The sequence below is a fragment of the Hemitrygon akajei genome, chromosome 7, assembly GCF_048418815.1.
Source record: "Hemitrygon akajei chromosome 7, sHemAka1.3, whole genome shotgun sequence".
Lineage (NCBI taxonomy): Eukaryota > Metazoa > Chordata > Chondrichthyes > Myliobatiformes > Dasyatidae > Hemitrygon > Hemitrygon akajei.
Genome location: NC_133130.1, coordinates 135,247,734 through 135,319,822, shown reverse-complemented (window position 1 = coordinate 135,319,822; position 72,089 = coordinate 135,247,734). Strand labels below are relative to the sequence as shown.

The 72,089-nt window shown below is 44.1% G+C and overlaps 1 protein-coding gene across 4 annotated transcripts; it reads right to left on the bottom strand.

The window, feature by feature from the left end:
* Positions 1-37,101: 37,101 nt before the first annotated feature.
* cldn15a (claudin 15a) lies at positions 37,102-71,783 on the bottom strand. 4 transcript variants are annotated; one of them, XM_073052050.1, is made up of 7 exons: positions 71,716-71,783; positions 60,939-61,037; positions 55,751-55,853; positions 46,030-46,194; positions 45,156-45,237; positions 42,475-42,582; positions 37,102-37,473 (listed from the first exon to the last, which is right to left on the bottom strand). In XM_073052050.1, the coding sequence occupies exons 2-7, from the start codon at positions 60,954-60,956 to the stop codon at positions 37,362-37,364; spliced, it is 588 nt and encodes a 195-aa protein (XP_072908151.1). In that variant the 5' UTR covers positions 60,957-61,037; positions 71,716-71,783; the 3' UTR covers positions 37,102-37,361. The 4 variants fall into 4 exon arrangements, with proteins under 4 accessions (XP_072908151.1, XP_072908150.1, XP_072908149.1 ...); XM_073052049.1 differs by lacking the exon at positions 71,716-71,783 and adding an exon at positions 57,614-57,783 and having other exon boundaries at positions 55,751-55,856; positions 60,939-61,016; XM_073052048.1 differs by lacking the exons at positions 60,939-61,037; positions 71,716-71,783 and having other exon boundaries at positions 55,500-56,575.
* Between the last annotated feature and the right edge of the window lie 306 nt (positions 71,784-72,089).

Genomic DNA, 72,089 nt, shown 5'->3' with positions numbered 1-72,089 from the left:
CTGGGAGGGGGGACAGCCTACCTGGGGGAAGCAACAGTGGCCATGCCTCCAGCACAGAGTCCGGCCCTGTAGCTCAGAAGGGTAGGGAAAGGAAGAGGAAGGCAGTAGTGATAGGGGACTCGATAGTTAGGGGGTCAGACAGGCGATTCTGTGGACGTGATCCGGAGACCCGGATGGTAGTTTGCCTCCCTGGTGCCAGGGTCCGGGATGTTTCCGATCGCATCCAAGATATCCTGAAGTGGGAGGGTGAGGAGTCAGAGGTCATGGTACATATAGGTACCAATGACATAGGCAGGAAAAGGGAAGAGGTCCTGAAAGGAGAATATAGGGAGTTCGGAAGGAAGTTGACAAGAAGGACCGCAAAGGTAGTAATCTCAGGATTACTGCCTGTGCCACGCGACAGTGAGAATAGGAATGGAATGAGATGGAAGATGAGGGATTGGAGCAGCGGGCAGGGATTCAAGTTTCTGGATCATTGGGACCTCTTTTGGGGCAGGTGTGACCTGTACAAAAAGGACGGGTTACACTTGAATCCTAGGGGGACCAATATCCTGGCAGGGAGATTTGCTAAGGCTACTGGGGAGACTTTAAACTAGAATGGTTGGGGGATGGGAATCAAATTGAAGAGACTAGGATAGAGGAGGTTAGTTCACAAATAGAGAAAGCTAGTAGACAGTGTGTGAGGGAGGATAGGCAGGTGATAGAGAAGGGGAGCACTCAGACTGAAGACGTAGGGGAGAAGGAAGAAAAAGATAATAAAGTTGTTTGCACTGTTAGGGATAAACAGAGAGGAAGAGGTGGAGAGTTTCTTAAATGCATCAATTTTAATGCTAGGAGCATTGTAAGAAAGGTGGATGAGCTTAGAGCATGCATTGGTACCTGGAAATATGAGGTTGTAGCTATTAGTGAAACATGGTTGCAGGAGGGGTGTGATTGGCAACTAAATATTCCTAGATTTCGTAGGTTCAGGTGTGATAGAATCAGAGGAGCAAGAGGGGGAGGTGTTGCTTTGCTTGTCAGAGAAAATATTACAGCGGTGCTCTATCAGGATAGATTAGAGGGCTTGTCTAGGGAGACTATTTGGGTGGAAATGAGGAATGGGAAAGATGTAGTAACACTTATAGGGGTGTATTATAGACCACCTAATGGGGAGCAAGAATTGGAGGAGCAAATTTGTAAGGAGATAGCAGATATTTGTAGTAAGCACAAGGTTGTGATTGTGGGATATTTTAATTTTCCACACATAGACTGGGAAGCCCATTCTGTAAAAGGGCTGGATGGTTTGGAGTTTGTAAAATGTGTGCAGGATAGTTTTTTGCAGCAATACATAGACGTACCGACTAGAGAAGGGGCAGTCACAAGGAAATCTGCAGCTGCTGGAAATTCAGACAACACACACAAAATGCTGGTGGAACACAGCAGGCCAGGCAGCATCTATAGGGAGAAGCACTGTCGACGTTTTGGGCCGAGACCCTTCGTCAGGACTAACTGAAAGGAAAGGTAGTAAGAGATTTGAAAGTAGGAGTGGGAGGGGAAAATGCAAAATGATAGGAGAAGACCAGAGGGGGTGGGGTGAAGCTGAGAGCTGGAAAGGTGATTGGCAAAAGGGATACAGAGCTGGAGAAGGGAAAGGATCATGGGACGGGAGGCCTAGGGAGAAAGAAAGGGGGAGGAGAGCACCAGAGGGAGATGGAGAACAGGCAGAGTGATGGGCAGAAAGAGAGAAAAAAAAGGAGGGGGGAAAAAGAACTAAATATATCAGGGATGGGGTAAGAAGGGGAGGAGGGGCATTAACGGAAGTTAGAGAAGTCAATGTTCATGCCATCAGGTTGGAGGCTACCCAGACAGTATATAAGGTGTTGTTCCTCCAACCTGAGTGAGGAGTGGCCACACATCTCCCAGTGGCCACACATCTCAATTCCACGTCCCATTCCCATTCTGATATGTCTATCCATGGCCTCCTCTACTGTCAAGACGAAGCCACACTCAGGTTGGATTAACTTCCGCTGCTCTGGATGAACCTTGAGATCCACCTGCAGAGGGCCAGATCAAAAGCATTCAAATCTGCTGACCAAGAAATTTACAAGAGATATGATTGTGTGCCGGGATGGAAATACATTTCTACTAGGAGGTGTAAGGCACCCCTTCCCTCCACTAGCCTGACAGGTCTCCTTTGGGCAAGGTGTAGCCCCTGCTTAGCCCCCTGATCAGTGTTACGTGAAACCATGGGAGCAGGTGGTGTATGTCACAAGTCCTGATTGTGTGACCATTGACACCAGGCAGACAATCTCTGGAGGGTATTGATAATGACTGGGCTCACCCAGCTTGCAAAGACACTACCCAGAAGAAAGCAATGGCAAACCACTTCTGCAGAAAGATTTGCCAAGAACAGTCATTGTCAAGGAAAGACCACGATCACCCATGTCATACGACATGATAGATAGGTATCTTATGGATAGGGGTATCAAGGGATATGGGGACAAGGCAGGAACCAGGTATTGATAGTAGATGATCAGCCATGATCTCAGAATGGCGGTGCAGGCTCGAAGGGCCGAATGGTCTACTTCTGCACCTATTGTCTATTGTCTATTGACATGGCACACAATGAACAACAAACAGGTATGACCTCTGGAAAGCCATCTCACAGGGAAAGTGAGAATTCTAGACTAAACTTGAATCAACAGTTTGGCAGGGCTTGAGTACTGTCACCTCTTATAAAATTAAACCAAGCAGCATAGGCAACAATGGGATTTTGGTTCCAGATAAGTTCAGTGCCTTCTATACTTACTTTGACCATCAAAACATGGAGGAACCATCACCAACTCTCACAGCCCACACTGACCCTGTGATTTCAGTCTCTGAGGCTGATGTGTGAGCAGCCATCAGGAGGGCAAACTCACAAAACCCATTCAGGCAAGACAGGGTACCTGGCCAAGTACTAAAACCTGTGCTGCTCAACGGGCTGCAGTGTTCACTACGATCTTTAACCTCTCGCTTCAACGGTCTGAGAGACCCACCTATTTCATGCAGGCTTCAATTATACCCGTACCTAAGAAGCATGTTATAAACTGGCTAAATAACTTTCATCCAGTGGCACTGACATCTACTGTGATGAAGTGTTTTGAGAGGTTGGTGATGAAGCATATCAACTCCTGCCTGAGAAGCGACTCCAATTTGCCTACCGGAGCAACAGGTCCACAGCAGATGCCACCTCATTGGCTCTTCACTCAGCCCTGGGACATCTAGACAGCAAAGGTGCATACATCAGGGTGCTCTTTATTAATCACAGCTTGGCATTCAGTACCATGATCCCATCAAAACTAATCAATAATCTCCAAACCCTTGGTCTCAATACCTCCTTGTGGAATTGGATCCTCAAATTCCTCAACTGCTGACCCCAGCCTGTTTGAATTGGCAACAACATCTCCTCCACAATCTCCATCAGCACAGGTGCACCACAGAGCTGTGTGCTTCGCCCCCTGTTCTGCTCACTTTACACCTATGACTGTGCGGCTAAGCACAGCTCCAATGCCATATTTAAGTTTGCTGATGACACCAGTGTTGTGGGCCGAATCAAAGGTGGTGACGAATCTGCATTGGGGGGGAGATTGAAAATCTGGCTGAATGATGCCCCAGCAACAACCTCTTATTCAATGTCAACAAGACCAAGGAGCTGATTATTGGCTTCAGGAGGTGAAAACAAGAGGTCCATGAGCTGGCTCACATCAGAGGAACAGAGGTGGAGAGAGTCAGCAACTTGAAATTCCTTGATGTTATTATTTTGGTGCACCTTCCTGGGGCAATGCTCATAAGTGCAATTACAAAGAGACCACGGAGCCTCTACTTAGGAGTTTGCCAAGATTCGGCATGACATCTAAAATGAAATGTTTCCACAGCCTGTGGACTTGCTTCAATGGACCCTTCATGTCATCTTCTCGATATTTATTGCTTATTTATTTATTAATATTATTTCTTTCTTTTTGTATTTCTGCAGTTTGTTTTGCATACCGTTTGAACTCCCAAGTTGGTGTGATCTTTCATTGATTCAATTATGGTTATTATTCTATTCAGGAATTTTTGAATATGTCCATAAAAAATCAATCTCATGGTTGTATTTGATAAATATATGTAATTTGATAATAAAATTACTTTGGACTTTGAATATTTTTTCAGGAAGTGACCATGTATATTTTTGCACTGGTACTAACAATTAGCTTATGTATAATTTTGTAATAGTACTGCTGAATGTAATTTCTATGGCTTAGGTTGCACATTCAAATAACTACTTCCAAAATACTCAACAGCATGTGATATATAAAATAGTTTAAAATAACTGACTATTTGGAGCTTTTGAGAAAATTTGGAACGTGTTTCTTATTGCTCTGGACACACTACTCTAAGTTCTGTGCACATTTTCTTATACAAGTGCATATAACTTTTCGGGGCTTATATGGGACTATCATATAAATGATTGTATATTAATAACACTATAGGCTACATAAAAAATGTTTACTGCAAATTATCGCATAGCATTTTTGAAAAGGGGACAAAATATGCTTTCTGCTTTGGTAATACTCATTTAGCTTATATGGAAATTTGTTATGCTATTGAATGTAACTACTAAGGCTTAGATTTGGTATTCAAATAACTAATTCCAAATCACTCTACAACATGAGATACATAAAGGAAAAATGAATAAGACAAGTTATCACACAGTATTTTTGAGGAATATTCAAATGTACACTTTTTAGCTACCAAACTGCTACTTTAGATACTATGCATTTTTTGATAAACTCTACAACTGCATATAAACTGAAGTGGTTCACTTTTTGTATCACATAAAGTTTGATGAATTGAAGTAACTTTTCCAGAGCTTATAAAGTATACATTTCCTATACCTCAAAATCATGGAGTGGTAACTTCTTTGATTTTATTGAATGACCCCCCCCCCCCCCACCACCATGCTGTAGAGTGCTTTGGAATCAGTTATATGAATAAGCAACCAAAGAAATTAAATTCAGTACTATTATAAATTTCCTCATAAGCTAAGTGAGTATTACCAAAACAGAAAGCATACATTGACACTTTTCTCAAAAAAAAAGCTATATGGTAATTTGTTGAAAACATCTTTTCATCATGTTTCCTACACTCTTGATACCATGCACCTTTCCCACCCACCTGGCTTCACCTATCACCTTCCAGCTAGTCTCCTTCCCCTCCCTCCATCTTTTTATTCTAGTATCATTCCCCCTTCCTTCTCAGTCCTGAAGAAGGGTCTCGGCCTGAAACATTAATTATCTGTTCATTTCCATAGATAATGCCTGACCTGCTGAGTTCCTCCAGCATTTTATGTGTTGATTTGGATTTTCAGCATGTGTATAGCTTGTAAGGAATTTTGTTATGCTATATCATGTCATACTATACCATTCAATTAACTACCTGCTAGATAATCCTAAAATTTTATATGCACTTGTACAACAAAAGAGCACAGAATTTAAATTAGTGTTTCTAGAGCAAAAAAAAATCATTTCCATTTCTCAAAACAGTGAGTGGCAACTTGTTTTAAACAATTTTATCTCATGCATCTCATGCTGTGGAATCAGTAATTTAAATGTGGAACCGAAACTTTACAAAATACATTTAGTAGTATAAAAAAAATCCTCATGGCTAAATGATTGCCGCCTTCTCATACACTGTTACATGGTATCTTGTTGTAAAGAACTTTGTTTTATATATCCTATGATCCTGATTACTATACAAGTATTTTTATGACAGTGCCACTTTAGTCTGAAAAGTTATATGCAGTTCAATACCTCCTTGTGCAACTGAATCCCCAGTTTTCCTCACAAACCCCAGTCAGTTCAGATTGGTAACAATATCTCCTCCACAATCTCCTGGCTATGTGTTTAGCTCCTGGTCTATTTGCTTCACAGTTATGACTGTGTGGCTAAGCACAGCTCCAATGCCATGGTGACATAGTGATGAATCAGCCTATAGGAGGGAGATTGAAAATCTGGCTGAGTGGTGCCACAACAACAACCTCCTACTTAATGTCAACAAGACCAAGGAGATGATTATTGGCTTCTGGAGGACAAAACTAGAGTTCAATGAGCCAGTCCTTATCAGGGGATCAGAGTTGGAGAGGGTCAGCAACTTTTAATTCCTCATTATTATGATTTTGAAGGACCTGTCTTGAACCCCTGCCCCCCCCCCCCCAAGTGCAATTATGAAGAACACCTCTACTTCCTTAGGAGTTTGCAAAGGTTTGGCATGACATCTAAAACTTTGACAAACTTCTATAGATGCATAGTGAAGATCCGGAAGATGATACAGAAGCCTTGGGTTCAGGAATAATTATTACCCATCCACTATCAGGCTCTTGAACCATAGGCTCTTCATTCAACTTCACTTGCCCCATCACTGAAATCTTCCCAGAATCTATGGACTCTTCATCTCACATTCTCGACATCTATTGCTTATTTATTTATTATGATCATTCTTTTTATTTGCACAATTTCTTGTCTTTTGCACACTGATTGAAGACCCAGTTGAGACAGACTTTCAGTAATTCTATTATGTTGATTATTCCATTATGGATTTATTGAGTTTGCCTGTAAGAAAATGAAACTCAGAGCTTTATATGGTGACATATTGGTACATAGAACAGTGTAGCATAGGAACAGGCTGAGCCTGCGAAAAAGTAAATCAAAGAAAACCCAAAAACTAATCTTTCCATCTTCCACATATTCATGTGCCTCGCTAAATGTCTGTTAAAAGCTTCGAAAGTATTTGCCTCTACCACCACACCACACAGCACTTTCTTAGCATCCACCACTCTCTGAATAAAAAACTTACCTCTCATATCCCCTTTGAAACTACCACCTCTCACCTCCAATGCATGCCCTCTGGTATTAGACACTTCAACCCTGGGAAAAAGATACTCCTGTCTACTCTGTGCCTCACATAATCTTATAAGCCTCGATCAGGTCACCCCTCAGCCTCCGCCACTCCAGAGAAAACAACATGTTTGTCCAGCTTCTCATGATAGCACATGCCCTCTGAACCAGGCAGCATCCTGGTAACCTCTCCATAGCCTCGACATCCTTCCTATAGTGGGGTGACCAGAACTGTACACAATACTCCAGAATTCTTTAAAGTTGCAACATCACCTCTTGACTTTTGAACTCGATGCCTCAACTAATGAAAACAAGCATTCTTAGCCACCATATCTACTTGTGTGGCCACTTTCAAGGAGTTATGAACTTGGATCCCAAAATCTCTCTTCTCAGCAACACTGTTAAGGGTTTGTTTAAATAATTAATTATGAGTTATATATATAAAAACATGGATTGCTTATACCAACACATTAACATGTGATATGTGCACGCCTTGCTTAAAGTAAACACAAAGGTACACCTGCATTCCTGGACTCCCATGTCTTTCTTTGAGGTAGTTTAATGGTTTGAAATCACAAAACACAACATTGGTGATGAGGTATTTTTAAAATAAAGCCGAGATGGCTATCAACCTGTGGAAGTGGAGTGAGATGCTCAAGCTGTGAATAAGCCAGCAACAGACAAGTGAACACGAGGAAATCTGCAGATGCTGGTTAGACGAGTAATATAGTTTACACTAGAAGTGAATGCAAATTAATTAAAATGGAATTGGACACTGGCTCAGCTGTTTCAGTCATTCCACAAAATGAGTTTGAATGGCATTTCAAAGATTATTGTGAGTATTTATCCAATAGTCTGAAAAGCAATATGGAGCACAGAATCTAATCCCGGAGCTGAAAAGCATACATTTCAATTTTTCTCAAAAGCACTGAGCGGTAGCTTGTGTTAAACAATTGTATTTTATGTATCTCATGCATAAAAGTGTTTTGGAATCAGATATTTGAATATAAAACCTGAGCCTTTGAAGTTACATTCAATAGTATAACAAAATTCCACATAGCTAAATGAATATTCCCAAAGCAGAAAGCATACATCGCCACTTTTCTCAAAAATGCTCTGAGGTAATCTGTTGTAAATATATTCCCTTTATGTATCCTATGGTCCTAGCTACTATACAATCACTGTGGGCTTCAGGAAGTCGAGGAAACACACACCAGTCCTCACTGAGGGATCAGCAACGGACAGAATGAGCAGTTCCAAGTTCCTTCATGCCAACATCCCTGAAGATCTCTCCTGGGCCCAACATGTTGATGCAATTACAAAAAAGGCCCAACAGTGGCTATATTACATTAGGAGTATGAGGAGATTTAGTATGTCACAAAAGACAAATTTCTGCAGGTGTACTATGGAGAGCATTCTTACTGGTTGCAACAGTGCCTAGTATGGAGGAGTCACTGCACGCTATCATAAAAAGCTGCAGCAAGTTGCAAACTCAGCCATCTCTATTATGGGCACTAGCTTCCCCAGTATCAAGGACGTCTTCAAAAGGCAATGCCTCAAAACGTTGCATCTATCATTAAGGATCCCATCACCCAGGTCATGCCCTGTTCTCACCACTACCATCACGGAGGGGTTATAGAAGCCTAAAGACACACATTCATTGTTTTCGGACAGCTTCTTCCCCTCCATCATCAGAATTCTGAATAGGCAATGAACCCATCTACAGATCCTCACTAATTTTTCTGTCTTTTTTGCACTAATTTAATTGAATTATATATGGAAATATTTGAAGTAATTTATAATTTTTTCTCTATTGTGTATTGCCCAGTACTGCTGCCGCAAAACAACAAATTTCATGACAGACTGACACTCCTTACTGCTCATCAATAGCTCCTCCGCGGAGCGAGTCAGGAGCACCAGATTTCTTGGAGTGCACATCACGGATGACCCCATCTGGTCCATCAAGAAAGCACAGCAGTGTTCCACCACCCGAGGAGATTGAGGTGATCGAGGTTCCCCACCCCACTCTAACTACATTCTACAGAGGCAACATCAAGAGTGTCCCGAGCAGCTGTACCTGATCAGGTTCGGTGTGGGAATTGTAAGGCATCTGACCACAAGACCCTACATTGGATGGTGAGGACTGCTGAGAGAATCACTGGGGTCTTTCTCCCTCATCATCCTGGGCGTATACCAGAAGGGCTGTTTCTGCAGGGACCTCAGCATTGTCAAAGACCACCCCTACCCATTCCACAATCTCTAGAATCTCCTACCATCAGGCAGAAGGTACCACAGAATAAAAACAAGGATGGTTGAGCTGGGTAACAGCTTCTTCCCGCAGGCTGTGAGATTTCTGAACACCCTGTTACCAGCCAGTAGCATTATATGTCTTGTACATCTACAGAATATTCTTATTATCTGCTAATATTATTGTGCTGATACTATTTTATGTGCTATATGTGATACTTGTACTGCGTCTTGCGCCTCAGTCCGAGAGGAACGTTGTTTCATTTAGCTGAATAGTCAAATGAAAACAAACTTGAGGTTTCCGGTGACGTCATCGTCGAGAATGGCAGCTTAAGTCATTAGCTCCTCCAGAAAAACGCGTAATAAGCCCCATTAACCCATCAAATATAGTATTTTTCGAAAAATATTTGAACTGAAAAGAGGGGCAAGAATGAGAAAAAAGAATGGAAATAAAAAAAGCGACACTGCGAGTCTGCGGCCGAGAGGAGTGCAGCGAGCGGCTCTCCAACCCGACCGCGTGCTAGTGAGGCGGACGCTGGGCCTCATTCAGGCGAAGCGGCGAATATGATCGAAATCCTGAAAGAGATAAGGGAGTTCCAGAAAGAAATAAAGCAGCAGCTACATGCTATTAAGTCAGAGCTCGCCAACATCAATCAAAAAATAGCAGTGGCAGAGACTCAAATTGAGAAGGTGGAAGATTACATTCAAAACGTTGAACGAATACTGAGTAAGATGATAAAAATATTAAATCACCAAGAAGGTAAACTGCTTGACCTGGAGGGAAGATCACGGCGGAAAACTATCAAAATCTACAATGTTCCTGAAGGAGCGGAGGGCTCGTCTATGACAGAGTTTGTCGGAAAGTTGCTGCGGGATGCGTTGGAGCTTCCCTCAACTATGGAGCTGGAAATTGAGAGAATACATCGTGTGCTAGTCCTGAAACCTACCCGTGGTAAGCCACGCTCAATAATAATTAAATTCCTTCAGTACAGCACCAAGGCGGAGATTCTACAAAGGGCCTGGGGTAAGAAAAGAGTGTTTTTAGACGATGTTGGTGCAACCCATCATATGACGCTCAATGGAAAAACATTGAGGAGTGGGTACTTCCCATCCCTATACAAGCAATTTTGGCTGATAACAACCTGCAAAGGTACATAAATACTATTGATAACCCATGGGTGAAATTGACTCTTAAAATATGGAAAACTACTATAAAAGAATACAATCTAGAGGGAGATACTGCAATTCTTAAATGGTGTGCATATGACTCGGATTTTACACCAAATAAATTGAATGCTAGATTTAAGGACTGGACAGCTAAAGGAATAACAGTTCTTTGCAGCATAATGAAAGAAGGAACACTGTTCAGTTTTGAAATGCTTAAAGAGAAACACTTATTAGAAAAACAAGATTTTTATTGGTATTTACAGATGCGACAATATGTTAATAAAATGCTTAAAAATGTAACCAAGGCAAGTACATGCTTGATAGAGCTATATTTAGAAAAGCATATAGTTCAGATAATGATAGTAGAATCATTTCAAGCATGTATAAGGGTTTGTCAAATCTTAAAACACATTCGACTTCATACATTAAAACAAAATGTGAGAAGGAAGGAGGGATAATTATATCTGAGGAAGAATGGACAACAATATGGAGGTATCAATAGAAGTGTACCAGTTCACAGAAATGGAGGGAGTTTGGATGGAAAAACTTGATAAGATATTTTATTACTCCCTCTCAGAAATCCCATTATGATAGTAACCTCCCTGTTTGCTTGAGAAATTGTGGAAATCAAAATGCAAATCATTATCATATTTTTTGGGACTGGTCTGTTATCAAAAACTATTGGAGGGGGATACACAATGCCCTACAAGACATCTTTAAATATGAAATACCCTTAGAGAGTAAGACCATATATTTTGGATATATACCTGAAGAATGGTTGAAAAGAGATAAATATTTAATGAATATACTGTTGGTGGCTGGTAAAAAGACTCTTACTAGGAAATGGTTATCACAGGAGAGCCCAACGTTAAGTACATGGATGGAAATTACACTGGACATTTACAAAATGGAGAAGATAACAGCATCTGTTAACCATAAGCTGGAACAATTTGATTCATACTGGGAAAAATGGTTTAATTACATAATGTCTCATAGGCCTGATTTTATCCTCACAAATCAATGAATCTGTTGTAAAAAAAAAGATCACTCCCTACTTGTACATAGTTCTTTCCTTTTGCTTTTTTTTTTCTTTCCACTCTTTTCTATAAGTGTATACCTCAGATAAATACTTTGTGGAGATTTGTGATATATATGATTATATGATATACATATACAATGTCTGAAATACATCTTATGGAAATGTTTGTTTGATGATGAACTTCAATAAAAAAAATTTAAAAGAAAATAAACTTGAACTTGAACTTCCCAATCCTACTCAGTGCCCTGAATTATGAAGGCTAAGGTAGCACCAGAATCTTGACCCTAACTTTGAAATCAAAGGCTTCACAAAGGAGGCATGCCAGTGGCTATATACTGCATGGCAGTGTGAGGAAATTTGACGTGTCATCAAAAACTCCAGTAAATTTCTACAGATGTACCGTGGAGAGCATTCTGACTGGTTGTATCACCATCTGGCACGGAGACAGGATCTAAAACTGGAGTAGAGGTTTATAGACACAGCCAGCTCCATCGTGAGCACTAGCCTCCCCACCATTGAGGAATGGACATCTTCAGAAAGCAGCTCCCTTCACTTGCGCACTCTCCATCCAGCACATACCCTCTTCTCATTACTACCATCAAGGATGAGGTACAGGAGCGCGAGGACACACACATCAATGTTTTAGGAACAGCTTCTGCCCCTCCACCGTCAGAATTCTGAATAGCCCATGAACCTCGCTATTTTGCTCTCTTTTGGCACTATTTATTTTTTATACTTTTTCTTTTCTTACAGTATTTTTAATGTTCCACTGTACTGCTGCTGAAAAACAACGAATTTCACAACATGGGTCTCTGCTACTTAACCTGATTCAGCTTCTGATTGTGATTCTGAATATCTGTGGTAAACAGAATAGCGATGAGACAATAAGATGCCGGTCAAATTGTCAGAAGGGTGATTTTTATTTTAAAAGGTATGTTTTAAGTGAGCTTCAGCGTGAATTTTGAAAGACAACTGCAAAAACACTGTAAGTAGCTCTTGTTGGTGACAGCAATGATGAAAAATGTGGATAAAATATACCCACATGAGGGTTTTACCAGGACTAGAGGCTTTGTGCTCTAGGAGAGGGTAGATAGGCCAGTTTTGTTCCCTGGCGGCTGAGTGATTACCAGAAAGAGATATATAACATTATCAGGAACACAGATAACGTGCATGGTCACATTTTCCAAAGATAGAGGGCTGCAAAGTAGATGACACAGATAAGGGGGGAGTTATGCTCAAACTCATCAAAAGTTGAAAACTGAGTTGTTCTTAAAGTTAAAAGACAAACTGTAAAGGAATTTTCCAACTTACAATTTTACACAAAGTAATCTTGCAGCTCTGTAAAATCCTGATTAGACCACACTTGGAATATTGCGTACGTTTGTGGTCACCTCAATATAGGAACGATGTGGAAGCTTTAGAGAGGATACAAGGATATATCAGGATGCTCCCTGGGTTACAGAGCATGTCTTATGAGGATAGATTGAGTGAGTTAGGGCTTTTCTCTTTGGGAAGTGAAGAAAGATGAGACATGACTTGATAAGAGATTTACAAGATGATAAGAGGTGCAGATTGAGTAGATAGCCAGAGATTTTTTCCCAGGCCAGAAATGGCAGGGAACATAATTTCAATGTGATTAGAGGAAAGTATAAAAGGTTGTCAGAGGTTTTTTACGCAGAGAGCAGTGGTGCCATGGGTAGTGGTATATGCAGACACATTAAGGCCATTTAAGAAACTCTTAGACAGGCACATGGATGATAGAAAATTCGAGGGCTATGTAGGAGGGAAGTGTAAGATTGATCTTTGAGTAGGTTAGAGGGTTGGCACAACATGATGGGCCAAAGGGCCTGCACTGTGCTATGAAGTTCTATGCATCAGTCACAGGTAATCACCCTGGGCTGTGGTGCCCTGTGAACTCTGACAGGTTTTACTCAGCTGCATTCCCTGCAGAAACAAAAAGCAGGTGAAAACAACCTGAATTTTGAATGATGAGCAGGGGAGGGATTGTGGCAACAACCATCAGCTCAACCTGTTCCACAGAGTCCATTGCCCCCTTCGAACCAGGAGCCTTACTGTGTAAACTGGGGCCGAAAGGCGTGTGAAAGCAAGGTGATCCACCAGCTCCTGCTCTCCTGCACTGAACGCCATGGGGAATGCTGAAGTGAAGCATTGTGGTCATTCCAGAGGCGATCGGCTAAGAGGAAAGTCTGGCTTCTGGCCCCTTACACCTTGATCTCTTGTGTGGTCCCTGCCACACAAAACATGCATGAAAAGAAAGGGAACAAATACATCAGTGATCGCTGTATCAGAGAAAAGTGACAATTTGCTGTGTTCTGCATTCACTCCAGACACGCCAGATACATTGGTAAGACCCGAAGGCGTCTCCATACACACGATAAACCAGACTGCTGATTCAGAGAGGGCAAAAGGTGGGGCCTGGGATTCATGGTAAACTCTCCTAGTTCCTCAGATGCAATGGTCTTATTGCACTCTTGTTCCCCAACCTGGAACATCTAACAATAAATAAGCAGTAAATATCAAGAGCATGAGATAAAGAGTGCTTGACAGTGAGTCCATAGTTTGTGATAGGGCAAGTGAAGTTGAGTGAAATTATTTCCTCAGGTTCAAGAGCCTGATGATTGGGGGGTAATAACTGTTCCTGAATCTGGTGGTGTGAGTCCTGAGGCTCCCACACCTTCTTCCTGATGGCAGCAGAGAGAAGAGAGCATGACCTGGGTGATGGGGGTCCTTGATGAAGGATGCTTCTTTCCTACAACAACGCTTCACGTAGATGTGCTCTGTGGTGGGGAGGGCTTTCCCGTGATGGACTGGGCCATATCACTACTTTGTGTAGGATCTTCCACTCAAAGGCATTGATATTCCCGTACCAGGCTGTGATGCAGCCAGTCAATATACTGTCCACCACACATCTATAGACGTTTATCGGAGTTTTAGATGTCAAGCCAAAACTTCGCAAACTCCTAAGGAAGTAGAGGTGCTGTTGTGCTTTCTTTGTAGTTACACTTATGGGCCAAGCACAGCTCTTCTGAAATCGTTACACTGAGGATTTTAAAGTTGTTGACCCTCTCCCCCTCTGATCCTCTGATGAGGACTGGGTCATAGACCTGGAGTTTCTCGCTCTGAAGTCAATAATTAGTCTTTGGTCTTACTGACATTGAGTGAGAGGTTGTTGTTGTGGCACCACTCAGCTAGGTTTCCAATCTCCCTCCTATACGATGATTTGTCACCACATTTGATATGGCCTACGACAATGTTGTCATCAGCAAACTTAAATATGGCATTGGAGCTGTGGTTAGCCTCACTGTCATAAGTATAAAGTGAGTAGGGCTGAACACATAGGTTTGTGGTGTGCCTGTGCTGATGGAAATCATGGAGGAGATGACGTTGGTAATCCGAACTGCATGCGGTCTGCAAGTGAGGAAATCGAGGATCCAATTGCACAGGAGGTTTTGCAGCCAAGGTCTTAAAGCATTGATTAGTTTTGAGGGGATGATAGCGTTGAATGTCGATCTGTAGTTGATAAAGAGCATTCTGATGTACAGTATGCAGATGTTCCTGGGTTGAGTAAAGAGCCAATGAGATGGCATCTGCTGAGGACCTGCTGTGTCGGTAGACAAATTGGAGCAGATCAAAGGCAGAAGTTGATATGTTTCATCACCAACCTCTCAAAACACTTCATCACTGTAGATGTAGGTGCTATTGGACGATAGTCAGTGAGGCAGGTCACCATGTTTTTCTGGTATATTTGAAGCCTGCTTCAGACTGCCGAAGCGAGAAGTTAAAGATCTCAGTGAACACTCCAGATACTTGATCAGCTCAGGTCTTTTGTTCTTGGCCAGGTGCCCTATCCGGGCCAGATGCTTCCATGTGTTCACCCTCCTGAAGAATGCTTGCACGTTGGCCTCAGAGACTGAAATCACAGTATCATTGGGGCTGTGGGAATTTATATTGGTTCCTCCCTGTTTTGACAGACAAAGTGAGTGTAGAAGGTATCGAGCTCACCTAGAAGCAAAGCCTTGTTGTTGACTATGTCGCCCCGGCTGTCAAGCATCCTACATTGATTCAAGTTTAGTCCAGAGTTGTTTGATGGCTCTAGGCCTGTATTGACTAGAGTTCAGTAGAATGAGGGGTGACCTCAGTGAAACCTATCGAATGGTGAAAGGCCTTGATAGAGTAGATGTGGATAGGATGTTTCCTATCATAACAGAGTCTAAGACCAGAGGACACAACCTTAGAATAGAGGGCTTCCTTTTAGAATGGAGATGAGAAGGAATCTCTTTAGCCAGGGAGTTATGGATCTGTGGAATTCATTGCCACAGGCAGCAGTGGAGGCCAATCTTTATGTATATTGAAGTCAGAGGTTGATAGATTCTTGATTGGTCAAGGCATGAAGGGATATGGAGAGAAGGTAGGAGATTGGGGCTGAAAGGAAAATTGGATCGGCCATGATGAAATGGTGTAGCAGACTCAATGGGCTAAATGGCCTAACACTGCTTCTAGATCTTATGGTCTTGTGGAATTGCCACTCTGCCTGTGTCTTTCTGGAGATCATAACTGGACCTCTTGTAACTTTTTGGTCGCCAGACTTGAACGCCTCTGATCTGACCCTCAGCAGGTTTCGAATCTCACGGTTCATCCAGGGCTTCCGGTTGGGGAAAACTCTGAATGATTTTGTGGGGGCACACTTGTCTACAACTGTTTATCTGAAATACGTGACGACCGTGGTGGATTCATTCGATCTACAGATGGGTGCTTGAACATAGCCCCATCCACAGTAGCAGTCCATAGCTGCTACTCTGCCTCCCACGACCACCTCTTTGTTGTCCTAATCTCTGGAGCCTTGCTCTTTAGCCTCTGCCTGTGGGCAGGTACAAGAAGGACAGCCAAGTGATCAGAGTTCCTGAAATGCAGCCTGGGTATGCAATGTTAGGTTTTCCTTATCTTACCATAAAAACGGTCTATGTGTTGGGACCTCGGGTGCTGCGGGTTATATGCTGATGGTAACTGGGCACGGATTTCATCTAACAAGCCTGGTTGAAATCTCTGACTTTGATATGAAATGCATCAGGAATAACAAGCCAAAGTATGATTCGTTGGATTCAAAGGTGACATTGAAGAGAAGGGCCATGGGCTCTGGTGTAAAACAAAAGAATCTTGGCATACAGATGCACAGTCACATGTAGATAAGGCAGTGAACACAGAGGTTGTGAAGTTATGATGCGATTGCAGAAGAATTTAGTAAGACCACACTTAGAGTTGTGCGTTTAGTCTTTGATCACCCTTTTATTAGAAAGGCTGTGATTAAAATGGAAAGTGTGCAAAAAAGATTTTCAAGGATGTTGACAAGATTCTATGGACTGAATTATAGAGAATGGTTAAATGGGCTTCACTTGTACTCCTTGGAGCACAGGAAATTGAAGGGTGATCTATTATAAAATCACATGCGGCATAGGGTGAGTGGTCTTTTTTTCTGGTATTGGGGAGTGGAAAACAAGAGGACATTGTTTTAAGGGTTTTAAGGTTAGAAGTGAAAAGTTTAATAAGAAGCTGAGGGGCAACCATTTTATAGCGACAGTGGTGGACGTATGGAACCAACTGTCACAGGAAGTGGCTGTGGCAGGTTTACATAAGAAATATGTGGACCAGTATATGAATGACAAGAGTTTAAATGGATCAAGTGCTAGGAAATGGGATTAGGTTGAATATACATCTTTGTTAGTATGGACATGTATGGGCCGAAGGGCTTTTCTCCATGCTTCACAATTCTATGACTCCGTCTCAGCTTTTTCGTTATTCCATTTGAACAATGTAACTTTCCATGATATGATCTGAATGTACATGTCTGTGTTTTTAGTCCATACTGTTTGGATTATTAGGTAAATAATTTAATGTGTACAGAGGCAGAGAAGCTTGAAAAACACACAATTTTAGATTCAGAGAACCACAGTAATACAAAACATAAACAGGCCCTTCTGCCCAACTCATCCATGTGAGTTTATCCTAGTTACCCATGTTTGGTCTGTATCCTCTCTAAACTTTGCCTATCGGTGTACCTATCCATGTGTCCTTTAAACACTGTTATTGCACCTGCCTCCACAGCCTCCTGTAGCAGTTCATTCCATATACCCACCACACTCTGTCAGAAAATATTGCCCCATTAGGAACCTTTTCCCTTTAAATTTAACTCTCCACCCTCTAGATTGAGACTGCCTTTTGTACTCTGGGTATGAGACTGTGACCATCCACCATATCTATGCCCTCCTGATTTTATAAACCTCTTTAAAGTCACCCTTCAGCCTCCCGTGCTTCAGGGAAAAAATGTCACAGTCTATCCAGTTTCTTTTTGTAACTTTACGGTCCTGTAACATCACTTTCTGAACCCCTTCCAGCTCGCTCAATGACGTCCTTCCTATAAGACATTGGCAGCTGGAAGGATGCAATTAAACGTTGGCACGGTCTTACTATGTCGTAGGCCTGGACCAGATGACAGCACTGGGGAGGAGCAAAAACATGGAGGGATTTGGAAACAAGGCTGAGAGTTTTATCAAGGATATAGACTTGCATAGATCACAAGGGGATAACTGGTGAATGGAGCCTTCTGGGGGTCAGCCGAGGGTTTTGTTTGATCTCAAAATGATGGACTTTCAAAGATTGTGGAGTACAAGGCGATAGCAGGGTAGAGGGATCACGTTGTTATGGGTGAGGACTCTGAGGCTGAAGCTCAAAGGAGGCAGGGTCACTGGGTGATGTTGCCAAGGTGGGACCAAGCGGGGTTCACTTGTGCTCGGGATGGAAATCAAACGTCGAAGGAAGCATTGATGACCGATAGGTTTAGTCACCCCAAACTCTGCTTGGTGAGCTACTCATCCTCTCCAGAATTAGGGAACAACGTCTGACCGTTTAGAGAGCGGGAGTCACCAGTACACTTGTTCTCGTGGATGATGGCATCAGGATAGAACGAGCCACCTGAGTGACCGCAGCTCAAAGTCTGATTGTTTTCAGGGAGGCAGCCTAAGCGTAGCACTTCTGCCTTCACAAACTGAGCTGCCCATAGATAAAGTGTAGCTGCCAGGAATGCACTGTGCAGGAGCACGGGCCTTATCAACCGGGCTGGTTATCGGAAGACAACACAAAATACTCTTCAAAATGTTCCGCTGAGTCTGCTTCCCAGCTAGGTGTTCTTGTACTCTGCACTCGACTCAATAAGTGATTCAGGAAAATTAATAAAGATGTAATCAACAGCGATACAGGGCCATAAACTACAAAGGACTATTCTGATGATATAAGAAAAGCTTTAAGAGAATGAAAAATTAAGAGTGGAGGGTGATGTGCTGTGCTGGAGGGAAGGGTAAGATTGATCATGGAGTAGGTCTCTATCAATTGGCAAAACATCATAGGCCAAAGGGTCTGTAATGTTCTATGTACTGTTACTGTCACTACATTGCTACATAAGCACAGTAAATTACCATGTAATGTACTGGTCTATGTTCTACGTTAACCAATGAACTCTCTACCAAGAGTACTTTAAGGGTGCATTGGTACATTGGCCTTTATAAATCAAAGTACTGAGTATAAGAGTTGGAATGTTATGGTGAGGTTGTACAAGGCATTGGTGAGGCCAAATTTGGAGTATTGTGTGCAGTTTTGGTCACTGAATTACAGGAAGGATATTAATAAGGTTGAAAGAATGTAGAGAAGGTTTACAAGGATGTTGCCGGGACTTGAGAAACTGAGTTACAGAGAAAGGTTGAATAGGTTAGGACTTTATTCCCTAGAGCGTAGAAGAATGAGGGGAGATTTGACAGAGGTGTATAAAATTATGATGGGTATAGATAGAGTGAATGCAAGCAGGCTTTTTCCACTGAAGCGAGGGGAGAAAATAACCAGAGGACATGGGTTAAAGGTGAAGGGGGAAAAGTTTAAAGGGAACATTAGGGGAGGCTTCTTCACACAGGGAGTGGTGGGAGTGTGGAATGAGCTGCCAGATGAAGTGGTGAATGCGGGCTCACTTTTAACATTTAAAAAAAACTTGGACAGGTACATGGATGAGAGGCGTATGGAGGGACATGGTCCAGGTGTGGGTCAGTGGGACTAGGCAGAAAAATGGTTCGGCACAGCCAAGAAGGGCCGAAGGGCCTGTTTCTGTGCTGTAATGGTCTATGGTTCTGTGGATGTTTTGAGGTTCCCTGGGATCAGTGGAAGAGCACACTGGGGTAAGTCCAGTGAAGAACAGGCCCAAGGAGCACTGTTTGGTGCAGTGGTGAATCATAGAGCCAGACAGCACAGTACAGGCCCCTCAGCCTACAATGTAATGCTGACGTACACCATTCACCTACTCCACGACCTATCTAATCCTTCCCTCCTACACAGCCCATAGCTCTCCGGTTTTCTTTCATCCATGGGCTTATCTAAGAGCTTCTTAACTGCCTCTATTGCATGAGTCTCTACCACCACCTCCAGAAATTCATTCCAGTTACCCGGCACTCTCTGTGTGAAATCTGAAATTCTGACTCCACCCCTTCCCCCAAACTCTCCGCTACTCACCCACCCGAAACAGATGGCCCCTGGTACTGGGCATTGGGTAAGAGGACACTGGCTCTCCTTTCTATCTATCATAATCCACCAATCTGAATACAAATCATGGTAGAACTTTATTTCCATTTAGCTGTGTTGATGACATTTTGGAGCTATCACTCTTGTACAACCTACTTGTTAATAAGTGATAATGAAGGCCCTTTGCTGATGTTCTGCTGCCCTCTGCTTCCGAGCTGTGTATCCTGTGGGCCCCAGTCTTCCACACCCCACTCACCTCCTTGATTGGATAAAAGATCATATCCTGTAAAGTTACTTTTGATTCTCTCATCACAACGCTGTCTGATACATCTTAGGAACACTGCCTGCTAATTCCACAAAGCACCATTCAGCAGTGAAACGGATAATCAAGCTTCCAGCTACTGCTGACGTCAAACTGGAAAGGATAGGCTAAGCTTATCAACTAACATTGGAAAGGACTCATTTATCATTGATTGAGATTGCGGTCACCTTCCAGAACTCAAAGATATGATACTGCTTACTATGAATGTTCCAGACTTTGGGAATACATATTTCACTCCGTTGGCTTTAGACTACGCATTTTGTGGCTAGCTTCCCTCTCCACTCTCATTCCTAGTACATCAACCATTCCTTTCTCCTACAAGGTGATGCTTGTGTGGCTGAGTTCCTCCACCACCTTCTGTATGAAAATGTTATCCATTAGATGCTTTGTCCCTTTAACCCTAACTGGATCATTTAATGCAGAGAACACAAAACGCAGACTTACAATGATAACTCCAGAACTATACAAGAACCAGCACATCAGTGAACAGCCCCTCCGAGGCTGAGGCCAATATACCATTATCAAAGTGAACTTTAACAGTGAGATTTATGGTCCTGGGTGCAGTTATTAATTTGATTGCAGGTTTATTGATTTGCTTTAAATGATTGCCGCTGTGCAGAGTACAAGGTCAGCAACCTGAGAAATAATTATAATAAATAACTTATGGAATCTGTTGGAAGGACTCTTTGTAGATATCATCACAATAAAGGCCTACAGCTGATTTGCCCAGTCCACAGGGAATATATGAGAACTCTTGCCATGATTTTGTTGGAGCTTTGCAAGAAGCTTACTACTTAAAAAAACAGGTAACAATCAATTAAGCAGCATTCATCTATGAGCTGTACAGATTCCAAGAGTGAGGTACAGTGCGGCATTTATATCAGCTTCATTAACAATGATTATTCATTATTATCACTGCGTAAGACAGTCAGCCAACAGCTCAGAGTACAATAACACCTGATGTCTCTGACAGCCTGAGATAACCAGGGCACATTAGTAACTCGTGTTCACAAAGCACACAAGCTCATAGCGTTGGAGCAATTAAAAGAGGCTGCGTCCAGAGAACTGTTGACAGCTTTTGTCTCCATTCCCAAGAGAGGAACCTTGCTGGGGAAGGAGTGCAGCAGAAATTACAGTGCCTGTAAAAAGTATTCACCCCCTTTTCTTGTTTTATTGTTCCACAACATTGAATCACAGTGGATTTAATTTGGCTTTTCTGACACTGATCAACAGAAAAAGATTCATTCTTGTCAAAGTGATCTAAATTCATTACAAATATAAAACACAAAATAATTGATTGTATAAGTATTCAGCCTCTTCAAGTCAGTATTTAGTAGATGCACCTTTGGCAGCAATTATAGCCTTGTGTCTGTGTGGATAGGTCTCTATCAGCTTTGCAAATCTGGGCACTGCAATTTTTCCCCATTACCATATAACCATATAACAATTACAGCACGGAAACAGGCCATCTTGGCCCTTCTAGTCCGTGCCGAATGCTTACTCTCACCTAGTCCCACCGACCTGCACTCAACCCATAACCCTCCATTCCTTTCCTGTCCATATACCTATCCAATTTTTTTTTAAATAACAAAATTGAACCTGCCTCATTCTTTACAAAACTGCTCAAGCTCCATCAGATTGCATCGGGTTTGTGAGTCCACCCACAAATACTCAATTGGATTGAGATCTGGACTCTGACTTGGCCACTCCAAGACATTAACTTTGTTATTTTTCACCCATTCCTGTGTAGCTTTGGCTTTATGCTTGGGGTCATTGTCTTGCTGGAAAACAAATCTTCTCCCAAGTTGCGGTTCTCTTGCAGACTGCCTCAGGTTTTCCTCCAGGATTTCCCTGTATTTTGCTGCATTTGTCTTACCCTCTACCTTCACAAGCCTTCCAGGGCCTGTGGCAGTGAAACATCTCACAGCTCGATGCAGCCGTCACCAGACTTCACCGTAGGAATGGTGTGTTTCTGATGGCGTGCGGTGTTTGACTTACACCAAGCATAGCATTTAGTCTGATGGCCAATTTTGGTTTCATCGGACTATAGAAGCTTCTTCCAGTTGACTTCAGATTTTCCACATGTCTTCTGGCAAACTCTAGCAAGATTTCATGTGAGTTTTTTTTTAACAGTGGCTTTCTCTTTGCCACTCTCCCATAAAGCTATGACTGGTGAAGCACCCGGGCAACTGTTGGTGTATGTGCAGTCTCTCCCTCTGTCTTTTTCTGTTGATCCGTGTCAAAAAAAAATTAAATCCACTGTAATTCAATGCTATAAAACAATAAAACATGAAAACTTCATGGGGGGATGAATATTTTTTATAGGCACTGTAACTCGTTTAAGAATTTTATTCCATCTATCATCAGAAATATGACAATTTAGGTCATCCTCCCAAGCTTTTATTATTTTATCTAAAAAGTCTTGTCTAGAATCAATCAACAAGTTATAGATACCAGTAATAGAACCATTAACAAAAGGTTTTAAATTTAAAAGATCGTCCAGTAAATTTTTATCAGGACCTATAGGAAAAGTAGCTAATTGGAAACATAGAAAATCCCTAATTTGAAGGTATCTGTAAAAATGTGTTTTTGGGAGTGCAAATTTGTTTGACAATTGGTCAAATGAAGCAAGAGATCCTGAGATAAACAGGTCCCAAAAACACTTAATACCTAGTTCATCCCAATCTTTAAAGACTTTATCAGTCATGGAAGGGATAAAAAAATAATTAAGGAGAATGGGAGATGATAATGAAAAATTCGCTAAACCAAAAAATTTTCTAAATTGAGACCAGATCCTTAAAGTTTGCTTAACAATTATGTTATCTGTTGTTTTATTTGCTGAAAAAGAAGAGTATGATCCAAGAAGAGAGACAATAGAGGAATTTTTTACAGAATTAACTTCTAAGGAGACCCATGATGGGCAATCTTTACGATAAATATAATAGGACCAGAAAGTAATATTCCTTATATTGGCTGCCCAATAGTAAAACCTAAAATTGGGTGGGGCTAGTCCACCCATCTCTTTATTTCTTTGTAAGTAAACTTTACTTAAATGAGCTTGTTTATTATTCCAAATATAAGAGGTTAAAATTGAATCTAAAGAATCAAAGTACATCTTAGGAAAGGCCTGAAAAAGATATAAAAATTTAGGAAGAATCTTTATTTTAATCGAATTAATTCGGCCAATTAGGGATAAAGAAAGAGGGGACCATTTAGAAAGCGTCTTTTTCACATAATTCAATAAGGGGTTTAAGTTTTCTTTAAATAAATTCTTGAAATTTTTAGTAATTGTTACACCTAGATATGTAAATTGACTTGTAACAATTTTGAACGGAAATTTGGTATTTGATTACATTAGGTCATTTAAAGGAAATAGCTCACTTTTATGTAGGTTCAGCTTATATCCTGAAAAAGAACTAAACTGGGAGATTAAAGAAAGAACCAAAGGTAAAGAAGTTTCAGTGTTAGAGATAAAAAGTAAAATATCATCAGCGTATAATGAAATTTTATGAGACATACCTTCCCTTAGTATACCAGAAATGTCCTTAGCTTCTCAAAGTGCTATTGCTAAGGGTTCTATAGCTAAAGCAAAAAGTAAAGGACTAAGAGGATATCCTTGTCTAGTTCCCCACTGTAATTTAAAGGGCTTAGAAATTTGGTAGTTAGTAATAACCTGAGTGGTAGGAGACAAGTAGATTAATTTAACCCAACGAATAAAATTAGGCCCAAAATTAAACTTTTCTAAGGTCTTAAAAAGATAATTCCATTCAATCCTATCAAAGGCTTTTTCTGCATCTAAGGATAATATACACTCTGATTTTTTTTGGATGGTGAATATATCACATTCAATAACCGACGTATATTAAAATGTGAGTAATGATTTTTAATAAATCCTGTCTGGTCATGTGATATAATAGATGGTAGAATATTTTCAAGTCTTCGAGCTAAGATTTTGGATAAAATTTTTGCATCAACATTTAATAAAGAAATCGGTCTGTATGAAGAACTTTCAGCTGGATTTTTATTTTTTTTTAAGAATAAAAGAAATAAAAGCTTCATAAAAAGATTGAGGGAGTTTACCTGATTTAAAGGACTCTGATAAAACAGAGGATAAATAAGGTGTAAGTAACGTAGTGAAAGTTTTATAAAACTCCCCAGGAAAGCCATCAGGTCCTGGGGTCTTACCAGAATGTAAAACTCGTATAGCCTCAGCCACTTCTTCATTGGAAATGGGCTGATCCAACTGTGTTAGACTATCAGCAGACAATGAAGGAATGTTGATATTGCTGAAAAAAGCATTCATATAGGTATCATCTGAAGAAGAGTCAGACTGATACAACTTAAGGTAAAAGTCTTTAAATACATTGTTAATTTCAGAATGGTCAGATGTCTTAGTTCCATTATCTTTAAAAATTTCTGTGATTTGACGATTAACTGTAAAAGATTTTAAGCGATTGGCTAATAAACTACCAGTTCTATCCCCATGAATGTAAAATTGAGTTTTATCTCTCAACAGCTGTCGTTCAATTGGGTAAGTCAGCAGAAGATTATACTTGGATTGGATTTCAATACGCTTATTATATATACTCGGATCTGGAGATAGGGCGTACTTTCGATCAAGATCTTTTAATATCACTGCTAGGTCAGACCTTTCTTTGTCAGCTTTTTTCTTTATATAGGTAGAGTAAGAGATAATTTCTCCACAAATATATGCTTTAAAAGTATCCTAGACTATATTACCAGCAGTATCTCCTTTAAAATTTTCTTTAAAGAAAAAAGTAATATGGTTTTCCAAAAACTTCAGAAAATTTTTATCAGATAACAATGATAAGTTAAAACACCAACTTCTATTTGGTACAGAGTAAACAGGTAATCTTAAAGCCAGAAGCACAGGTGCATGATCAGACAAAGCAATCTCCTTATAATCACAGGATCGTACCAGTGGAAGCAAGTTTCTATCTATAAAAAAATAATCAATTCGAGAGTACGTATGATGAACCTGAGAGAAATATGAATATTCCTTTACTTGGGGGTGTAAAAAACGCCACACGTCAAGAATACCACATTGAGATAAAAAAGATTTAAAAAGTAGGACTGATTTATTAGTGACAGGGGTTTTACTTGAAGAGCAGTCTAATATAGGGTCAAGCCAAACATTAAAATCTTCACCCATCACTAAGGAATACCGATTCAAAACAGGCAGAAAAGAAAAAAGACGTTCAAAGAACAAGGAGTCATCTGTATTTGGAGTGTATACATTCGCAAATACGATTAGTTTATTCTCAAGACTACCCGAAACAATAACAAAGCACCCATTTGTATCAGAAATTACATTATGTTGAATAAAGGATACATTCTGATCAAACAGGATAGAGACGCCTCTCGATCTAGATTGAAAGGGTGAGTGAAAATGTATACCCTTCCATCCTTTGAAAGAACATGAAATATCATCTTTACGAATATAGGTTTCTTGGAGAAAGATTATACGAGTTTTAAATCTTCAGCCTCCCTTGGCTGATTTCTCTCTTTGGGAGGAGGGAGGGGGGAAATGGGTTCTTCTATAAAGCTGATTGGATGTTTTTACTGTTTTACTTATTCACTATCTACATGTCTGTGATTACCTTTTATACATTACTAAAGGATACTTGATGGATTCTTTTATTAATATACTCAGTTTTAATGTGAAAGGTCTAAATAACCCTGTTAAACGAAATAAGATTTTTTCTTATAGGCACTGTAACTCGACCGCTTGGGGTGTGGTGGAGGGGTGGCCAGCTTTTCACAGGGATTATATTCTCCAGAGTTTAGGGAAGTGAGAGATCTCATTGAAATTACAAAATCGTTCAAGGACTTCGATGACCAAATCCTGGACCAGGGCTCACTTTAAGAACTGATACTTCAGTTGTTGATTGGCAGGGGCTGATAACGACCAAGATGAGGAGATATGTCTGTACTCAGTTGATAATGAAACTTTGGAATCCTTTACCTCAGAGGCCGTGAAATCTCAGTCCTTGTCAGTTGTCCATCTTCTTGCAGACTGCTTCTTCCACTCAATTATTGAGAGTTTCTCTCTGACGTCATCAAAATTACTGTCCTCCCAGATCCATCCTCTTCCATGGCTAGTTTCAAATGAGTCCCAAAGTGCTTCTCCACTGACACATCAAACATTAGGGGCATCTGCAAGTTCATTCAGAAAATTGCCTTGAGCACACTTAACGAATTATGCGCCATTCAACCCTTTAGAACTATGGCAGTCTCAGTCAATAACAGGGAAGTTCAAATCTCCGGCTAGTTTAGCTCTACCAGTCCTACAGCTATATACAATTTCCCTCTAATTTCAATTGTGTTTTCAGGGATCTATAAGCGGTCTCGCAATCTAGTCAGGAGATATCACCTACCATCCCACCAGCCTCCGCGTCCAGCACATAATTCTCCATAACTTCCACCATCTCCAATGAGATCCCACCACCAAGCACATCTTTCCCTCCACCCCCACCCCCCCACTTTCTGTTTTCCACAGGGATTGCTCCCTACGCGACTCCTTGTCTATTCATCTCTCCCCACTGATCTCCCTCCTGGCACTTATCCTTGCAAGTGGAACAAGTGCTACACCTCCTCCCTCACTATCATTCAGGGCCCCAAACAGTCCTTCCAGGTGAGGCGACAATTCACCTGTGAGTCTGTCGGGGTCACCTTCTGTATCCGGCACTCCCGGTTGTGGCCTCCTGTATGTTGGTGAGACCCGACGTAGATTGGGAGACCGCTTCGCCGAGCACCTATGCTCTAACTGCCAGAGAAAGCTGAATCTCCCAGTGGCCATCCATCTTAATTCCACTTCCCATTCCCATTCCAACATGTCAGTCCATGGCCTCCACTACCGTCGCAATGAGGCCACACTCAGGTATAGGTAACCTCCAACGTGTTGGCATGAACACCAATTTCTCAAACTTCCAGTAATGCCCCCTTCACCATTCCCCATTCCCATTTCCCTCTCTCACCTTATCTCCTTATCTGTTCTTCCCCCTTTTCTTCGTTCCACGGCCTTCTGTCCTCTCCTATCAGATTCCCCCTTCTCCAGCCCTGTATCTCTTACACCAATCAACTTCCCAGTTCTTTACTTCACCCATCCCCCTCCCTCCCCCTGCCCCCTGGTTTCACCTATCACCTTGTGTTTCTTCTCGCCTCCCCTCCCCCAACTCTGACGCCTCATCTTGTTTTCTCAGTCCTGATGAAGGGCCTTGGCCCGAAATGTCGACTGTTTACTCTTTTCCATAGACGCTGCCCGGCCTGCTGAGTTCCTCCAGCGTTTTGTGTGTGTTGCTTGGATTTCAAGCATCTGCAGATTTTCTCCTGTTTGCAATTGAACTAAATACTCCCATACCTGGCACAGAACTGTGCCTTTCTCATTGAAATATTGCCTCCTGAATCTGCTACCACTAGTTTCTTTGTAAATTCTGTCCCACATCAACCTATTTCTCAAGTTTTTACCCCAATCTAAACATCCCAAGTTAATCCACTGTCACTCAAATTTCTCAATATAAAGTTAAATAAACTTACCCTTCATTTCCTAGTCATGATATTCCTTCCTTGCAAGCTGTAACCTTTCAGTGACCTCCCCTCAATCCCTCCCTATGTTCTAGTACATGTCAAATCCTGCTCTAGACTTACCCCACAGTCTCAATATGTACTGTCCAAATGCCGCACCAAATCTAATTCTCTGGGTATCTGATCCTTTCTCATTCACCAATGCTCTGACGAGCCTCTGCATGACTTCCATCGGTAGGCTCTGGTATCAGCATTACTGCCTCTGCATGACCTCCATCGGTAGGCTCTGGTATCAGCATTACTGCCTCTGCATGATCTCCATCGGTAGGCTCTGGTATCAGCATTACTGCCTCTGCATGACCTCCATCGGTAGGCTCTGGTATCAGCATTACTGCCTCTGCATGATCTCCATCGGTAGGCTCTGGTATCAGCATTACTGCCTCTGCATGACCTCCATCGGTAGGCTCTGGTATCAGCATTACTGCCTCTGCATGACCTCCATCGGTAGGCTCTGGTATCAGCATTACTGCCTCTGCATGACCTCCATCGGTAGGCTCTGGTATCAGCATTACTGCCTCTGCATGACCTCCATCGGTAGGCTCTGGTATCAGCATTACTGCCTCTGCATGACCTCCATCGGTAGGCTCTGGTATCAGCATTACTGCCTCTGCATGACCTCCATCGGTAGGCTCTGGTATCAGCATTACTGCCTCTGCATGACCTCCATCGGTAGGCTCTGGTATCAGCATTACTGCCTCTGCATGACCTCCATCGGTAGGCTCTGGTATCAGCATTACTGCCTCTGCATGACCTCCATCGGTAGGCTCTGGTATCAGCATTACTGCCTCTGCATGACCTCCATCGGTAGGCTCTGGTATCAGCATTACTGCCTCTGCATGACCTCCATCGGTAGGCTCTGGTATCAGCATTACTGCCTCTGCATGATCTCCATCGGTAGGCTCTGGTATCAGCATTACTGTCAACAATGGCTCAGGACTGATCATGCCAGTTGGGACCTTGCTTCCATCCACCAACTTCATTCCATAACCCCAAACTGATAAAGCCTCGGTCGTGACATCACCAGTTAAACCAGCGAGAATTGTTTTATTCCAGGGGAACAGGATTGCAGATATTAGAAACCTTATTCTGACCTCCCAACCCAAGTCACTTGCCAGCCACAACTTGAAATCCTGCAAACATTTCACATACCTCAGTCATGTCACCTCACAGCAGTAATGGGACGGGTATTCCTAAGGAAGTCCAGTGAAGCTTTATGCATACAATCTTGAAAAAAAGACAGGTGATCACTTTGGTGGGATTGTATGTATGTCCCCAAATGGTCAGTGGGAATTGGGGAAGCAAATAACTAGGGAGATCTCAGACAGCAGTAGGAATAATAGGGATTTAACTAATGGCAACCGGAACTGCCATGGTGCTAAAAGATTAGATTGGGCAGAATCTGTTAAATGTGTCCAAGAACCTTTTATCAAACAACATGTAGAATACACGGTGGTACTGGACAGTTATCCAGCTGCAGCTTCAGTTCTCTAAAACAGTCTGCACGCAGATGTATTTCTTGAAGATATAGCAATCAGGTAGACTGGACGATTCCCTAAATCTCCCACATTTTGCATGAGGAATATACCAATAACCTAGGATTGATTCTCACTCCTATAGCTAAGCGTTAAGAAACAGAGGAAACTGATAGAAACCCCAAACTAGCCTCCGCCTCTTTCACTGAAGCCTCTTGAGCCAAAATCTAAAGCTCCCCCATTTTAACCCTGTCCCACTCCAACAATGGTCACTCCACTTAAACCAAATTTCTTTTTATTGACCCTCGTCAGGCAATCTCAATCTCCACATAAAGTCCTGACAGACTATGTTCGCTTTTTTAATCTGGCACTCAAAATTCACAAGTATCTGTCTCTACAAACTCAATCCCATTAAAAATTCTGTATAATAATCATTGAAAGAGATTATGTCCATAACTGGAGAAGGCAAACTTTGATATCATTAGAGAGGAACTGACAAGGGTTGATTGAGTGAGGATGTTCTAGGCAAATGGGAAGCTTTGAAAAGTGTTGTAGAGAAAGTACAGGGTCAACACATTCCTGTTACAGTGAAGGACGACGCTGGCAGGATTATTGAACCCTGGTTGATGAGGGATATTGAAGTTGTGAATAGGAAAAAGGAGGCATATTTCCAGTATAGGTAGCTGAGATTAATAAAATTCTTTGAGGAATGGAAGGATGTAGGAGTACAACTTAAGGAAATCCAGAGGCAAAACAAGGACATGAGATACCCTTGGCAGACAAGATCAAGGAGAATCCTAAGAACTCTTATCTCTTACCTCCCTATTAAGAACAAATGGATAACTAGGTCCCATTGAAGACCAGTGGGGTCATCTATTTGTGAAGTCACAGTAAGACCGGCAAGGACTTAAACAAATACTCCATATCTGTATTTATCATGGAGAAAATAATGGAAGCTACAAAATTCAGGGAAGTAGTTGGTTATATTTTAAAAGAAGAGAGGTGTTGGCAATGTTGGGGCACATAAAGATGGGTAAATGTAACTGAAGAAAGTGTGGAAAGCAGGGAAAGAAAATGCTAGGACTCTGGTGGAAATATTGGTATCATCTTTAGCCACACTGACTAATGTGCCTTTATTTAAGAAAAGTTCTGATGGCCAGACAGGGAACTACAGTTAGTGAGCTTAACATCCTGGTGGGTAAATTACTGGAGAATCTACAGGCATTGAGAAAGGCAAAGGCTGTTTAGAGATAGGCAGCATGGCTTTGAGCAAGTGTCTGCAAATTTGATTGCGGTTATTTTGGTATTAAAATTACTAAAAATTTTAAAGAATTATATAAGTATAATTTTCTTCCTGAAAACTGAATATACAAAACAAATGCTTTCTAAATGGTCGCCTATGACGATGTCATTGACAAAATAAATGCTATAAAAATGGTAATTTTACTGAAATTTCTATATACGTTTCAAGCTGTTCCATCCTTTGTCCCAAAAACGTTTTTTGATAGAATAGATTCTATGATCCTGTCATATATCTGGAATAATAAGAGTTCTAGATTGAGTAAACTTTTATTGCAAAAATCAAAAAAAAGACAGAGGATTGGCATTACCAAACTTTAGATTTTACTATTGGGCAATTAATATTTGTTATATTACTTTTTGGATTTATGATATAGATAATCGGGATTGTCCTTCATGGTTGGACTTGGAGGAGAGCTCAGTAAGGGGGTTTTCTTTGGCTTCCTTACTGGGAGCTCCTCTTCCTTTTTTGTTTTCTAGGATTGGTAGATGAGATTTTAGTCCCATTGTTAGACATACATTAAAAATTTGGTTTCAATTTCGCAGATTTTTTGATTTAAATAACTTTGTTCTCTCTAGTAATATCCATCTTAACTATTTTCTTAAACCATCAATTCTGGATAAGGCCTTTTTAATATGGAAAACTAAGGGAATAAAAGGGAATAAAAACTTTTTTAGATTTGTTTTTAGAGAATTGTTTAATGTCTTTTTTGCAGCTAGTGGATAAATATGATATATCTAACGCACAATCTTTTAGATATTCACAAGTTAGGAATTTTTTACGAGATTCATTACCAAACTATCCATTTGCTCATTTACCAAATATGATTGAACATCCTCTACATAGCACCATCCAGAGACAGAGAAGCAGTTTCAGCGACAGGTTACTATCGATGCAATGCTCCTCAGACAGGATGAAGAGGTCAATACTCCCCAATGCCATTAGGCTTTACAATTCTACCGCCAGGACTTAAGAACTTTTTAAAAGCTATTATTAATGCTTTTTGAGATAGTGATTTAGATGCATATCATATTTTTTTACTGAGTTAAGTATTGTATGTAATTAGTTTTGCTACAACAAGTGTATGGGACATTGGAAAAAAGTTGAATTTCCCCATGGGGATGAATAAAGTATCTATCTATCTATTTTTCAGCTTAAACCATCTCAAAAAGGATTGATAGCCATTATATATAAACGGCTTATGAATTTACGAATGATGTCTAATGATAAGGTTAAACATACTTGGGAACTGGAACTTCAGGAGTCACTTTCAGATGATCAATGGAATAAAATTTATTATTTAGTCAACAATTCATTCATCTGTGCCCGTCACTCCTTGATTCAGTTCAAGGTAGTGCACAGGGTGCATATGTCAAATGATAAACTAGTGCATATGTTTTCTAATATAAATCCCACCTGTGATAGATGTAATGCTGAGGTGGCTACTTTTAACTCATATGTTTTGGTCTTGTATAAAATTAAATAATTTTTGGAGAGATGTTTTTAGAATGTTATCCAAAGTCATAGATTTGGACCTACAAACTAATTCACTTACCGCAATCTTTGGGATCACTCTGAAGGAAGCAGGAAATGTTTCTCTTCCACTCAACGTATTATAGCTTTTTGAACTCTATTGGCTAGGGGAGCTATTTTGTTGTATTGGAAAGATCCTAATCTGCCTACTGTTTTTATTTTGGCTCTCCTCCATTATGTCGTGTTTAAGTTTAGAGAAAATTAGAAGTCGGGCATTTGATACATCTTTTGAATTTGAGCAAACCTGGCGACTTTTCATTCAATATTTTCATGTGATTTAAATTTTCTTCCTTTTTACTTTTTTTCACTTTTTTAGGTAATCTTTTTTCTTCTTCTCCGTGACCTTTCAGATTTGACCGGAAGGATTTTTCCCCTTTTTTTTGTAATTATATCCTCAAATGGAATGCCCACTCTTTTTTTGTTTTAGGTTAGTCTAGTGGGTTTTTTTTCTTAATAATGGCAATTTTTGATCTTTTTTTTGAATTGTTAAGAGGAGTTGTGGCTCCTTTAATATATTAGCTCAATAATATACTATATAAGATTTTGACAGTGTACACTCCTTTTTTGTTGTTTGTACTTCTATTGGAATATGTATTTGATATAACTTCTCTTATTTGTATTTGTCTTTATATATTTTTAAATCAATAAAAAAAGATTAAAAATGAAATCAAGTGAGGTTTTTGAAGGGGTGACTAAGAGGACTGATGAGCAAAAGACAGTAGGCATTGTGTACATGGATTTTAGCAAACTTTTGGCAAAGTAGCCTGGTCCGGAAAGTGAGATCACATGTGATCCAAGGTGCGCCAGGCAATTCAATACAGAATTGGTTTGGTGGAGGGGGTCATGGGGTGGTAGTGATGGGTTGTTTTCTCAGTCTGGAGGCCTGAAGCCAGTGATGTGCTGCTTGGATTGGTGCTGGTGTTCATCATACATATAATTGATTTGGATAAGAATGTAGATGACAGGAAAACTGGTGGTGTAATGGACAGTGAAGAATGTTACAATGGAACCTGAACCAAAATGGACAAAGGAATGGCAAATTGAACTCAATTCAGCCAAGTGTGAAGTGTTGCACCTTGTGAAGTTAAACCAGAGCAGGACAAATGGAGTAAATGGCAGGGCCCCAGGGAGTGCGCCAATACCTAGTTAGCTGGAAATGACAACACAGGTAGACAAGGTAGTGAAGGTGCATGCCTTCATTGGCTGGGGAATTGAGTAAAAGAGTTGGGATGTCACATTACAGCTGTACAACACATTAAGGGGGCCATGCTTGGACGATTGCTTGCAGTTCTAATTGTCATGCTGTGGAAAAGATGTGATTAGTTAGAGAGGATGCACATGGGTGTCTATCATGGGTAAAACCCTCTGCACCATTCAGCACATCTACTGTGCTATCACGGGAAAGCCACCACCCAGGACAATCTCTCTTTTCTCTGCTGCCATCAGGAAGGAGCCTCAGAACCCCCACCAGGTTCAGGAACAGTTATTACCCCTCAACCATCAGGCTCCTGAACCAGAGGGGATAACTTACCTCAATTTTACTCACTGAACTGTTCCCACAACGTACGGACTCACTTTCAAGGACTCTTCCTGTCATGTTCTCGATATTTATTGCTTATTTATTAATTACTCTGACAACCAAGTCCAACTCCTGGCCTTCTCGTGTGGCTTAGCCTCTAAGCCTGGCAGAACCGTTTCTACTGACAGGAGAAGGGGCAAAGGTGGGTCCTGGCACCTTAAAACCAGTGCTTTGGGTAGATGAAGCTTGTCAGTCTGGGAAGTCAGTCCATCTAAGAGAGGGAAAACTCTGATTTCAAACCTCCGCTGCCTTGCAGGACTGAAGCAAGACTTTCCAGGTGCAGATCCATGGTCTCGCGAGACTAACGGATGCCATCCAGTGATTGATTACTTTGTAAAATTACTATTCTTTTCTATATCAGAATCAGGTTTATTATCACCAGCATATGTCATGAAATTTGTTGTCTTTGTGGTAGCAGTATAATGCAAAACATAACAGTGGAAAAAACATGAATTACAGTAATTATATGTATATATAAAATAGTTAGATTAAGTAAGTAATGCAGAAATAGAAATTAAAAAGTAGTGAAGTAGTGTTCATGGGTTCAAAGTCCATTCAGAAATCTGAAGGCAGAGGAGAAGTTGTTCCTGAGTCATTGAGTGTGTGCCTTCAGGCTCCTGTACCTCCTTCCTGATGGTAGCAATGAGAAGAGGGCATGTCCTGGGGTGATGGGGGTCCTTAATGATGGATGCTGCCTTCTTGTGACATCTGTCCTTGAAGGTGTCCTGGAATTACAGAGCTAGTGCCCATGATGGAGTGGACTAAGTTCACTAGTCCCTGCAGCTTATTTCAATCCTGTGCAGTGACACCCCCACCCCCCCCCCCCCACCGCACACACACATACTAGACGGTGATGCAGCCAGTTAGAATGCTGTCCAGGGTACATCTGTAGAAATCTCCTCAAACTCCTAATGAAATATAGCCGTTGGTGTGCCTCCTTTGTAGCTGCATCGATATGCTGGGGTCAGGATAGATCCTCAGAGATATTGACACCCAGGAGAATGGAAATTGCTCACTCCTTCCACTCCTGATCTCTATGAGGACTGGTGTGCATTCCCTTGTCTCACCCTTTCTGAAGTCCACAATGGGCCCTTTGGTCTTACTGACATTGGGTGGAAGGTTGTTGCTGTGACACCACTCAACCAGCTGATGTATCTCACTCCTGCACGCCCTCTCATCACCACCTGAAATTCTGCCAACCATATTTGCACAGTTTGTTGTTGCGGGTATATGGAATGAGGAAATGATAAAGGTGGGTATATAGTGTTTAAAAGATACTTGGACAGGTACATGGGTACGAAAGATTTAGAGGGATGTGAGCAAGTGGGACTGGCTCAGGAAGGCAGCTCTGTTGGCATTGAGATGTTGAGCTGAAGGCTCTATAACTCCATGAACATAGAGCACAGAACAGTTCAGCACAGTACAGGCCCTTCGGCCCATAAAGTTGTGCAAACCTTTTAAGCTACTCTGATATCAAACTAACCCTTCCCTCCCACATAGCCTTCCACTTTCCTTTCATCCATGTACCCATCTAAGAGAGTCTAATGAATATGTCTCTAGCACCGCTAGTGTTCCATGCACTAAAAGTCTAAATAAAACCTACCTCTAACATTCCCCCCCCCAAACTTTCCTCCAACATCCTTAGAAGTAGGCAAAAAGTCACTGCTGCCCTGAGAAATGAGCTTCTGTCATCCACTCTATCTGTGCCTCTTATACACTTCTATCAAGTTACTTCTCATCCTTCTCCACTTCAATAAGAAAAGCCCCAGCTTACTCCACCTTTCCTTATAAGACATGCTCTCTAATCCAGGCAACACCCTGTTAAACCTCCTCGGCACCCTCTCTAAAGCCTCCACATCCTTCCCATTATGAGGCAACTAGAACTAAACTCAATGATACTAATGCAATGCCCTGGTTCATAGTTTTACTGTTATGCCATTCTGTGTTTCATTTTGTGCAGTTCTGTGCAAACAGCTTGTTTGCATCCTATGTTTGGGTTACTGTTGCAGATAAGAGATAGGAGAATTGCGGGCCATCCAGTTAGGATGGTCAGATTAAGGGGAGATTTCTCTGGTGAGGGACACTAAGGTTGGGCTTGGGGCTTTTGTGAGAGAGAGGTGAGAAGAGAGGACGCCAGAGAGATGAGGGCGTAGGATTCAAACCGGAGCGGGGCCACGATTCGACGAAGCCCAGGGTGAGATCGATGGAGGATCGGCAACAGGGAAACCGTGAGCTCCAACTTGTGCACGTTGGACTGTTTCATTAAAATGGGCCCTTTTCCTTTTTTTTCTTTCTTTACTAACCCTTTAGTCAAATTAAGAATTATAAACTAAATCTTTTAATTGTATGCAATGTACTGTCTGTTATTTCATGGCACTCATTTGTGACAGGATAACGAATTACACAGCATCCTCACAAACGGGGGGTCTGCGCCTCAACCTCCCACGTTTGGTGGGGCTGGAGATTGTCTGCACTAGAATTACTCAGGGGAGGAAACCAGAGCGTTTCGCTAATGTATTCAGTCAGGAGGCAGGGCTTCAGGCAAATGCCTCACCTGAGTTGTAATTTAACTCTCTTGCCTTGAAATGGAAAATATTCCAGCTTGTTGGAGTGAAAAAGAATCCCATGAGTCAACTAATTTTAACTGCTGCTGTTGATGGAGACCCATCTCTGGTAAGTCTCCATATCGTACTTGGAACCACATCCAGGTTCCTACCATATCATCTCCTTTTCCTTTGATTTGAAGGGATGAGCCAGTATTGTCCACAGGATAGATCCTCAGAGATAGTGACACCCCGGAACTTGAAATTGCTCACTCTTTCCACTTACGATCCCTCTATGAAGACTGGTGTGTGTTCCCTTGACTCACCCTTTCTGAAGTCTACATTCGGCTCTTTGGTCTTACTGACATTCCGTGCAAGGTTGTTGCTGCGACACCAGTCAACCAGCTGATAGATCTCACTCCTGCCATCTGAAATTCTGCCAACAACCTTTGCACAGTTGGTTGTTTTCTAAACATCGACTGTTTGTTGTCCTGTTGCTGCAGTCTTTCTATTGTGCTTCTTGAATCACACTCTACCCTCTTGCCCAACCAGTAGTTATATAGCTCCACCAGCTGCCGTTGAACACTCTCAGTTACAACTTCCCATACGGGTACATCTCCACACTTCCCCCTCCATTCCCTTCTGAAGTCAGCCTCCAGTTAAGCATACTTCCATAACTGGTGTATTAATAAGCTGTTGATTGTTGTAAGGACATAAGTACTGGGTAGTCCCAACCCGTAGTGGTTGCGACTGCGACTTTGTGCTGACTCTGCCGCTGGTCCTCACACCGATGGAGTTGAACATTCACAGGAGCACACCTGGTGTTCAGTAATGGTTTTATTCTTCCTTCAACCACGACCATCTTCCCACCCACACCTTCCCATTCACTCCAAGGGGAGTGTTCATCGGCATCTCTACAGTATGGGTACAATCAGAATTAACACAAGGCAGTGCAACAACAGAGCAATTGCAGTGTGTAGAAAGCGCATTTCCCCAGTGTGATCCCCACAAACAGGACTTCACACGCTGCCCGACCAACAGTCCAAAGCGCAAGCCGAGAAGGATCCAGACGCAGCCCCAGCTCTCAGACGTAAGCGTTCTTCCCATAGTTACTGGAGTTGTCCACTTCCGACATGTAGTTCTTCGACACCCTTCCCGCCATCGAGCGGGGCACTCGGTAATTGTATGAGTACTCCCTGCGGCAGGAGGAGAGAGTAAGCGACAGGTCACCATCGAGAGGGGAGGCTCTGAAGAGGAGGGTGTGGGGGTGGGCCTGCTTGTGGGGAGAGAGTCTTTGGGGGAGAGTCTGTAGGAGGGGAGTGAAAGTGGGAGGGAGCACGGTGGGAGGGAAGTGGTGAGTGTGTGGAATGGGCTGCCAGCAACGGTGGTGGAGGCAGATACGATAGGATCTTTTAAGAGACTCTTGGATAGGTACATGGAGCTTAGAAAACAGAGGGCTGTGGGTAACCCTAGGTATTTCTAAAGTAGGTACATGTTCCGCACAGCATTGTGGGCCGAAGGGCCTGTATGGTGCCGTGGGCTGTCTGTGTTTCTAAGCGTGGGTTGAGAAAGTGGGTTGCAAGTGTGCAGAAGGGGGAAATGTCTGCGGGAGGGAATCTGTTGGCGGAGAGTCTGTGGGGTTGAAAATGTGTTCAGAGGGGGAAGAGGAATGTTGGAGGAAGGGAGTGTCCTGGGAGGAGCAGCGCCTATTGAGGGGGGAGATCCCATGAAGCAGAGTCATCAGCGATGGAGGAGGCAGGCCCTGAAGAGAGTCAGTGCTTCAGTGAGGGGTGTGGTACGCTATGATTGTCCAGGGATCAGGTTGTGAGTGCCCATGGAGGGGCTTTTGCCCACAGTAAGGGATACCAGTGCCCAGTGTCGGGGCCCTGGCAGGGTCAGATCCAATGGCCCTGTGTCCAGCGGTGCCAGGAGCAGCACGCATTGACACCGCTGGCAGCTCCCACGCCTGGATGGTGGCACTCTCAGTGTGGTGCCGGGGTGGAGGTGGGTGTTCAGCGCTGGGGTAGGTGGGGTGATGGGAGCAGAAAAAGGGGCGAATGGGGAGTTCAGGGCTCAGAACTGGCTAAGCCAGCAGTGGGCGGGTGTGTCTGGGGAAGGAGCCGGGTACATCGTGTCGAAAACAGACGCACTGTGTGCTGGGGGTGGGGGGGGGGGTGGGGGTGGAAGTGAGTGTGGCGAAGCAGTATCAGAGGGAGGGGGTGGTTGGTACCGCTCTTACCAGCTAGTGTGAGAAGGGTCAGGCCAGCTTTGGGAGTTGTTGTGAGGGGTGGACTATTTATATCGGTCGGTGCCTGGGGTTGAGCTTCCCGTTCAGATTAGATGAGCTGTTTGTCACTTGCACCAGGGTGGAATGAAATTCCTGGTTGTCATGGAGCTCACGGAGTAAACGTGGCAAATGGGAAGCCTGAGGAGACACAGCTCGCTGCGGTTCACGGATTGAGTAGAAGAGGCAGCGACTGGCAGCAGTTTGATGCTTTGAGCAGCGGCCAATCAGCAATGGGGATTGATTGGCAAGAGCAAGTTAAAGTAAGACAGCAGCAAGTGGAGGAGCCATTCTTGGAGTGGAGCGAGTTAGGGGCTTTTTGAGGCTTTAGCTGTCCAAGGCTTCAGTGCAGAAAGTCTTGAGATGAGTGAAGGCAAAAAAGCTGTCGGTAGAGATTACCTTCTTCCCCACAGTTGTTCCTTCTTTATATTTTCTCAGTTAGAGCAGTAGAGATGCCAGGCATCTGAGTCTGGCTCTGACTCAGAAGGTGAGGGGGGAGAAGAGGCGAGCTGTGGTGATAGGGGAGTCATTAGGTCGGGAAACAGGAAGGAGGTTCTGTGGGTGAGAATGAGATTCCTAGATAGTTTGTTGCCTTCCAGGTGCTAGGGACTGGAACATCTCTGATCGAGTCCTCAGCGTTCTTAAGTGGGAGGGTAAATAGCCAGAGGTCGTGGTCCACGTAGGTACCAATGACATAGGTAGGAGGAATGACAAAACTCTGCAAAGCGAGTTCAGGGAGTTAGGTGCTAAGTTAAAAGGCAGGACCTCCAGGATTGTGATCTCAAGATTGCTACCCGTGCCACATACTAGTGAGGCCAGAACTAGGAAGATTTTACAATTAAACAAGAGGCTAAGGAGTTGGTGTAGGAGGGAAGGCATCAGATTTCTGGATCATTCGATTCTCTTCCAGGGAAGGTGGGACCTATACAGAAGAGACAGTTTTCACCTGAACTGGAAGAGGACTAATATCCTAGCAGGAAGGTTAGTTAGTGCTGCATGGAGAGGGGGGTTTAAACTAGAGTTGCAGGTGGATGGGAACCAGAGTGCCAGAATAGATGGTGGAGAGGTTGTAGAAACAGATGTTCTTAAGATCTCAGATAAAGTCAGGAATCAAAAGATTGAGCATGGTGCTACTAGTGTTCTGAGCTGCAGATATTTCAATGCAAGAAGTATCGTGGGAAAGGTGGGTGAGCTCAGGGCCTGGATCAACATGTGGAATTTTGATATTGTGGCTGTTAGTGAGACTTGGTTGCAGGAGGGGCAGGACTGGCAGCTCAGTATTCCAGGGTTCCATTGCTTTAGACATGACGGAGAGAGAGGGATCGAAAGAGGAGGGGTGGTGTTACTAGTCAGGGAAAATGTCACGGCAGAGCTCAGTCAGGACAGACTGGAGAACTCATCTAGGGAGGCGATATGGGTGGAACTCAGTAATATGAAAGGTATGACCATGCTAATGGGCTATATTACAGACCACCCAACAGTCTGAGGGATTTAGAGGAACAAATTTAGAGATCGCAGACTGTTGCAAGAAAATTAAGGTTGTTATAGTAGGTGATCTTAGCTTTCCACATATTGACTGGAACTCTTGTACTGTAAAAGGACTAGATTGGGATAAAGTTTGTTAGGGAGTGAGACAAGGCAGGTGACAGAAGTTTGTGTAGGGAAACACTTCGCATCCACTGACCACAAAACCAGTAGTTTCAAAGTAAATATGAAAAGTGATAGGTCTGGTCCGTGGGTTGAGATTCTAAACTGGAAAAAGGCCAATTGTGATGATAACAGATAAGATCTGGCAAGTGTGGATTAGGACAGACTATTTCTGGCAAAGGTAAACTCGGCAAGGGGGAGGCCCCCAAAAGTGAAATTCTGAGAGTACAAAGCTCGTATGTGCCTGTCAGAATAAAAGGTAAAGATAACAGGTGCAGGGAACCTTGGTTTTCAAGAGATATTGAGGCCCTGGTTCAGAATAAAAAGGAGATGTATACCAGGTATAAGCAGGTAGGAACAAATGAGGTACTTATGAAGTATAAGAAATGTAAGAGAACACTTAAAGAAATCAGGAGGGCTAAAAAAAGACATGAGGTTCCCTAGCAGACAAGGTGAAGGAGAATCCTAAGGGATTCTACTGATATGTTAAAAGCAAAAGAATTGCAAGAGACAAAATTGGTCCTGTGGAAGGTCAGAATGGTAATCCATGAGCGGAGACAAAAGAGATGGGGGAGATCTGAAATGCACTTTTTGCGTCTGTATTCACTCAGGAGATGGACACAGAGTCCATAGAAATGAGGCAAAATGGCATCAACTTCATGGACCCTAGACAGATTACAAAGGGGGAAGTGTTTACTGTCTTGAGGCAAATTAGGGTGGATAAATCCCCAGGGCCTGACAAGGTGTTCCCTCGGGCCCTGCAGGAGGCAAGTGCAGAAATTGCCTGGGCCATACCAGAGATATTTAAATCATTCTTAACAACAGGTAAGGTACCAGAGGATTGGAGGATAGCCAATGTTGTTTAAGAAAAGCTATAAAAGTAAATCAAAAAAGCACAGGCTGGTGAGCCTGACATCAGTAGTGGGAAGGTTATTGGAAGGGACCAGATATATGAATATTTAGATAGACATGGACTAAATAAGGATAGTCATCATGGCTGTGCATAACAGATCATGTCTAACCAATCTCATACAGTTTTTTGAGGAAGTTATCAAAAAAGTTGATGAAGGGAAAGCAGTGGATGTTGTCTACATGGACTTTAGCAAGGCCTTTGACAAGGTTAGACAAGAAGGTTCAGTCATTTGGCATTCTAGATGAGGTAGTAAATTGGATTAGATTTTGGCTTTGTGAGAGGAGCCAGTGAGTGGCAGTAGATGGTGGTCTCTCTGACTGGAGGCCTGCGACTAGTGATGTGCCGCAGGGATTGGTGTTGTTTGCCATCTATAGCAACGATCTGGATGATAATATGGTTAACAGGATCAGCAAATCTGCATATGACCCCAAGATTGGGGATTTAGTGGTCAGCAAGGAAGACTATCATGGCTTGCAGCAAGATCTGGACCAGCTGGAAAAATGGGTTGAAAAATAGCAGATGGAATTTAATGCGGACAAGTGTGAGGTATTGCACTTCAGTACGACCAACCAGGGTAGATCTTACACTGTGAACGGTAGGACACAGAGGAGTGCAGTAGAACAAAGGGATCTGGGGATACAGGTCAATAATTTATTGAAAGTGGTGTCACAACAGGTATACAGGTCATAAAGAAAGCTTTTGGCACATTGGCCTTCATAAGTCAAAGTATTGAATACAGGAGACGGGGTGATATGTTGATGTTGTATAAGATAATTGAGGCCTAATTTGGAATACTGTGTGCAGTTTTGGAAAGATGTAAATAAGGTTGAAAGAGTACAGAGAAAATTTACAGGGATCTTGCTGGGTCTGGAGGACCTGAGTTATAAGGAAAGATTGAGTAGGTTAGGACTGTATTCCTTGGAATGTTGAAGATAGAGAGGAGATTTAATAGAGCTGAACAAAATTATGAGGGGTATAGATAGGGTAAATGCAAGCAGGCTTTTTCCACTGAGGTTGGGGGAGACTACAACTGGAGTTCATGGATTAAGGGTGAAAGGTGAAAAGTTTAAGGGAAACTCCTTCACTCAGAGGGTGGACCAAGCTGGCAGCATTAGTGGTGTTCACAAGCTCGAGTTCAACATTTAAGGGAAATTTGAATAGGTACATGGATGGGTGGGGTACAGAGGGCTATGGTCCCAGTGCTGGCTGATGGGAGTAGGCAGCTTAAATGGTTTGACATGGATTAGATGGGATAAATGGCCTGTTTATGTACTGTACTTTTCTACTACTGTAATAAATGCAGCACTAAGCTGAGAATGGTATAGGTGGGGACTTTGCAAGGATGCAACTTACCCAGTTCTACCAGAGGTTCTCCGACAAGCAAAGCAGAGGATGATCCCTCCAATCAGCTGCAACGATGCCCCAGCCCAACCAATATAGAGTCCAGGTCCAAGTTCATACCTTCATCGGAGACCAAGAGTTACTATGGTTACCAACATCAATCTCCCAAAGGCTTCTCTCTCTACCCTTACTTCACACAAACAAAGGACAGCTTCCTGGTGCTGTCAGTAGGGGATGATATGTGGGGACTCCAGACCCACTCTGCCCATTCCTCTGTTATACGGCCTGATATACAGTAATGGTGACAGGCATGGGAGTGGTGGAGACCCTATGGAATCAAACACCATGCAGTTAGGTTATCTGACCTGCAGATCTCTGTAGGAGAAATCCATGTTTCCTCGCACCTGTATAGTCTGAGAGAAGGGGTATGCAGACACCAAGTCAGGACCCTTGTAACGGCCCGCTACCTGGGCCTGGGAATGACCAGCAGACCAACCTCACAGAGACTCAGAGACCAAGAGCACTGGGCAGGCATTCAGCCAACACACACACAAAATGCTGGAGCAAAGGACCACAACCTCCCATGTTAAGTCCAGTCATGGCTTGTTGGCCCACCCAGTCTGTACAAGTTACAGACAGCCTGGGTGTCCACCAACAGTCGGATGGGGTAACGCTGAACAACACCCTCTCCTTTGATCTCCTGATTACAAGGAGAGGACAGATACCCAACTGAGACACCTCTCACTGACAATGCTGAGTGAGTTGAGAGAGCACAGATAGGAAACCCTCATGTCGAGGGTTTCTGAGAGATGTCTACGGGCAGCTCCTGGGGGTGGGTGGTGGGGAAAGTTCCACAGACTGGCTCCAAGAAGTAATTCTGGCTCTATGGAGCTACTTCACAACCTATAACACCCAAATGCTGGGACATCACGAGACTTTGGTTAGGAGCTATTCTTGGTGTCACCCAAACCCTCATGTCCAGTTTCCCCATCCACCTCAGACCTACATCCAAAATTAGGGGAGCACTCTGACTAAAAGGGAACGTAACCTAGACGCTGATTAAATCCCCAAAAGACAAACAGTCCCACAAAGAGGCACAACAAAGGCCTCTGCTATGGCCCACTGTCCTCTCCAATCAGAGTCCATCTTCTTCAGCCCTTTGCTTCTTCCACCTATCACCTCCAGCTTCTCACATCATTCCCACTCTCCACCTCTCCCCTCCCACGGGACACCAGCCACCACTTCCGTTGTTAGAAGAGCACAGCGTGCCCTCTTGGACAACAGGATACTGACCACATGCACCATGAGGGGGCTCCTCCCAGGGCTATGGGAATCACTCTGGGATGAGGCAGGAGAGGAGGTAGAAATGTTACCACCAGCTTCTCTCGATGGTGGATGGTGGAGGGCAGTGAAGGAAAGTGTCCATTTATGTGAAACCTGAAGGTGTCTCTCCAGGTGTTTGACACCTCCAAGGTGATCCCCAGCAGTTCACCCCGTGCAACAACAGACGTGAACCACTAGAGCTGAGCCCCGTGGCCAGTATGTCTCCAGCTCCTTTCCCTCTTCCTAGGAGCTGCACCCTCAGCAACTGGGCCAGGTCTGGACTGATCTGAGCACCTCCCTCACAAAATTGATTCCTTTGCCCACTCTGCACAGGAGGGCCAGCCGTGAGCTGTGACGACATCCCAGCGTTATTCAAGGTGCGAATGCTCATGGGTGTCGGCTGGAAGACTGCAGTGAAGTTCCCAGGTTTCCCCAGTGGGCAGGAAACAAAAGACTGCAGAAGGGGAATGGGAATGATGGGCAGTCCAGCTTCATTCCACCTACAACGTGATTCCAACCTCACATCAATGGCAGGCGATCACTCTGGGATTGTCCGGAAATCTGGGTCTGTAGGTGCCAGCACTTGGGAGGGCACTAGGCAGGACCAGGGAAACCTGGATTCTGGGCACTTGGAATCCAACCAGAGCCAGGGATTGAGACGGAGATACACATTCAGTGGCCACTTTATTAGGTACACCTACTCGTTAATGCAAATATCTAATCAGCCAATCGCATGGCAGCAACTCGATGCATAAGAGCACGCAGATGCGGGCAAAAGGTTCAATTGTTATTCAGACCTGACATCAGGATGGGAAAGGAATGTGAGCTAAGTGGCTTTGATCACGGAAAGGTGTGGTTTGTGTATCTCAGAAACTGCTGATCTCCTGGGATTTTCACACACAACAGACTCTAGAGTTTGCAGAAAATGGAGCGGGAAACAAAAAAACATACAGTGAGCTGCAGTTCTATGGTCAAAAATGATTTTTTAATGAGCGAGGTCAGAGGAGAATGGTCAGCATGGTTCAAGCCGACGGGAAAGTGAGTGTAACTCAAATAGCCATGTGATACAACAATAGCGTGCTGAAGAGCACCTCAGCACATTGGACATTGAAATAAATGGGTTACAGCAGCAGAAGACCACATTGGGTTCCACAGTGGCCATAGAACTGGATTTCACTGTGGGCAAACCACGGGGATGCAGGAATGTCTGCATCAGCGGCTGGGCTCTCCTGGGCTCAGTCTGTGGGCCTGACCTCCCTGGGGTACCCGGCCCAGCTCCTGAACCTGACTGTGGAGAACTTTCAGAGCTCCGTACTCCGTCAGTGTTCGCAAACTGCTCATTGCTCAGCTTCGGCTAGTGGGAAACTTACTTTGTTCCTGGGTAGATGGGGTCGTAGAACTGCTGCGTGATGTTAAAGGCGTACCAGGAGACGGGGACCAAGGCGCACAGGGCTGTGGAGAGTGACAGATCCCGGTGAGAGGACGGTCTCGGCACACACACACACACACAGAGCTCTCCCTGCCTCTATGAGCAGCCCCGCCCACCACTGCACTCGTAACATGTCGCACCTCCCAGCCCTTTCTCACCACATCCCCGCCCCTCATCCCAAACAGCCCACCCTCCTGCCCCCTGCTTTTCTGGAGGGAAGGTGTGATTACACTGCCTGGGGCATAGAGGAGATTCACCAGGATGCAGTGTTTCAGTGGTGGATATCTCCATGGAGCGGAAAAAGCAAAAAGGGGGACACAGCTGAGGACCATAAAGTAATGAAGGGTAAGCTTCATGAACTTTTTCCCCTTATCCAAAGAGGACACAGACGTGGGGGAAAGGGAAGGGGTTTCAAAGGGATCAGGGTGACGTATTTTCCCTAGGGAGAAATGCTGGAGAAAGTGGTGAGAGCTGGGTTACTGAACAATGAACAGCCTTCTGGGGGAGCTCAGCAGGCTGAAAGGAAAGGTCGATGCTCCAAACACCGCATCCTTTTCACCCCCAGATGCTGCTCCACCCTCTGAATCCTTCCAGAAGATTTGTGTTGCTCCCGATCTGTGATCTTGTGTCAAGGGCATTTAAGAACACTGGAATCTCCCGAGCCTGGACGGGGCGGGCAGGGAGGGATTCCAATTGCTTGGTATGATGTGATGGGCTGAATGGCCTGTTTCTGTCCTGTATCACCTCCACTCCCAGCTACCACCTTTTTGCTACACCGCCCAGCTGTCCACCGCCATTTGCCCCACAACACCCACCGGCCAGGATGTACAGAGATCCTCCCGCCGTTGCCATCCTTGCTTTTGCCACTGGATCTGTTGTTCCAAACTGGATACATTGCAGACCAAATAAACTGACGATGGCTGCAAAAAATCCCAGGATGATAGAGATGATCATCAGGGCCTGGGAGGCTCGCACATAATCTAAGGGACAGGCAAGGAGACACATCACAGAAGGTCATAGGACGTACAGCATAGAAGAGAACACAGGGTCGAACCCCTCAGCCCACCATAACCGCGCCCAACCATGCTTCCAAATGAAATGAATCCCCACTGCTTGCACATGATCTGCATTCCTCCATTCCCTACCTCTTTGAGCGCTTGCAGTAAATGAGAACATCAGCCTGTCTGTTGTATCAATGGGTCAAGTCCGTGCTTTACCACAGACACCCATCACCCTATTAGATTACTGATACAAGGAAGATGAATAGCTTCCAATCCAGTCATGTTAACCACAACCAATCAATCTTCACTGAGATACCCTGTATGCGATCAAAGGCATACCATTCAAGCAAATCAATTCAAATATCACTTCAGAAGCTGCCACAGTCTCTCGTCAGGCCAGATGAGATCAGTCAATGAACTTTAATACCCAATAGTCAATAAAACCCTCAGTCAGAGTAGTATAATATTAATGGTTTAGACTTACTTTATGGACACCAGGGAATAGAAAACTTGAGGAAGAGGGCTTTCACTGCAACAAGCAGGCAGAGCTTGGACAGCTATGGAGTAGAATGACAAATGCAAGTGGACCCCTAAAGGTGTGAGGTGGCAGGGGAGAGCACAGAGTAAAAGAGGAATAAACAGGAGGCTCAAGCAACACACACAAAATGCTGGTGGAACTCAGCAGGCCAGGCAGCATCTATAGGAAGAAGCACTGTCGACGTTTCGGCCCAAGACCCTTCGTCAGGAGGCTATTGAGTGGTGTACTGGAACATAGAGACCTTGGAGAATACATCCACGGATCACTGAAGAAAGCGGGAAAGGAGAGTAAGGTGGTTAAACACACACAGGATGCTGTTTCTTTATTGGCTAAGGCATGTGGGGGGGGAGGTATAGGTCAAGAGGGAGAGTTGTCAGTGGGAAGGTGTCTGCGGGAGGAGATCTGTGTGGGGTTGCAAATGTGTTGAGAGAGGGAGGAGCAATGTGGGAGCAGGGTGAGTGTCCATGAGGAGGGACAATGCCATCGAGGGATTACAGAAATTACAGTAAATATGTATATAAAATAGCTAAATTACAAAATAGTGCAAAAACAAAAATAATAAAAGTGAGGTAGCGTTCATGGGTTCAATGTCCATTGAGGAACCGGATGGCAGGGGGAAGAAGCTGTTCCTGAATTGCTGAGTGTGTGCCTTCAGGCTTCTGTACCTCGTACCTGATGGTGACAATGAGAAGAGGGCTTGACCTGGTCGGTGGAGATGGGATCCCTAATAATGGGAGCAGCCTTTCTGAGGCACCACTCAGTACATTTTGGATACTACAGAGGCTAGTATCCAACATGGAGCTGACTAATTTTTAAACTTGCTGTAGCTTCTTTCAATCCTGTGCGTTAGCCCACACCGCCCCCCCACCCTCCGATACCAGAGGGTGATGCAGCCAGTCAGAATGCACTCTATGGTACATCAGTAGAAGTTTTCAAGTGTCATAGGTGACAAACCAAATCTCCTAATGAAATATTGTCACTATCTTGCCTTCTGTATAGCTGCATCGATATGTTGGGACCAGATTAGATCTTCTGAGATCTTGACGCCCAAGAATTAGAAATTGCTCACTCTCTCCACTTCTGACCCAGCCACCCACCATTCTGACCATTGAGAATTTCAGCACCACCTCCACAATCTCGCAGCTCCCGCTATTTCCCAGAAACAAAAATCTCAAAGGTTAGCATTAGTATGTCCAGGTGGGAGAGAAGGAGGTGGAGAGATCACAGTTAACATCAGTATTTCCTGGTCCTCCACACCAGCACAATGACCAAGGTTCAGGTGGCTCAGATTCAATGTACCAGGGGTGATTGATAAGTTCGTGGCCTAAGGTAGAAGGAGTCAATTTTAGAAAACCTAGCACATTTATTTTCGGCATAGTCCCCTCCTACATTTACACACTTCGTCCAGCTGTCGTGGAGCATACGGATCTTGGACCGCCAGAAAGTGTCCACAGCAGGGGTGATTGATATGTTCATGGCCTACAGCAGAAGGAGATGAGTTATACATCTCTCGTTACATGCACATGCAGTTCAACTCTTTGAGTGATTATTCAGAAAGTTTGAAGTTAATAACTCATCGGGGTGATTGATAAGTTTGTGGCCTAAGGTAGAAGGAGATGAGTTATTAACTTCAAACTTTCTGCATTAAAGGAGTGGAAAACCATAAACACAATTGTCAGAACTTTATTGCATGATATAATATCACTTTATTACGGTGGATTACTATTTCCTTAAGATTATTAGGGGATGTCATTCTACAGTTCTCAGGTGACATTAGACGACGGTCAAAGAGGGATAGGGCTGGTACTTGCAGAAGGCGCACGTCCGGAGGTGGCTGAGTGATTCACGGTGGACAAATCACACATTTTCACATTACCTGGGCAACCTCATCCTAAAGAGGGAATTCAAGTAACCAAGTCACCAGAGCAGAGGGAACGTGTCTTCCCGGGGGAGACATGGAGATGCTTGTCATTGCTGCACTGTTATTTACCTTGGCTTTGTTTCTTGGCCTTCCGCGAGACTCCGATTAAGACTGACGCAACAGCGTGAGCCAGACAGCGTGTCCAGTGTTGGACTGTTCTGTCTATGACCCCATTTCTTGCATGTAATTCCTTTGTTTCTTTCTGGGTTTTAACTTTATCTAAAACAATGCAACCAAAAGAAATTCTAAACTGTTTCACTGTGTGTCTGGGACGCACGCCAATCTCTACGATGTTCACCTATCGCAAAAGACAGGAAGAAGCCCACAGATTCTACCCAACTCCTTCTCCAGAGTTACCCAGGCACAGACAGTCTGAGGGGCAGACGTCCCAACCTCTGGGAAGGGGGGAACTGAATGGCTATGATAATCAACTCTAGGCACAGACTGACAAGGTGCTCCCCAAATATACCTTGCCTACCCTAGGGGCATGGGGCCGTGCTGCAGCCAGTACCTGCGGAGCGGCCCCTGTACAATTCCAACAAACTCCACCAGCTCCTATGTCCCACGTACAAGTGGAACAAGAACACCTCAGCTGCAGGAATTGCAGGCAGTCTCAAGAGTCAGTGAATTGTGTGAGCTACATACAGTGCTCTCAGCCCTGGGGCCCAGTGCAGAGGACAAGAGCACCTCCACAGGGAGATCCCCTCCCCTCACACCCGGTGTCTTTGCAGTGGGAGAGAAGGAGGTGGAGAGGTCACAGTGAATGTCTAGGGCAGCAAGAGCACAAAGCAGGGGGAGACATAGCACTGTCCGAGGCAACAAGAACAGATAGAAGACAGGTCACAGCACACTCTGGGAGTAGGGAGTCACTCCCAGCAGCTTCTGGTGCCCAAAAAGTGTGGGTCTAGCTCCCTGAAGAGGTGTTTTGGGTCCCAGTTCTGACAAGGAATGCTACCTGACCCCCAAGTCAGGCTAACAGCCATCGGTCCACATCCCTGAACTGCCTCAGGTACAACACGCTGGAGGAACTCAGCAGGTCGGGCAGCATCCATGGAAACCAGCAGTCAATGTTTCGGGCCGAGACCCTTCTTCAGGACTGAAGAAGGAGGGGGCAGGGGGGAGGGTGGGAAGGAGAAGGCTGGTAGACCACCCCGACCACCCAGGAGATGACTAGACCTAACAAAAGTGAGTGAATGAATGCAAACGTGTGCTGATGTGAGTTGTACATTAACGTGATCCTGAAGCCACTGACCTATACACACCAGCTTTGTCAGATTGAAGGGAGGAGTCTGCCCACACACCACTAACCAATGACCCTCCCCACCCAGAGCCCGGGCAGAGACCAAGGGCTCCCTCCTGTCCCAGGAGCAGTCAAAGTGCTTCTGCATCCTGGTGGCAAAGCAGGGCTGGGACCAAAGTCACCAATCCATAGACCGGCATTGTGGCAACCCCTAGCTAGGATTGAATCCCACGGAGGCGCTCGGAACGGTCCTGCCCAGTGCCGAGCTGGGCCGTGCCGCTCCTGTCAGTTTGCCCAGCCCCTATAACAAGGCTGGTACAGATGCTCACGCACATCAGCGCACCGTGTAATGATCTGATCCACACGAACAGCATGCAAGACGAGCTTTTCACTGTATCCCGGCGCGTCTAATAAACTATTCTAGGAGCTTGCAGGTTCTCCCTCCAGAGTGTCGCCCCTCCTGCCTCTGCCAGGGCTTCCAGCCACTGATCCCCAAGGATCTGGAACATTCCGTGCAGGTGCTCAGCGCAATCGCTGCAGCAGAGAGAGTGCTGACACTCATTTCAACAAGCTCTCGGAAAAGACTGCTGTGCCCCCGTTGTCACTGCTTCTGGAGACGCAGAAACGATTTCACACAAGGGTGCATAAGAGAGGCGCAACCAGGGGTTCACTAGCAACCCCTTCTCTAAGTTTACAGTCATAGAATCATAGAGACATACAACACAGAAAGAGTCCTTCAGCTCAACTGTCCCAAACCAATCAAAGTGTCCATCTAAACTAGTTCAATTTGCATGTGTTTGATCCATATCCCTCTAAATCTTTCCTATCCTTGTACCTGTCTAAGTGACTTTTATCTGCCAATAGAACCTGTCTCAGCCACTTTTTCTGACTTTTAATGGTGGTTGGCAGTCCAACTTAAAGGTGCATTACCACCACCAACTGAACTGGAGTCTGGTGTAGAGAGTTGGGAAATAAAACCCATACTAGCTCTTTATCAAATGAAAACTAAATTACCCTGAAAAGCCCTATACATTGCAAATCATAAGAAATAGGAGCAGGGGTCGGCCATCTGGCCCATCGAGCCTGCTCTGCCATTCAATAAAATCATGGCTGATCTGTTCTTAAACTTTGCTCCATCTACCTGCCTTTTCCCCATAACCCTTAATTCCCTTACTATGTAAAAACCTATCTAACTGTTTCTTAAATATATTTAGAGAAGAAGGCTCAACTGCTTCCCTGGGCAGAGAATTCCACAGATTCACCACTCTCTGGGAAAAACTGTTTCTCCTCATCTCTGTCCAAAATCTTCTCCCCTGAATCTTGAGGCAATGTCCCCTAGTTCTAGTCTCACCTACCAATGGAAACAACTTTCCTATTTCTATCTTATCTATCACTTTCAAAATTTTATATTTCTATAAGATCCCCTCTCATTCTTCTGAATTCCAGAGAGTATAGTCCCAAGCAACTCAATCTCTCCTCACAGGTTAACCCCTTCATCCCTGGAATCAACCTGGTGAACCTCCTCTGCACCACCTCCAGCGCCAGTATATCCTTCCTCAAGTATGGAGACCAGAACTGCAATATTGTGAATTAAAGTCACTTCCATAACTTGGTAAAGTTTTTAAGTGAAATCTATCAACCCCAAATATAGCAGAGAAGCCTGCATTTGATTTCCTTCAAGCTTGTATGCTTCGCATTGTAATAGAATGTGTTCAACTGTTTCATAATGACAAAACCTACACACCCCAGAGTGATGTACTCCGACAAGATATAAGGAATAATTAAGCATAGTATGCCCAATTCTAAATCAAGTCAATATAATTCCTTCCCTTTTTGTTTTACCCCCTTCTCCCATCAGTCCAACAGTTTTGTGCATTCTGTAGAGATGTCTCCCCTTATGCCCATTATCCCACAAGTCCTGCAATAACCCCCTAATTCTTAACCCCACCACCCCCTTAGCTTCTGGTTTGCTAAGTGGAAGCTCTATATCCACAATTGAACTATATCCTCAACCATTTCCTCAGACAGCCCATTCCATATACTGAATGAAGAAGTTGCTTCTCGGGTCCCTTTTAAATCTTTCTCCTTTTACCTTAGACCCATACCCTCTAGCTTTTAATTCTCTTTCTCTAGGAAATTCATTCTGTAATGTTGCCCCTCAGTCGTCTGGGCTCCAAAGAATGAAATTCTGTACTGCCCAACCTCAGAGACTTGAGGCTCTTTGCACTCTTTCCAGTTTATAGTCCGCTGTGGTCAGGTCGCTTTTGGTGTGTGCTGCGTCTGCGAGGCTGGGTTCGACGGAGCTTTCATTGTGTGCTGTGTCTGCGAGGCTGAGTCAGGTGGCACCGTGGAAGTCCATAGCGGGGGTATTCCCTTCTGCCGCCAGCGTGGAATGACAAGTCAATCGGGGACCCTGAGGACTTGTGGAAACTGTGTGGTGGTTTCTTTCGAACTTATAGCCTTTCAACATCTTTGGACTATTTTTATTGTGCCCATGGTCTGTTTTTTATCAATTATGCTATTGTTTGCACTGTTGTAACTATATGTTGTAAATATGTGGTTTTGTGTAGGTCTTGTAGCTTTAGTTTTTGGTCTTGTTTGTCTGGTGGGTTTGGAGCTCCTTTCCGGGGAACACGCTAAGACTGTAGTGCGATATTAATACGCAGCAGCCTCTCTGGACTCTGGATTGGGGATTGCCAAACGTTACGTGGATTTCCTGGTATAGTCTGTTTTGTCGTGCGTTTTTGTGATATCATTCTGGAGGAACGTTGTCTCATTTTTTAAACTGCATTGCATTTGTGGTTTTTAAATGACAATAAACTGAATCTGAATCTGAGATGATGGACACAGTACACAATAGTCCAAGTCTGTCCTCACTAGCACTGTGCAGCTGCAAAATACCACTCCACTCATTGCCCTGATTGAAGGACAGCATGCTAATGCCATCTTCTGTCTACCTGTGACATTTTCTCCACTCTTCTCCACACTTTCCTCCCACACACATCCCCCAAGCACCCACCACCACCACTTGCAATTACCAGGCTCAAGGGCTACAAGTTCACAGAGTGCAAAGACACATGACCCAGGTGGGAACATATGCTCAGCAAAAGGCCATGGCTCCCAAAGTTTCTAGCTGAAGGGACCACCAAGGAACCCAGCTGTGTTAGGTCCATCCAGGACACAGGTGACCTTAACTCCAGACCCCTTCACTGAGAGCCTCTCCTGCATCAATGGTGAGTTTGCTAACTCTGTGGAGAGAGCACCTGCAGCCATAGACGCTGAGATGGGCTGAGGTCATCTTTGATTCCTTCACCAACACCCAGCTGCTGGAAGAGCCCAGCTTCCAGCCCTGCAGTAACCCAGCAGGGAACGTCGCAAGCCATGGCCCTTCTCCCTTCTCCGGCCAGCAACTGGCAACTATGGAAACGTCTGGGCTCTGGGGATAAGAGGAGACTCAGGGGGTCTTCCAGGATGACCCCCACCATCCTACAGGGAAAAGTGGAGGCAGAGAACCTCCAGAGATGCCCACCCCTGTGGCCACACACCAAATGGACAACCTCTCGGAATGGTCATCCCCAGCTGGACACAAACTGTACACATGCCACCTCCCTCATGCATTGGGTCCACTTCACTGGACTTGCTGGCATCTCCCGTCGCATCGTCCTCCCATTCAGGCCCATGAACTCCTGCCATCTGCTTCGGAGCCAGTTTTCCACATGCTCCCACCACACACTCACAGAGACATAGCACAGAAACAAGTCCTTTGGCTTATCTAGTCCATGCTGTGTACTGACAAAATCTCTTTGGATTCCCCTTAATCTTCTCCCCCTTTTTGATTTCTTTTCCTGAGAACTTCTGAGCTTCACTTGAGCAGAGCTACCCATCCCTAAAGCAAGTCACCTTTTTTCATGCAACTTTTTGCAATCTCTCTCTCTCTTTCTCTTCCATTAAATGCTTCAATGTGTGGGTACGGTACAAAAGGAACAGGAGTGGTTTCCTACAATGTCGGTCTGATTGGTATACGCTCTTTCTTCTGCTTGAATGCACATTTCTCAATCACAGGATCATTTTCATTTGCTCTAACTTCAAAGCAAAATAATCCTTCACCGTCGCTGTGTCCTCTATCCCTCCTGCCTTTTAAAAAACACACACCGGTGCCTATGGAAAATATTGTTTTCAGATCCTGACAGGGGCGGGGTACCTCGCATTGTTCCAGACCGTGTGTGCACGGGCGTTCTGAGTTTCGTCGACACCGCCAGGTAAGAGATGTCCCTTCCAACACACGCAGCCCAAAACACACCGGGTACCAACCAATGAGTCCGTCGGCTTCAACACAAGAAGCCGAGCGACGCCGGAGTCACCCGCGCTAATACTATCCGAGGCATGTACATGTCAATTTTACCGACGGAACAACGAACCCATTCCCGATCGCCGGAAGCAACTGCATCTCCAACGTGTCGGTCGCAGAAATCCCAAAGGCAGCTGGGGAACTGAGCAAGCGCAAACATTCCCGTTCAGAACGAGATGGGAGGTGAACGACCAGACAGGGCGTCCCAGACTAAACACACCCGGCCGGTTCCGCCGGGGATTTGACTTCGGTGCTGCCCCGGACCTTTTTCCAGATTTAGGAGGGGCACCAGTTTAATTAGATGCCCAAATGAAGGTCCATTGAAGTTAAGGAAGGGTCCAGAAATTCAGGTTTGGTGAAGTGTTTGGAGAGCAGGGCGGCGCAGTGGCATGTCCTGTACAAACACACGTGTCCAGCACTACGGCCGTGAACTTCAGAGACCCGACAGTGTTTGGGCCCACAAAGCCGGCGTCAGGTCCGAACGGTCGTCTCCGATCTCGGAAAACAATCTTTAACCCTGATCACTGCGGTGGCCAGCAGTCAGTCTTTCTGTCAGTCTCTCTCTCTCTCTCTCTCTCTCTCTCTCTCTGTCTGTCTGTCTCTGTCTCTCTGTCTGTCTGTCTCTCTCTCTCTCTGTCTCTCTCTCTCTCTCTCTCTCTCTCTCACACACACACACACACACACACACACACACACACACACACACACACACACACACACACACACACACACACACACACACACACACACACACACACACACACACACGTCTCATTTGGCCGCACTCAGCTCTCGCCCTGAGTGAGACTCTTGTACTGTGGTCCCCTTCACCAACCACCCCTCACACCACCACCCCCGCGCGAATCACATACCGCCTGTGCCGATTCTGTTACCCTGGGGTCTGACCTCCACATCATCTGCCCTAGCCTGTGGTTTCTTCCTGTGTGTGTGTGGGGGGGGGGGGGGGGTGGTCCTTGCGTTATGATTTTCACTCAAACGGCCTCACTTAGCTTGCACTCCCCATCTCCCCCACACACAGATGCGCCCCACCCTCCCTTTGCGCCCCCTCTCTGTTAGCTTGATCTTTCGCGCTCCCTCTCTCTCCAGCTTTTTGCTCCCTCTCGGGGTGTCCCGTGCGCTCCCTCTCTGTTACCCGCCGCCCGCCCCAGTGCAGGGGGTTTCTGCGTGCTCCGTCTCAGCGCTGCACTCTCTCTCTCTCTCTGTGCCCCGTACGTACCTGATAGCCCGAACAACGAGAGGAAGTCCCTGCAGTTGTACACCCCGGTGGAGTCACTGGCGCAGCTCTTCCACAGGTTCTCGTAGATGGTGGACGTTGTGATAACGCTGCCATCCAGGGTGGACACCTTCCACTGCTCGTTGCCCAGACACACGGCGATTAGCACCCAGCCCGCAACGCCCAACAAGAAGCTCACCGTGTCCCCGGCGGACATTGAGCAAACCTGGTCCCAGACTTCACGAATCACTCACTGGTCGCTCGCCGACGCGGTGTCAGCTTGACAAGTCTGGGTCTTGACTTTGGACAGCTCGGAGGGAGAAATGTCGATTTCACGGCAACGACCTTTCGTCGGCTCTGCTAAAAATTAGACATTCATCAAGTTGTAAATGGCAGAGCGAGGAGGCGGGGAGAAGGCGATGGAAGGAGGGGTTGTGTCAGAAGGGCAGAGAGCGGGGAGGGGGCAACAGGAGGATGTGGGGGGTTGAAGACAACGACTGGGAACGATCAAATGACAATAAAGGAGGCGATCTCTGTCCAATTTTGTGAGTCGACAGAGAAATAAAATGAACTTTGGAAATATCCAGTGCGGCAGGGAGCATCTGTAGTGAATGTCTCTCACGCACAGCCTGTGGTCACTCCACGTTCTCTCTCCTCAGTCACTGCTGAGACTTATAGATGACGGACTTGGCGCTATTCCTTTCTAGATGCTGCCCGACCTGCTCGGTCAGCATTGTGTGTGTGTTACTCTGGGATTCCCAGCATCTACCGAACCTCGTGTGTTTCGCCTAGCGCCTTCTGCTTTTACCCTCCGATTGAAGACTGAAGTGGGTCGTGGCCCAGGTCGGAAGGTGAAGTCCTGCCCCGCAGGGTTGCATTACAGACCCGGGTTTGTTTCCTGGCGCTGCCAGGAAGGCAGCGTTCTCCCCGCCACCGCCTATGTTTCCTCCGGGTGTTCCGGTTTCCTCCCACAATTTACCGGTCATTGTAAATTGTCCTGTGATTAGCCTGGAATTAAATCGGGCGATTGCTGGGCAGCTTCAGCTCGAACTGGGTCTATTCAACACCGTATATCAATAAATAAAACATAAATAAACAGGGAAGGGGCAACTGCACCGCTGCTTCAACCAGGGCTGGGTGGGGAGCAGGTGTGGCAGCTCATGCAGATGCTTTGAGAGTGCCGAGGGAGGGGTGAGCTTGTGGAACTGCACAGTGAAGCTGGGAAAGGAGGGGGTGCTGTCAATTGTTGCATTGCGGTATGCCTGAGGGTGGGGGAGAAGGGCTTCTGTTACTTGTGGTCCGTTTCTGTTCTCCGTCCACCTGCGCGCCCCTCCACCCCCTGGAGAACATTACAGTGTTTAAGAGTGCATGGATGGGGAAATGGGCCAATGGGACCAGCTTAGGCGGGCATCTTGGTTAGCATGGACAAGTTGGGCTGAAGGGCCTCTGTGACTGGCACAGACTTTCCCCGTCGCTCCATCTGCCTCCCTGCTTTATTGGTTAAAACCTGATTCATCGTACTTCTCGGGGTCAGACCATCAGATGTGGTGAACCTGACACCATCTGAAAGTTTCATCTTCTCCATTTTCTTCGCAGGAAGCACATCCGGCGACGTGAAGCGACACACAGGCTGCGGCAGGAGCTCACCGGGTCCAGCCGTATCCGTGGCACAGAAGGAATTGCCGAAGTTTCCGGGTGAAACCCCGCAACAGGACTGAGAGGGGAGACAGCCGGCATAAAGAAGGAATGGCGACACAGGAGTTGATTGGCAGACAGAGGAGGGGTAAAAGATGACAAGCAGGGGGGGAGTTGGGAGACAGTGGGACCAAGTGATAGATGGAGGCAGAGATAGAGAAAAATATATTTGGATCCACAAACGGAATGAGGTGGGGAAGCTCTCACTCGTTTGCTACCTTGCTCCATCTGCCTCTCCACGTACCCAGCCAAGTGTGAGGTATTGCACTTTGAAAGAGCAAATATAAAGGGGAAGTACACGCTTAATGGAAGTACCGTGCTGGTGTACAAAGGGATCTTGGAGTCCAAGTCCAAATCTTCCTGAAATTGGCTGCATAAGTTGATAAGATGGCTTGGAAAAAAAAGGCATATGACATGCTTACCTTTGTGGTTAAAGCTCCAAGTTCAAGAGTCAGGAAGTGATGTTGCACCTTGATAAAGCTCTCAGTAGGCAGCATCTGGACTGCATTCAGCTCAGGTTGCTCTCTAATGGGAGGAGTGTTGAGCTGCACAAGGGGTTTGCAAAGATGCCATTTGGACCAGAGGGCATGTGCTGTAAGGGGGGGGGGGGGGTTAGACAAAATTGGGTTGTTTACTCTGGAATAGCAGAGGCTTGAGGGGAGATCTGATAAAGGTTTATTAAATAATGAGAGGTGTAGGTACAGTATCTTTCCCAGAGCTGAAATATCTAATGGTAGAGTACATGTATTTGAGTTAAGTGCTGGGTTAAGTGTAAATTCAAAGGAGATATGCAGGGCATGATTTTTACACAGAGAGTGGTGGGTGCAGAATGTGCTGCTGGGGGTGGTAGTGGGGGCAAATACATACAGGAGGCTCTTAGATAAGCACATGAATGGAAGGATTTAGGTATTTATGAAGGGAGAAGAGATGAGTTCAGTTGGGCATTTGATTACTATTTTAATTATTGTAGCACAACATTGTGGGTTGAATGGCCTGTTCTTAGTCTGTTATATTCTAGTTCTACTGACATGCAAGCCTCACGTCAGTGATAGGGAAATTACTGGGAAAAATTCTGAGGAACAGGGTCATCAAACACTTGGGAAGGCGGTATCTAATCAAAGCTAGCCAGCGTGGATTTGTCGGGGCAGATTTTGTCTGACCAATCCGCACAGATGTTTTGAAGATATTAACAAGTGCATTGATGAGGGCAGTACAGTAGATATGCACGGACCTCAGTATGGTCTTCAACAAGGTTCCGCATGGGAGATCTCCAAAGAGGCCTAAGCGATCCAAGGTAGGTAGGTAATTTGGCTAGATTATTGGCTTCTCAATAGGAGAAAGAGCGTGATGGCAGAGAGTTAGCTTTGCGATTGGATGACGATGACTAGCGGTGTTCCACAGGGACCATTGCTATTTGTAAAATACTGAATGATTTGAATAAGGATGTGGGAGACATGGCAGCAAGTTCGCTGGTGAAACAAAGATGGTGAAGTTGTTTATAGTGGAGAGAGTGGTCTTAAGGTCACAGGATGGGCTGAGAAAAGGCAGATGAAGTTTAATGCTGGTGTTCCTGAAACCATGGGTATAAACTCGGAAACACCACAAGTGGGGAAGGAATAAATAGGTCAGCATTCCAAGTGGATAGTCCACAGCAGAACAGATTAATCTCACACAAACAGAAAACAGGTGACTTGAAATTTGACACGAGACCAAAGGGCTACAAATGGCCCAGAGATGATGAGGAGCTGATTCTCTAGCTTATGCTGGCTATTACTGTTCTCAGACAAATAGTATAAAACCACCCAAGATAAATAGGTCAGAATAGAAATAGGACAGAGAATTACAGTAATGTAGCAGGGAACCGGTGGCCAAATTTATATTGGTCACTAATGCATCGATTCAAAATTCAGATCGTTAAGCAATTTCTTTTATAGTAGTCTTACAGTTCATCATAAAAGATTGTAAGGCTATAAAACACAGATAGAGGAAAGAAGATACAGGATAGGTGGGGACAGAACAAGGAGTGAAGAACTGCAAGAAGGCTGGCAGATAAGGTAGATGAACTTGAGACAAGGATTGGCGCATGGAACTGAGATATTGAGGCTGTGATAGAAACGTGATTGAGGGTTGGGCTCGGTGTTCTGGGTTCCATCTGATCATAGAGTTAGAGAATCAACAACGTGGAAACAGCTTCAGCCCAACTGTGCTTGCTCAACCAGCTCATCTCACCTGGCTGCATTTGGCCCATAGCCCTCTAGATTTCTCCTCCCTATATACCTCTCTAGACAGCTTTTAAATGTTGCTAATCTGCCCAGCTCAACCACTATTTCTGCCAGCCCATTCCAAATATGCAGCACCATTTGTATGAAGAAACTGGTTCTGATGCCCCTTTTAAGTCTCTCACTTCTGATCTCCAACCTATCAGGTTACCCCCTCAATCTCCTACCTTTCAGCTAATAAAGTCCTAGTCTATGAAATCTCCTTGTAATTCAGATGCCCAAATCCAGACAGATTTCTGGTAAATTTTTTCTGTACTCTTCCTAGTACATTAACATCTTTCCTATAAAAGTGTGACAAAAACTGTGCACTAGATACAAAGTGCAACTCAACAATATCTTATATAACTGCAACGTGACTTCCCAGTGCCTTGATTGATGAAGGCCCGCATGCCAAATGCCTTCTCTACTATCTTATCTATCTATGATGTTGCTTCCAATGAACTATGCACTTGCACACCTAGCTCCCACTATACCATAACACTCCCCAGGGCCCTACCATTTACTGCAAGTCCTACCCTGGTTCAATATTCCAATATGCAATGCTTCGCAGTTATCTGGATCGAAAGCTATTTGCTGATCGAGATTCTCTTATAATTTTTCATAATCTTCTACAGTGTCTACAACACTGCCTTTTTTTTAGTATCATCTGTAAATTTATTAACAATGCTTGTACATTAACATCCAGATCGTTTATTGGGTTTGACTGAGGTGAAGGTAACGAAGGTTGTGACGTTGCTGAGGGAGAACATTTCAGCAGTTCTTAGAGACGATAGTCCTGGGGGGAATACCCAGTGATATCATACAACATAGAAATAAAAAAAAGATGATCACTTTGATGGGCTTCTACTGTAGCCCCTCCAGAAGCCAAAGGGAATATAGAGCAAATATGTTGGGAAATCAGAGGCAGGCTTTGGAGCAGTAGGTTTACAGTAGTTGGTGATTTTAACTTCCTTAATATTGACTAAAACTGCCATAGAGGAAAGGGTTTAGGTGAAGCAGAATATGTTAAATACGATCAGAAAAATTTTCTCAAACGGTATGTAGATGGACCAGCTGGAGGGAAGGTTACAGCCCACCTCCTCTCAGGAAATGAGGCTGGCCAAGCAGTTAATCCAGCAGTGGAAGACCAGTAACTATTACTCAATTGATTTCAAGACAGTCGTGGAGAAAGCTAAGTGGTCTGCAGGTTAAAGTCCTAACATGGGGAAAGGCTAACTTTGACTGCCCTGGAGGGAGGTGGGTGGGGGGTGTTGTTGTAAGACAGAGCGATCCAGAGATATATACATAGCTACCTAAAAGTGATGACACAGGTAGACAGGGTGATGAAGAAGATGTTTGCCCCCCCGCCTTCATTGGCTGGGATACTGATTACAAGTATTGGCAGTCATTCCCACTCTTTGTATTAAATCTGTTAACCAATCCATTGAGGTGCATTACAATCAGGTACATTAGATTCAGACAAACTTACCTGCGGAACTTCTTGCATCTGAAAACCTAATGTTCACTACTGCCTCTTTCTAGTCTGGGGGCTCTCAGAACTCCAAAAGAACAGTCCAAAATGAATTCCCTTTGTAAGACAACATTGCTCAATCAAATTGCTATTTTCAGTTGCTTTGTTCTTATAGATTTTGGCATTTTTCCCAAAAAGATTCTGATTCAGATTTAAATTATTTTATCATCATAGACACCAGGGTGCAATCACATTCTTTGTTCGCATGAAGCTCACAGCGTAAACATGGCAATACAACAATAAATTAAGCATTGGTCACAAATAAACAGAATGGGGCAAAGATTGTAGTGCGCTCTGAGGCAGTGCAAAGGGAAATGCTGAAGTGAAAACAACGAGAGAGTTAAGAGTCTGAGAACTTGTAGCCACACCAGGAAGGGAATGCGAAAGAGGTGACTTTTTTCAGGAGTCTGACAGCATTGCAAAGAAGTTATTATTGATTCTGGACACTTGGGCTTTCAGGTTCCCTGAATATACTATCCACACTCTGCAGCTTCCGTCTCTCTACAGCAGAGCAGTTGCCCATCAGAACGTTTTCTATAGCACATTTGTAAAGTTTCGGAGAATCCTCGGGGGCAAGCTGAATCTTCTCCGACTCCTAAAGCAATAAATATGCTGATGTGCTCCTTTGATCTTTCTGTCAGTGGTGAAGGGATCAGGTGAAGTTGCTAGTGAGATGGATGCTTAGGGACTTGAAGCTATTGGTCATCAGGACAGAGTTACGTTTACTCTCTTGCTTCCTCTTCTAAAGGATTATACAGTGTTCACAACATCGCATTATTACACTAGTCCATGATTCAAACTATTGAGAATTTTAAAACCTAACATGCTCATCGCTATCCTGAATGCACTCAAGACCTGTGGCACCCCACAGTCCCAGAAATATGCCACTGACCTGTGGGGTTTAAACCAGAGTTGCAGGGGAACGGGAATCAGAGTGCCAGAACAGTTAGTGGAGAGGTTGTGGAGACAGATGTTGGTGAGACCTCAGACAAAGTCAGGAATCAAAAGGCTGAACATGGTGCGACGAGTGTCCTGAGCTGCGAATATTTCAATGCAAGACGTATCATAGGAAAGACAGATAATAGTGCTGACAATGAGGTGGCTGGTTTACAAACCAATATGTAGTGAGGAGAGGCTGTTGATCGGGAAAAATTACAGTCAACAAGAAGAGTTGCAACGTAAAAGGTGGATAAAATCGAAAAGCGCGAATACAGGATTGAAGGTGTTATATTTGAATGCACACAGTATACAGAATAAGATTAATGAACTTGAAGCACAGTTACAGATTGGCATGTATGATGTTGTAGGCATCGCTGAATCATGGCTGGAAGAAGATTATAGCTGGGAGTTTAACAACCAAGGATACACATTGGATCGAAAGGACAGGCAGGAAGGCAGAGAGGGCAGCATTTCTCTGTCGGTAAAAAATGAAATCAAATCATTAGAAAGAGGTGACTTAAGGTCAGAAGTTGGTGAATCATTGTGGATAGAGCTAAGGAACTGCAATGGTAAAAAGACCCTGATGGGAGTTGTATACAGACCCCCCAAACAGCAGTAAGGATTTGGTCTACAAATTACAACGGGAGATAGAAATTGCATGCCAAAAGGGCAATGTTACAATAATCATAGGGGATTTCGATATGCAAGTAGATTGGGAAAATTAGGTTGGTGCTGAATTCCAGATGGCGGAATTTCTGTTTTGCCTATGATGTGACTTTTTAGAGCAGATCATGGTTGAGCCCACTAGTGGATCAGCTATTCTGGATTAGGTGTTGTGCAATGAACCAGAATTGATTAGAGAGCTTAAGGTAAAAGAACCCTTAGGGGTAAGTGATCATAATATAATCAAATTCTCCCTGAAATTTGAGAAAGAGAAGATAAAGTCAAATGTATCAATATTACAGTGGAGTAAACAGAATTAGAGAGGCATGAGAGAGGAGTTGGCCAGAATTGATTGGAAAGGAACACTGGCAGGGATGATGGCAGAGCAGCAATGGCTGGAATTTCTGGAAGCAATTCAGAAGGCGCAGGATATACACATCCCGAAGAGGAAGAAGCATTCTAAAGGCAAAATGACACAATGAGGTTATCAAGAGAAGTCAAAGCCAACATAAAAGCCAAAGAGAGGGCAAATAATAGAGCAAAAATTAGTGGGAAGTTAGAGAATTGGGAAGCTTTTAAAAACCAACAGAAGGCAACTAAAAAAAGTCATTAAGAAATTAAAGATAGAATACAAACATAAGCTAGCTAATAACATTAAAGAGGAAACCAAAAGTTACTTCAGACACATAAAGTGTAAAAGAGAGATGAGAGTGGATATTGGACCACTGGAAAACATTGCTGGAGAGGTATTAATGGAGGTCAAGGAAATGGCAGGCGAACTGAAGAAGTATTTTGCATCAGTGTTCACTGTGGAAGACACAAGTGGAAGTTCCAGGAGACAGATGTCAAAGTGTGTGAAGTTACTCGAGAGAAGGTTGTTGGGAAACTGAAAGATCTGAAGGTAGATATATCATCTGGACCAGGGTTCTGAAAGAGGTGGCTGAAGAGATTGTGGAGGCATTAGTAATGATCTTTCAAGAATCACTAAATTCTGGAAAGGTTCCAGAAGACTGGAAAATTGCAAATATTACTCCAATCTTGAAGAAGGGAGAGAGGCAGAAGAAAGGAAAGTATAGGCCAGTTAGTCTGACTTCAGTGGTTGGGAAGCTGTTGGAGTCGATTATTAAGGCTGAAGTCTCAGGGTACTTGGAGGCACATGATAAAATTGGCCGTAGTCAGCATGGTTTTCTCAAAGGAAAATCTTGCCTGACAAATCTTTTGGAATTCTTTGAAGAAATAACAAGCAGGATAGAGAACAGAGAACTGGTTGATGTTGTGTATTTGGATTTTCAGAAGGCCTTTAACAAGGTGCCACTTATGTGGCTGCTTAACAAACTACAAGCCCATAGTATTACAGGAAATATTCTAGCACTGATAAAGCAATGTCTGGTTGGCAGGAAGCAAAAAGTGGGAATTAAAGAAGCCTTTTCTGGTTGACTGCCATAGGGTTCTGTGTTGGGACCAGGTCTTTTTGCATTATATATCAATGATTTGGATGATGGTGTTGATGGCTTTGTGACAAAGTTTGCAGACGATTTGAAGGTAGGTAGAGGGGCAGGTAGTTTTGAGAAAGTAGAGAGGCTACAGTAGAACTTAGATGGGTTAGGAGAATGGGCAAAGAAATAGTAGATGGAATACAGTGTCGGAAAGTGTATGATCATGCACTTTGGTAGAAGAAGTGAAAGGATTGACTGTTTTCTAAATGGAGAGAAAATTCAAAAATCTGAGGCACAAAGGGACTTGGGAGTCCTTGTGCAGGATTCCCTAAAGGTTAATTTGCAGGTTGAGTCTGTGGGGAGGAAAGCAAATGCAATGTTAGAATTCATTTCAAGAGATTGAGAATATAAAAGCAAGGATGTAATGTTGAGACTTTATAAGGAATTGGTGAACCCTCACTTAGAGTATTGTGAGCAGTTATGGGCCCCTTATCTTAGAAAGGATGTGCTGAAACTGGAGATGGTTCGAAGGAGGTTCATGAAAATGATTCCAGGATTGAATGGCTTGTCATATGAAGAGCATATGAATACAGCTCTACATCTGTATTCACTAGAATTCAGAAGAATGAAGGGTGATCTCATTGAAACCTATCAAATGGTGAAAGGCCTTGAAAAAGTGGATGTGAAAACGATGTCCTATGATGGAAGAGTTTAAGATCAGAGGGCACAGCCTCAGAATAGAGGGGCATCCTTTTAGAACAAAGATGAGGAGCAATTTCTTTAGATAGAGAGTGGAAAATCTATGGAATTCTTTGCCCAGACAGCTGTGGAGGCAAAGTCTTTATGTATATTTAAAGTAGAGGTTGACAGATTCTTGACTGATCAGGGCATGAAGGGATATGAAGAAAAGGCAAGACTGAGAGGGAAATGGATCAGCCATGATGAAATGTCAGAGCAGACTCAATGGGCCAAATGGCCTAAATCTGCTCCTATGTCTTATAGTCTCATGGACATCATGCGCTCCTTTTCCAGGGAAGGATGTAACCTCAGAAGAGGGGAAGGGACTATCAGTTCAGGTAGAATATTGGACTGTCCACCACCTGGACTCACAAAAGCCACCTTGGTCAGGTCCATGTGCAAACCAACAAGGAGATCCCCCAAATGACTCACAAACCACTGCACTGGGCGACTGAAGATCTGGGCGTTTGAAGTGTGACAAGAGCCTGAGGAGCAGCCCCTTCAAATGTAGCAACCTCTCACTGTCCATATATGCTGTTTACTCCATTTCTATTCCCCACTTCCTTAGGCTCTTTCATCTTGTTGACGTTAACAAGAGATCAGTAGTTCCCTGTTTTCTGTCTCACTCATTTCTTTGGTAATATAAGACCAGCAGGTTTTCTGATGTTCATTTCTATTAAGAAGCCATTGCATTTTCTTTTAGCTGTTGCAGTTTTATAATAAATCTTTCAGTGAGCCAGGGAAATTTACAGGGAGAGTGGGAAAGGGGATCCTGATCAATTTAAATAAATCATGGTAATTAGGGATTTGAGTGGGAGCTGAGAATTGTGCCCTAGTGAGTTGGAAAGAAACATGGAAAATGCCTGTTGGTGAGCAATCAAGATTTTGGAATAGTCAGAGGTTTTCTGCAGGATCACATTTGTCACTCTGCAGTCAAGATCACTCTCCTGTACAAAATGGACAGATTGCACTTGAATCCCAGGGGGACCAATATCCTGGCGGGGAGGTTTGCTAAGGCTACTGGGGAGAGTTTAAACTAGAATCGTTGGGAGTTGGGAACCAAACTGAAGAGACTGGGGAAGAGAAAGCTTGTAGACAGTGCGAGAGGAAGGATAGGCAGGTGATAGAGAAGGGGCGCGCTCAGACTGAAGGTTTGAGGTGTGTCTATCTTAATGCAAGGAGTATTGTGAACAAAGCGGATGAGCTTAGAGCATGGATCAGTACTTGGAGATACGATGTGGTGGCCTTTACAGAGACCTGGATGGCTCAGGGACAAGAATGGTTACTTCAAGTGCCGGGTTTTAGATGTTTCAGAAAGGACAGGGAGGGAGGCAAAAGAGGTGGGGGCATGGCACTGTTGATCAGAGATAGTGTCATGGCTGCAGAAAAGGTGGACACCATGGAGGGATTGTCTACGGAGTCTCTGTGGGTGGAGGTTAGGAACAGGAAGGAGTAAATAACTTTACTGGGTGTTTTTTATAGGCCGCCCAATAGTAACAGGGATATCGAGGAGCAGATAGGGGAACAGATCCTGGAAAGGTGTAATAATAACAGAGTTGTCGTGAAGGCAGATTTTAATTTCCCAAATATCGATTGGCATCTCCCTAGAGCAAGGGGTTTAGATGGAGTGGAGTTTGTTAGGTGTGTTCAGGATGGTTTCTTGACACAGTATGTAGATAAGCCTACAAGATGAGAGGCTGTACTTGATTTGGTATTGGGAAATGAACCTGGTCAGGTGTCAGATCTCTCAGTGGGAGAGCATTTTGGAGATAGTGATCATAATTCTATCTCCTTTACAATTGCATTGGAGAGAGATATGAACAGACAAGTTAGAAAAACATTTAACTGGAGTAAAGGGAATTATGATGCTATCTGGTAGGAAATTGGAGGCTTAAATTGGAAACAGATGTTCTCAGGGAATAGTATGAAAGAAATGTGGCAAATGTTCAGGGGATATTTGTATGGAGTTCTGCACAGGTACGATCCAATGAGACAGGGAAGTTATGGTAGGGTACAGGAACCATGGTGTACAAAGGCTGTAATAAATCTAGTCAAGAAGAAAAGAAAAGCTTACAAAAGTTTCAGAGAGCTAGGTAATGTTAGAGATCTAGAAGATTATAAGGCTAATAGGAAGGAGCTTAAGAAGGAAATTAGGAGAGCCAGAAGGGGTCATGAGAAGGCCTTGGCAGGCAGGATTAAGGAAAACCCCAAGGCATTCTACAAGTATGTGAAGAACAAGGGGATAAGACGTGAGAGAATAGGACCTATCAAGTGTGACAGTGGAAAAGTGTGTATGGAACCGGAGGAAATAGCAGAGGTACTTAATGAATACTTTGCTTCAGTATTCACTGTGGAAAAGGATCTTGGTGATTGTAGAGATGACTTGCAACAGACTGAAAAGCTTGAGCATGTAGATATTAAGAAAGAGGATGTGCTGGAACTTTTGGAAAGCATCAAGTTGGATAAGTCGCCGGGACCGGATGAAATGTATCCCAGGCTACTGTGGGAGGTGAGGGAGGAGATTGCTGAGCCTCTGGAGATGATCTTTGCATCATCAGTGGGGACTGAAGAGGTTCCGGAGGATTGGAGTGTTGCGGATGTTGTTCCTTTATTCAAGAAAGGGAGTAGAGATAGCCCAGGAAATTATAGACCAGTGAGTCTTATCTCAGTAGTTGGTAAGTTGATGGAGAAGATACTGAGAGGCAGGATCTATGAACATTTGGAGAGGTATAATATGATTAGGAATAGTCAGCATGGCTTTGTCAAGGGCAGGCCGTGCCTTACGAGCCTGATTGAATTTTTTGAGGATGTAACTAAACACATTGATGATGGAAGAGCAGTAGATATAGTGTACTGTATATGGATTTCAGCAAGACATTTGATAAGGTACCCCGTGCAAGGCTTATTGAGAAAGTAAAGAGATATAGGAGCCAAGGGGACATTGCTTTGTGGATCCAGAAATGGCTTGCCCACAGAAGGCAAAGAGTGGTTGTAGATGGGTCATATCCTGCATGGAGGTCAGTCACTGGTGGATTGCCTCAGGGATCTGTTCTGGGACCCTTACTCTTCGTGACTTTTATAAATGACCTGGATGAGGAAGTGGAGGGATGGGTTAGTAAATTTGCTGATGACACAAAGGTTGGAGGTGTCAGAGATTACAGAGGGACATTGATAGGATGCAAAACAGGGCTGAGAAGTGGCAGATGGAGTTCAACCCAGATAAGTGTGAAGTGGTTGATTTTGGTAGGTCAAATATGAAGGCAGAACATAGTATTAGTGGTAAGACTCTTGGCAGTGTGAAGGATCAAGAGGGATCTTGGGGTTTGAGTCCATAGGACACTCAAAGGAGCTGTGCAGGTTGACTCTGTGGTGAAGAAAGCGTATGGTGCATTGGCCTTCATCAATTGTGGGATTGAATTAGAAGCCAAGAGGTAATGTTGCAGCTTCATAGGACCCTGGTCAGACCCTACTTGGAGTACTGTGCTCAGTTCTGGTCGCCTCACTACAGGAAGGATGTGGAAGCCATAGAAAGGGTACAGAGGAGGTTTACAAGGATGTTGCCTGGATTGGGGAGCATGCCTTACAAGAATAAGTTCAGTGAACTCGGCTTTTTCTCCTTGGAGCGACAGAGGATGAGAGGTGACTTGATAGAGGTGTATAAGATGATGAGAGGTGACTTGATAGAGGTGTATAAGATGATGAGAGGTGACTTGATAGAGGTGTATAAGAGGATGAGAGGTGACTTGATAGAGGTGTATAAGAGGATGAGAGGTGACTTGATAGAGGTGTATAAGATGATGAGAGGCCTTGATCGTATGGATAGTCAGAGGCTTTTTCCTAGGGCTGAAATGGTTGCCACAAGAGCACACAGGTTTAAGGTGCTGGGGAGTAGGTACAGAGGAGATGTCAGGGGTAAGTTTTTTACTCAGAGAGTAGTGAGTGCGTGGACTGGGCTGCCGGCAACGGTGGTGGAGGCGGATATGATAGGGTCTTTAAAGAGACTTTTGGATAGGTACATGGAGCTTAGAAAAATAGAGGGCTATGGGTTACCCTAGTAATTTCTAAGGTAGGGACATGTTTGGCACAACTTTGTGGGCCGAAGGGCTTGTATTGTGCTGTAGATTTTCTATGTTTCAATGTTTCTAAGATGAACTATCCAAAATCTGTATCCTCTTAAAAGGCAGTAATCAGTACATCACATCATTCTACATATGAGCATCCAAACAAGCTCCTTTACAGCATGGCACAGAAATTGCACTGCAGACAGCAGGAAGGGTCTACAACGAGCAGTCAAAACTGCTCAATGAATTACTGGCACCAGCCTATCTACCATCAAGGACATATATATGAAAGGTGCAGGAAAAGAGCCAGTAACGTGATTGCCATCAATCTGGGCCATCCAGGTCAAGTTCTCCTCTCTGCTGCCACCAGGAAGAAGGTACAGGAGCCTCAGGACCTGCACTACCAGGTTCAAGAACAGTTATTACCTTTCAGCTATCATTCTAAGCCTGCAATGTTCCCTGTTATTATTGATGGTGAGGATGTGGATGTGGTGAGAACCTACAAGTACCTGGGCCACACCTGGATGACAGACTTGAGTGCAGCACCAACACAATGGCTGTGTACAAGAAGGGTCAGAGTCGCTTCTACTTCCTGAGGAGACTGAGGTCCTTTGGAGTATCCAGGCCTCTCCTTCACGTGTTCTACCAGTCTGTTGTCGCCAGTACAATCTTCTATGTGATGGTGAGCTGGAGCAATGGCATCAACACGGGTGATACCAACAGGCTCAATAAACTGATTAGAAAGGCTGGCTCTGTTATAGGAGTCAAACTGGACACACTGGAGGCTGTGGTAGAACAAAGGACCCTGCGGAAAATCCTGGCAATTCTGGACAATGTTTCTCACCCTCTGCATGACACCTCAGCTGAACAGAGGAGCACTTTCAGTGATAGACTAACACAACTGCACTGCTTCAAAGAGCGCGATATGAGGTCATTCTCACCGTCGGCCATTAGGCTCTATAATGAGTCAACCTATAGCCGGGGAAGTGATGACCCCCCTCCTGTTAGACTGTTCGTGATAACTTATTTTTTATTCTTTCTACTTCTCTGCTAATATTTATATCCGTACACTTGTAATGCTACTGTGACACTGTAATTTCCTTTGGGATCAGAAACCTATCTATCCATCTCTATCAGGCTCTTGAACCAAAGGGGGTAACTTCACGCAACTTCATTCATCCCATCACTGAGCTGTTCCCATAACCTAAAGACTCACTTTTAAAGACTCTTTATCCCATGTTCTTGATATTTATTGCTTGTTTATTTAATATTATTATTTATTTTTCTCATCTCAAGCTGGTAAAACCTGAGGTACTGGCATAACTTAAGCATACTCATTTGTTAATTCCTAGGAACCTTTGGACTACTCTAGTGGTGTTTAGTATTGTGGCTTCCTGAAGATTTACATCGGTATTGCTATGTAGCCCTAATTATTTAATACTGGCAGGATACTTGGAAGTGTGGAGGAGCAGAGGGATCTGGAGGTACATGTCCACAGATCCCTGAAAGTTGCCTCACAGCTAGATAGGGTAGTTAAGAAAGTTTATGGAGTGTTAGCTTTTATGTCAAGGGATAGAGTTTAAGAGTTGTGATGTAATGATGCAGCTCTATAAAACTCTGGTTAGGCCACACTTGGAGTACTGCGTCCGGTTCTGGTCGCCTCACTATAGGAAGGATGTGGAAGCATTGGAAAGGGTACAGAGGAGATTTACCAGGATGCTACCTGGTTTAGAGAGTATGGATTATGATCAGAGATTAAGGGAGCTAGGGCTTTACTCTTCGGAGAGAAGGAGGATGAGAGGAGACATGATAGAGGTGTACAAGATATTAAGAGGAATAGATAGAGTGGACAGCCAGCACCTCTTCCCCAGGGCACCACTGCTCAGTACAAGAGGACATGGCTTTAAGGTAAGGGGTGGGAAGTTCAAGGGGGATATTAGAGGAAGGTTTTTCACTCAGAGAGTGGTTGGTGCGTGGAATGCACTGCCTGAGTCAGTGGTGGAGGCAGACACACTAGTGAAATTTAAGAGACTTCTAGACAGGTATATGGAGGAATTTAAGGTGGGGGGTTATATGTGAGGCAGGGTTTAAGGGTCAGCACAACATTGTGGGCCGAAGGGCCTGTACTGTGCTGTATTGTTCTATGTTCTATTGTGGAGTGCCTTTGGGATGATACCAGTTGTAGATGTTACTATCGGGACAATGGATACCTTGTTCATCTTCCAAAGTCTTTCAATTTCCTCTTTTAATTCAGCATATTTCTGGTGTTTTTCAGTTATTGTATTATCATTATTATTATTTTATTTCCATAGTTCATTGTTTTTTGCACATTAGTTGTTTGTTTTTCTGTTGAGGCACGTCTTTCACTGATTCTATTTTGTTTCCTGTTTTTATTATGAATGCTTGCAAGAAAATGAATCTCAGGATTGTATCTGGTGACCTATACGTATGTGCTTTGATGATGAATTTACTTTGGACTTTGATGAACCTGCTCGTGGGCTGTTGTTTATTTTATTTTACCGATACAGAGCCACCGAAGCACCTGGGGAAATCTCCACACGTTCCTCAAGGAATGTGCACAATGAGTCCCTACAGAATGGTGCCGGAATTGAACTCCGAAATCCAGAATACCTCAAGCTGTAATAGCATCGCACTAGCTGCTACATTACCATGGCACCCACTCCCACTCTCACCAGGGACGAGGCTACTTGGTGCTATAGGGATCTACCCCTTTGTTGCAATGATCAGAGAGACACAGAGAGAATCTCTATTAACTGACAAGTAACCTTTATTGTCTCAACTAAAAGGCACGTGGCTTCACAAACTAACTCCCTGTGTACACACGCACTAGAATTTCCTGACCCTCCATGAACAGTCAATAAAGAGAAAAGGTATTACCCGGGAAAAGCGTCTTTGCTGGCCTGGTGTTCCTCGTGGCAGTCTCCACGTGTGCTTGAGGTCCTCCTCTTCCGCAATGGTGGTTCTCTGGTTGCTAAAGAATCATTGCTCTTAAGTATTTGGAGCCTCTGACTCTATCCCATTGGTTCAAGGTCACCTGATCTACCTGGGTCACCTTCTTACTGGCTCTAGTTCAGAGCTACAACCAACGTTGTTCTATAGTTTCTGCCCTTTCGACTTTCAACTCTGACTGGTTCAAACCTGTCAAAGCTAGCTAACGCAGACATTGAATCTAATGACATTACAGATCACTTCTCTGGTAAATCTGCCACTTTACATAATAAGTGGATACTTGGCTGCAACGGTCTCTGGTT

Bases quoted from the DNA above. Each gene is read 5' to 3' on its own strand.
- cldn15a (XM_073052048.1), bottom strand. From the start codon at position 55,713: ATGTCCGCCGGGGACACGGTGAGCTTCTTGTTGGGCGTTGCGGGCTGG. The intron at 45,238-46,029 runs GTGGGTGTTGTG...CACTCTCCACAG, and splicing joins ATCTCTGTACATCCTGGCCG to CCCTGTGCGCCTTGGTCCCC. The intron at 37,474-42,474 runs GTAAGTTGCATC...CTCCTGCCGCAG, and splicing joins AGAACCTCTGGTAGAACTGG to GGAGTACTCATACAATTACC.